Source organism: Nelumbo lutea, chromosome 8 (assembly GCF_056320005.1).
Source record: "Nelumbo lutea isolate HS-2025 chromosome 8, American lotus-T2T, whole genome shotgun sequence".
NCBI lineage: Eukaryota > Viridiplantae > Streptophyta > Magnoliopsida > Proteales > Nelumbonaceae > Nelumbo > Nelumbo lutea.
The window spans coordinates 32,467,030-32,539,118 of NC_142691.1; the positions used below are offsets into that span (position 1 = coordinate 32,467,030).

General features: G+C 37.4%; 1 protein-coding gene and 2 non-coding genes across 3 annotated transcripts; 2 read left to right on the forward strand and 1 right to left on the reverse strand.

Annotated features, from left to right (window-relative positions):
- Positions 1-8,548: 8,548 nt before the first annotated feature.
- Positions 8,549-10,787, forward strand: LOC148843730 (mitogen-activated protein kinase kinase 5-like). Its single transcript, XM_088958633.1, has one exon. The coding sequence runs from the start codon at positions 9,149-9,151 to the stop codon at positions 10,295-10,297; it is 1,149 nt and encodes a 382-aa protein (XP_088814759.1). The 5' UTR covers positions 8,549-9,148; the 3' UTR covers positions 10,298-10,787.
- A 6,507-nt stretch (positions 10,788-17,294) lies between these two features.
- Positions 17,295-17,401, reverse strand: LOC148843731 (small nucleolar RNA R71). The gene has a single exon (XR_016103903.1). It is a non-coding gene; the product is annotated as a small nucleolar RNA R71 (small nucleolar RNA).
- Positions 17,402-60,965: 43,564 nt separating this feature from the next.
- On the forward strand, positions 60,966-61,161 carry LOC148843732 (U2 spliceosomal RNA). The gene has a single exon (XR_016103887.1). It is a non-coding gene; the product is annotated as a U2 spliceosomal RNA (small nuclear RNA).
- Positions 61,162-72,089: the final 10,928 nt, after the last annotated feature.

Sequence of the window (72,089 nt, forward strand, 5' to 3'; positions counted from 1 at the left end):
ACTTTGGTAAAATCAAGAGTTTTTTTTTCCCTCAATCTCAAAGTTGTTTCTATCCATAAAACCACTCAAGTCGCAGAAATATGGCTAACACAGTGATTTAAAAAGTAGCCACTTACACTAGCTGGTTCCCTAGCTTGTGGTGGAATTAATAAGAAGCTTTGATTTGGGGGGGAATACCTTTTGCATCAAAGGAAGACTGTGCAGTTGCAATTCAATTTTATAAAGGGATAAAGGAGCAAAATTGGGCTGATTATACGTACACATATAGTGACTATACTTGTTGTATGTCATCATTGTATATATTCTACCATTAAAAAGCACCACCATTTATCAATAAAAGTTATTCAAGAACTTGTTGGTCTTAGAATATTATTAAAAATGCTCTATTTCACTTGTTCTCCATGATGTCTTAGGGAAAAACCTGTTGTTGTTTTATTTTTGTACTGCACGGAGGCTATGGGCTAATGGCTGTTGACTGTAATTCTACATTGGAACTGGCAGCCCAAAAATACTCCACATGTTGCTAATTGTCAGCCCTTCAATGGGAGAGAAAACCCTTTTCTTCTTCTTGAGTTTCTTTTTTCATTAACAAACATGAGGCCGAAGGCTCCAATAATGGGATTGGCTTACTAATTAAAGAATTCAAACTTCAATGGTGGACATCCCTCCACATGGCTAAACTCCAAGTGAAATGTTGATTTAGTCAAATCCAAAACATCCATCTAGTTGAGATTCTTTAAGGTTGACAACACCAAATTCAAATGGGTAGCCTTGCTTCAAATCCAACAAGGTATATTCTGAATCTAGTGGAAAATCCAGAGAATAGGAATTGGTTTTTTTCTAGTAGCAAAGAACTACAACCTACAAAAATCCAGGTAATAGAAACTTACTTTGTTGTTGAAGCAAAAACTTTTCCTAGTGCATATTTGTCCAAAGATCACATGTCTACAACCTACAAAAAGAAAATAAAAATCAGTAAATCAAAGGTTCTAAAAAGGTAAGAAAACTAAACTTCAATGAAAAAAAAAACTTACCAATGAAGTCAACCAAGCAACACTTGAACCATTGCATATATTATGATTTGCATGTGATGTAGTGATACGATTCGGTAATCTTTCAATGTTACAGGTCTCAGAAATTTGAGGACCCAACAGAAGGGGAGGAAGCCCTGGTGGCACAGTTCAGGAAACTACATGATAAATCCTAAATGTTTAGGAAAAAATTACCCCTAGAACATCATATTGAGATTTTAAAATGAACCATTGTTTGATTTTCAGTTCTACCACACAATGTTTGATTTTTGTAAAATGAAGAAGAGAGATTAATGCATGCCATGTTATTAGTTAATTTGCAACATCATGTCTTCCTTCTTTGAATAGAGAATAAAACTGATCCAAAAGAATTGTTGCCCATGTTTTACTAGGGGCAAGAGTAGCATTTCCATTTGTATACATTTTCTGTCGATTATATTCCTCCAAACAAATCCTAAGGTCAAAACTGTCACTTTCCACTTCAATATAATGAAAGATTGATTAAGTAAAACAGTTATAAACTATAAGGGGTGTTTAAGTTTATTAAGGTAGATTTTAGTAAATCCTTAAAACTATACAACGCTATATTAGTAAATGACCCTTTTTTTTCTATTTTAGCACAGGTCAAATAAAGGGAACCACCGTTTAAAGGCAAGTTCCGTTAATTGTTTTTTATATCCTGAAGTGACGTGGTTAAAAACTATTGGAGGCTACAGGAATTTTGTGGACCATTGGTCCATAGTGTGCGAGTTCACACTAATCATCCCTTTAATCAACTTCAATTTTAAATCTGAAAATAGAGCTCTTAAATTAGGGTTTTCTCAATTTCTTGTTTCAGCATTCAGCGTATTTAAGGGCTGCAAGGTTCAAATTTGCCACACAAGGAGGACATAAATGCTGTAATCAAGTGGATCTGCTTTGGGCTCTCTTTATTCTAAAGATTCTTTGGTTGTCTATTCATCTTTCCTAGACAACTCAACTAGCAAATTTGTCCCCTTTCTCTCTCTATATATATAATAAGAAGGATAACATGTACTGATACATTTATTACATAGATAATTTTTAGAGGCTAGAGGGGCACTAATAAGTCTGCATTCTTTCCACAGGCTTTCAGCTTAAAAGCCCTTGCCCCATGAAGCTCAATTTTATAGGTTTTTTTTTTTTTTTAATTAAGGTGTTCTTTTTAGGGTGTTTGGTTTTGTTTATGTTTATTCGGTAAATGTTTTATATTTGTGTAACTACAATATAGAGAAACGCATTTATTGAGGGTGTTTATGATACATAGGTTTTATTAGGCACCATATCAGCAATATGTCAATAAACGTCTACTTGTTTCAGGAAGCTCCAGAATGAAGCTTCTTGAAACGGAAGAGACGCATAGAAATCGAAGTTTGTTTTTACTGAAGTATTTGCAAACTTCGTTACACACAAATACAATTACTGAGGTATTTGCTGACAGGGCACCTATATGGCACCGTAAATAAAAGTTTACTCAATAAATATAAACAGAACCAAACATATACTTTGTTTGCAGTGCAAATCCTTTTTCTTTTTTAATACAAAAATTACACTTGGTTTAGTTTTATATCTATTTGTTTTTTGTTATGATTTGCATTTATGTTTATACAAAATTTATACTTTTTGTCTTATTTGTATTTATTTGTATATAAATTTTGCTTCTCAAGAACCGATACAAAATTTGTATCACCTTCCTCTTTTAATTCCCTCTCATATAACGTCACCTTGCTTTCTACCTCACTTTTAAACAAATAATCCTCATTTTATCTCCATTCTCTTTCATACAAGGTCGGGACCACATTATTTTACATCTTTACACTCAATCTATTTGTATCCCATGCATTTACACCAATTTAAATGAAATTTGCATTGCAAACAAATTGAGACTAAAAATCTGAAAAGAACAAAGAAAAAAAAATGGATAGCTAATATGGATAATATCTCTAGAAAAAATTATACTAGAGAACTCACTTCAGGATGATAAACGAGTTCCAGGTGGTTGACTGGTTATTCTGTTACCTAATGAACTTTTTTATATATTTTGAAGGGCGACACAACTGGGGGAGGTAGTCCATCCTCCAACCCAGGAGGGATTCAATCCAAAGTCTCTACTACAACCAACAGGAAATCTTACCAACCAGCTGATTGGCACTTTGCACCTAATGAGCTTTTTTGAGCCCTAGCTTTTGACTGATTATTGATTTTATGGGCACTGAATAACCTAACCAGCCGATAAATCAATAAAACCGAGCCACTAAGGGAGTATTCGACAACATGGTTGGTTTTGTTTTTAAAAATAAAAGTAACTACACCATTATCAAATTTGTATGGTTTTTACTGAAATGACAATTGTTTTTGTTTTCAAAAAACAAAATCAACCATATTGTGAAACACCCCCTCTTCCTCCTTATTTTCTGTCCCCTCTGACGCTCACAACATTGGTTAAACCATTAATGCTAGAAACAGGTGAGCCTGAGTTTAAAAACCCCTGACCTGGTTAGACTAACCAGAGCGAAGCCTGGATTATAAGAATGAGCGTGTATATTCTTTTTTATTAAGGAATTGGTTAATATTATATCAGTCTCAAAATGGTGGGCTTCTGGCCTCTGGGTCTGCTCTAGGGTCAAACCTGATGAGACAACCTATCGAATAAACTTCACATTCTTATAATCCTCCTCCTGAATTTTTCTATTGATATTTCTTTCTTACTATATTGAGTCCTTATATTAAATTATCATATCCTAACATTATTGGCCACTACGATTTTCTTACGGAAGACATAATGGAGAAAGCTTCCATGGAACCAGAAAGATATCAAAGTTTTATCATTATTATTGGATGAGGAATATCATCATGACAATTCTCCTATCTCACAGAGATTTTCTACTTTTCTTGAAATTCCACCTTTTAAAGCTTCCAATGAATGTTTTCTTCCTTTCTACCCTTCCTATCTTTCTTAATGAGACAAAGCCCGATGTCTTACTTCCCAACTTCCCACAACACACAATTCACAACTACCCCATTATCCAACTGACTACATAGGAGAGAGAGAGACTCATTCCTTGGAAATATTCAAATCACCCTTTGAGAAGAAACATATAAACAAAAAATCAGAGGTTTGAGATGTGTATGACTCCAATCAGATTGGAAGGTCTACAGGAGAAACGTCATGGAAACTACTATCAGAACCCACTTAGAGAGAGATCTAGAGAGAGAGAAAGAGAGAATTTAAGATTTTGTTGAGTGGTGAGAGGGACTAGGCTACAGTCCCCTCTGACAAAAAGACTTTTGTCGTTTGGGTCTCCATAGTCAGCTCATTTCCCCTAACACACCCTCCAACTTTGAATCATTCTCTCCTTCCATTACACAGAGAGCAAGACGTTTGGCTCTTTTTGGCTCTTTCAACGCTCGTGTTTATAAATTATATAGAACGAAACTGCGAGATGAGACTCTCACCGAAGCCTTCTTAGCTTCTTCCTAACGGGAAACTGCTTAACAAAGCCTTTTCCCACTTATTCCTCCCCTTGTCAAATTAAATTGTCAAGCACGTTCAGCACCGTTGATCTTGCATCTATATATCCCACCAAAAGTCATACATGTCATTGACAGAATCACCCTACTTTTGTTGCTTACATCAACATCAACACCGTTTAAATCCACGACATGGGTTCATGTAGATTACACCCAGCTCCGGTTTCCTACTCCATGTCATTGCCACGTGGCAAATACAACGAGAGAATGAGACACCAGAATTAATTCTGGTTTTGTGATACATGGACCAGAAGCTTGAGTTGTGGTGAAATAATTGCCACGTGGCTTCTCCAACTTTGTTGACTTGAAATTGAAAATGTCGAAGAAGAGCCATTATCGACACGTGGTACTTGTGAATTAGATGCACTCGGTGGTCAACAATGTCGTGTGGTTGATATTGAGCCTCTATAACTTGAGACTCCTCTCTCTCTCTCTCTCTCTCTCAACTTAGCATACAACAGTTATGATTTAGAACCCATCGAACCGTATAACTAATGCCTCGACTTGGGTCTCACAACGCTTTGGAACGTTGGATTGGAATCATGTTTAGACTAAAGATGCACCCCTGCCGTGTATTATCACCTCCCTGAAATCAGATCCAATTTGACACGTGGACATATATGGCATGAATCTCCGATCAACGGTTAGGATTGAACGCTTGGTTTCTCCAATTGAAAGAATATTGGCCCTCGGGGTCATCTAGATAGAAGAGAATTGACTCAATTAACCTACAATTGTATATTGCATCTCTTTTCTCAGACTGACCTTTTTAAATTGTTTACTTAGTTGTTTTCATACAATAAAAATGAGAAAGTGATAGTTTTTGCCAGGTGGCAGAGGCTTGTTGGATAGAAGCTTACTGGAAGACTACGACCGAAAAAGCCACACCTGGGCCCGGCCCAATTTGAGTTCCCACCTTACTTGGACCATGAAAAACTGGAGTATAAGCAAGGCTTTAGGCTTCTCTTCTCCAAATCACATGCTTAGACTTTGTATTTATATTATAAAGCAATCCCACCTTACTTTGTATTTATATTATAAAGCAAGGCTTTAGGCTTCTCTAATGCTTAGACATTAGATTAGTATTACAAATGTTAATTAGTAGATTCCAATCTAAGGTCTTCCTTAATATCAACCAGTGTTTAGGAAATTTAACCAAATTGGCTGATCGGTGAATCCATCCATCATATTTAAATATATTGAACCCCACATTTTCTTTTATTTTCAAAAGGGGACCCTATCATTGTTTATTTATTTATGGGAGAATTCTGACCATGTTTTTAGATTTCAGGGCATTGAAGTCCTAATCAGAAAAAATATTTAATTCACGCTCCTGAGTCCTGAAAACAATTCCACGACCCCTTCTCACTTGCCTAGGTTCAGCCCACAGAACCTCTACAACCACAGAAAAATATATGTTGTGGGAGCGCTCGCATGGTAAGGGGCTAGCACACCGCTCTTGCCGTGTGAGCGCGCACCTGATTGTCAAAGGGGACGACATAAAAGAAAAACAAATTTTAATGTGACCAATTCAGTGGGTTTCCAAATTCCTATGAAATGGATGGAATGGATTGATGCATGGCACTAGTGCAACACCTGCATGAACACGTACCTTTTTTCCGTACAGTGGTGGGTCCCACTTAAAATTACCCGATCTCAGGACTGCACTCAGATGCTCGTGACTCTGTGAATCAGTGTTCTTTAAGAAACCTTCGTGGACAGTGGGCTGTGAGATAGGGAATTTAGGAAAGCTTCAGCCCGATCGAGGGTTGGACGGTTCAATTCAATTGAGTGGTCCGTCCGGTCTAACAATCAAATGGGTCCGATTACCCGGTTTGAATATTTAAATTAAAAATGGAAAAAACAATTTTGTTTTAGGTTTTCAATTTATTTCATACCAAAATGAGCTTAAAACAATAGCTATAATAGGTTAAAACATTAATTAGTGCATTTGAAACAGGTTTGACCAAGTCAATGTTTATACGAACCGGGCAGCCTAAAGGGTGTTTTATCCGCCCAGCCAACCCGGCCAGAGCCAGAACACACTTCTATCATTCTATGGCATTATTTCTCTAGAGTTTAGACTGTTCATCTGCTGAGGGGCTGTTTGGACCAGCCACCTGTGTGGTGTCCCCACATTAGCCCAATGACTGGTTGGCTGGTTGCCCAATAGTGACATTTTATAAATGAGTGCTGAAGAAATGAATCCTTCTTTTCACATGACGATAGTAATTGGGCCAAAACTAGCCACCTGAAAAGAGAATGAAGTGGGCCCATTTTGGGCTGTCAGCACAAGCCCCCACCAAAGTCATGACCCAGAAGGATTCCAAATCTACATCATCTAGGCAACAATTCCAGCTATCCATGATCCATCCCCAAGCCGACTGGCCACTCAAAGATTTGAGAAGTCAGACAAGACTATAAAGCAAAGATTTTTTATGGACATTCTGTTTGGTTAGGAATCCATGGAGAATGGTTCTTACAAAGCTTAATCTTACAAAAGGGGACGTGAGTCCACCATGGATGCTAATGTGCTCCCAAAAGGTTGATACCCTTTTAGAATATAATCTTAAAATAGGTTTGTTCAATCATGTTGTAGCTGATCTCTACTTTAAAATCCAAACAGATACTACATTTTTGTTCTTCTTTCTTATCAGCCTAGTTCAAATGCTAGATTTTATTTAGGAGAGAATTGTTGCTTTTCTTCTCTGCTTATGTAGAGACCATGATATTGTGACCTTATTCCAGGTAAGATGTTGTGGAATTATGTTAGGCCACCATTTAGAAGAAAAGGCAGTAAAGCAATTGGGAGAGAGAGAGGGAGATGGAAGAGAATTCCATACCCTGCCCAACTCTGCCTTTTGAATTATTCTAGCAAGTTTACTTCCTCCTTTACATCTTTATTATCATGTCCTATTATCAAGTGGGTCAGGATTCACTGATATGAAAGGCAATTGGACAATTCTTCATCTGGTTCACTGTAATTCTTCACAAGGCAATAACTTGTTTTATTTCTCCATCTAGTTCACTGTATTGTTAAAGTTTTACTGGCAAATGGGACAATTAAGGGTTATTTGATTGATGCCTATACCAGTTACAATCTCTTTCTCTTTCTTTCTCTCTCTCTGAAAATTGGTAGGTGTTTGGTTGCATGTAAACAGCCGTGAAAAATAAGCATATTTTTTTTTAGAAAAGCAAACACTAACCAAAGAAAAATGGCATTCCTTTCAGGTTTCCATAAATCATTTTCTAAATAGAGATCGATCCTCATGAATCATATATTTTTTCAACCATTCATATTCAGTTATCTTCAAGTTAAGCAAAAGATCAAAAAAAAATTAAGAATGTGATATGTTTTCCTATTGAATATCATCTTCTAAAGAAATAATTCGTTTTCCTTTATTTACCCAGCCGAGATAATTATGAAATATAATCCAAAAATAAAAGAGTGTTAATAAAAATTACTTGTGATTCAATTCAATAGACCCATTTCCACCCATTCCATATCTTAGTTCTTTTCACATAAACCAATTCCTTTTTATAGTATTTCCTTCTCTTATCATTCATCCACCACCAACTCAAGACTTTATTCTGCATAAAAAAATGAAACCCTTTACTTGGATTGGGAAAAAAAGCCTCGTTAAAATTTAACATATTCACATCTAAATGCAAAAATTCTTGATGCCTAATAGATGAACCTCACCCAATTAGATTATCCCAATTGGAATAATGTGGTTCTATTATCATCAGATTTTGGGCAAGAATTTAGCATCTAGAAAGAAAAGATATAATATACAATGCTAGATGTGGGGACCCATCTGTAACATTAAATGTCATGTGTTGATGATGTGTTTCATAAGCATGATTTCCAGATATATGAATCTACCCTAATTTCTCTTTTTTTGCTATATTACTTTTCTAATGGGTCCCTCTACACAACTTATCTGCACATAATTTATTTGTGCAGACTCTGTTACCATTACTATCTCAAGTAAAAAAGAAATAATAGATCAATGAATGAAGAAGAAGCACTTTAATCACATAAGAGAGATCAGATCAATAGATAAAGCCAGATGCACCATCATCAACTGAGCCAATGGATGTAAGATGGTTAGAAAAGGCTAAGCTTTTAACAGGGTTTTGTAAGAGAAGAAGACAGATCTCCTGTCTTGAAATCTCGATTCCCTCTTGATAACTACCTCTCCAATATAATCCCCCCCCCCCCTCTCTCTCTCTCTCTCTCTCTCTCATCAGCTGTCTCTCTCTTGCCTTTCTCATTTCCCCATATACCCAAAAATAATATAAAATTAAAAATAAAAATTCTTTCTTCGTCCTCTTCTTCGTCTTGAAATTCCCTTTCTCTTTTCCTTCCTTTGTTCTTCTTCCCTTTCTTTCCCAGAAATTTCTCTTCTTCTCTTTCTACGAAGACCCTGAACCCGTTTCATGGGTGCAAGAACCAAGGATTTAGAGGCCATCAAATAACAATACGGAGGAGAAGAGATGAGAGAATGAGAAAACCTAATCGAACCAAGCCAAACCCACCATCAATCAAGCTCCACTATTGAGTCATGAGACCGGTTCTACCCCCACCACCCAGCTCCACCACGAATCGCCCTCGGCGGAGGCCAGACCTGACCCTTCCTCTCCCTCAACGCGACCCATCTTTTGCTGTGCCTCTTCCTCTCCCTCCCGGCCCCAACTCGGCCCCTTCATCCTCCACCCAACAGAACCAGAACCCCCAGCATCCCCCCGTCAGCTTTTCTGAGCTCGACAGAGTCCACCGAATCGGCAGCGGCAGCGGCGGCACCGTTTACAAGGTACGACACCGACGCACCGGTAGGTTCTACGCCCTCAAGGTGATCTACGGAACCCACGATGATGGCGTTCGTCGCCAGATCTGTCGAGAAATCGAGATCCTCCGCAACGTTGACGACCCCAACGTCGTCAGGTGCCATGACATGTTCGACCACGCCGGCGAGATCCAGGTCCTCCTAGAGTACATGGACGGTGGATCTCTTGAGGGGACCCACATCCCCCAGGAACCAGCTCTTGCCGATCTTGCCCGCCAGATCCTCTCCGGCCTTGCCTACTTACACCGTCGCAAGATCGTGCATCGTGATATCAAGCCGTCGAATCTGCTCATCAACGGCCGCCGGCAGGTCAAGATCGCGGATTTCGGGGTCAGCCGGATCCTAGCCCAAACCATGGATCCGTGCAATTCGTCGGTCGGGACCATCGCTTACATGAGTCCGGAACGGATCAACACCGATCTCAATCATGGTATCTACGATGGTTACGCCGGAGACATTTGGAGTTTTGGTGTTAGCATATTGGAGTTCTACATGGGTCGGTTCCCATTTACCGTCAATCGGAATGGCGACTGGGCTAGCTTGATGGTGGCAATTTGCATATCCCCGCCACCGGAGGCGCCGCACACGGCGTCGAAAGAGTTTCGCGACTTCATGTCATGTTGCCTGCAAAAAGATCCGGCGATGAGACGGACGGCTGCCCAATTGCTACGTCACCCTTTTATAACTCAGAATAACAGCAACAACAACAATAACAACGGCGGCAGCAGCAGCGGAAATCGTCATGGTCAAAGCCAGGTGCATCAACGCCACCAACTTCTCCCTCCACTGCAACATCAACCTCCTTCACTTCAACATCACCCTCCTCCACTTCAACACCAACCTTCTTCATCCTCATCTCATGGCTGATATACTTATTTCAAATTTCCTTGTTATGATCTAGACTTCGATTTCTATTTCTGAAGAAATGGAAAGAGTTTCAGTTTCTATCAATCAATCAATTTTCCTTGTTTGATTATAGACCCACGTTAAGTTTTTTCTTCAGCCAGCGATTAGTGATGGGGATTAGTTTTCTTTTTCTCTGTTTTTTTTTTTTCTTTAAAAATCTCTTTTTCTCTTCTGGGTATCTGAGGATCGAGGCGGCTGACCGGATTTTAACAGGAGACCCAATTAATGGGGCGGCTTTGTGTTGTAATTTATATGGGCCAGTCTCTATATCACAGTGGATGTTACAGGAGGAAGAAGGAAGAAAACGGAAAATTATAAACCTTTTTCCTCCCCTGTTTTGATCTTTTTATTCTTTGTAAAAGGATGTTGGAAATGCGTTCAGAGTTCAACTCTTTCTTTGTATGGCTAGTTTGAAATTGAATTGTGGATTTTTCAGCCCTTTTCAACTGAATTTCCTCTACATTTGGAAGTCAAATTTATGGAGCTGATGAGAGAGAGAGACTAGGGTAAAGATGGTTGAGTCCCTTTTATTTATTAATAAGGTTATAAAACATATCTAGGGAAAAGATTTTCACAAGGTCTCGTCAGAATCCAAATTTGGGAGAATTCCATTAATGCATGAGCTCTGTTTATGGTAGCTTATCCAAGTGTCAAAATGCTTCTAAAAGAGGTAGATATCGCATTTCAGTTTGTGTGGGGATTGGCTTCTTATCCCTGTAAAAGCAATGCATGAAAAAGGTGAACTCCACATTAACTGCAAGCCTGCCCTATATTGTCGTTTGTGGAGATCTCTCTAACAAGTTCCATTTTCCAACTCTCCCTTGAGTCTTGAGAGGCTGAGAGCTAAGCTAGTTTCTAGGGGATCTAAGGTGCTAGACATTAGTATCTATCTCGTCTGGTTTGAAGCCACGTTATAGATTATAGATGTATGTGTTGTTATCAAGCTTTTATCAATGTTTAGGTAGCTTTAGCTTCTGAGTTCTGATAGATTTGATGCAATTTTTAATATTTTAGAGTTTAGAGGTGTTGGTCAATGGTATCCAGTTTAGATTTCAACCCACCATTTAGGGCGTACTTCATCCGCAAAATCGAGCTTCAATGAAAGGGTCCAATAAAACGCAGACAAGTTATGGAATGCACCCAACAGAGGAGTTCACAGTCAGGACTGTGAAACGGATCGGATCAAATCGGAAACCTATATCCGCATTTGATTGGTTAAGGTTCAGATTCAAATTCAAAACTTGTGGAATTGCATTTGATTGGTTAAGGTTCAGATTGAAATTCAAAACTTGTGGAATTTATATCTGATAAGAATTGAATTCAGATATTGAATACCATTATTTAATAAATTGCTTAAATTGATTAAAATGTTGTATACTTTTAATTTATGTTTATCTATTATCTTCTATAATATATAAAGCGGGAATAGTTCTCCGAGGCTTTTGGAAATTTGGACTAAAATGTTTGGTCCCTCTGGCTCTAGGGCAGAAACTGTAATTTGGATATTATGTTTTTAATTTATTGAATTTCATATTTGAGGTATTTTTGTTTTTTATCATTAAATTCATAAAAAAAAATAACTTTAATAGTGTTAAAACTTCTATTATACTTGTAAAATTGACCTAGAAATTAAATTGGTTTTTTAAGTGTGAGGTAATCAAATTCAACCATTTAATACTAAAGTTTAAAGAAAAAATAAAAATACAAAAACAAAGAAAATTTGTACAAAACTTTATTCACATCTCTAATATTATAAATTTTTCATATTAAACAAAAATTAAGTATGACAAATATGAAGCATTCTCATTAATGATAGAAATGAATTACAAAAGACCTACAAATGAAACTATTTTCTTATTTGACTCGCAGGTCAATGGTTCAACCATCTAGGTTTATGTGTGTCAACGCATAATATCATAGTTAAATAATAAACTTTTTAAAATAGAAAAATACAAAGAAATATGAAAATTCAATAAATTAGATAGTATAGGCTGTTGAAGTGCAACATTTTTCATGAAGAATCAACTTCAACTAATCAAGGTGGAAAAATGTCATTGGGGTGGTAGAGGGTAGGGATGTCAACGTATTGGGAGTACAGGTTTACCTAAATCCGAACAAGACCCGATCCGACTAAATGAAGAGGGGTACTGAACCCACCTCATCCAGCCTCATCTATAGCATACCTATATCGAATTGAATTGATATTATATATACCAATATCTTCAAGGCTGCAGTGTCAATGGCTCGGGTCAATACAGGCTTACCCCAACCCGAACCTGACCCGATACCCGATTAAGACCGACCCCATCCTAATCTGATAGGGTCAGGTTAGTGAGGGTTTACCACCTAACAAGACCCACTAACATGCAACATCCCTAGTAGAATGATGATCTTAGCTATCATTGAGAAGTTAAAATCCTTGCCTCTTTGGTTAAACTTTCTTGAAGAACAAGTTACAAGAACATAAGGATTAGAATAGCTCTCTAATGATTCCTGACTTTTTCTTGACCAAACTACCCCTCTTAATTTGGCCCCTCTATTGCAAGGGCAGAAATTGTAATTTGAATTTACTTTTTAGTTTGTGGTAGTCTCTCTCATTAAGTCCTATATATAAACTATTAAATAATCTCATATTCAAGGTGTTTTTGTTCTTCATCATTAAATTCCACTAGCTAAATCTATGAAAAATAATTTTAATAATAAAAAACTTATAATTTTGAAACTAATCTTAAAATGAAATTGCTTTTTGAGGTGGTGGGTAAGCAATTCAACCATTTGAGTCAAACAAGTCAACCAACTATGCCATAATAAACTGAATACAAAAAATTTAAAATAGATAAAATACATAAATATAAAACAAAATATTTTGGGCACATCTATAATATTATATATTTGTTGTATTAAATAAAAAGTTAAGTATGATAAACAAGAAATACTTTTATTTATGATGAAATCGAATATAACATTTAAAACCAACCTGGAAATAAAACTTTTCTCCTAAGTATGTGGGTTAGTGGTTCAACTATTTGGGTAAGATGGGTCAACCCACAATTGTTGAGCCTATGTGTTTTGATGATAACAAATTCATGGAGAGCACTAATAATAATTCGAACTCAAGTGTGTAGCTATGTGATGAACCTACAATTTATCTATATTTTATGAGGTTTTTGCATGAAATTTTATGATGGTTTAATTAAATTTTGCTCTATTTTATCTTGATTGCAAGAAAGATTTCAGGGGAGCCAAATCAACAAAAAGAAGGCAAAAGCAAGAAAAGAAAACCCAAAATTTATCAAGATCAGCCCGGCCCAGCCATGAGAGCAAGAGAATTTCATTCGGCCCAAGAAGAGCAAGTGAAACTCTTTGGAAAATCCAAGGGAAGAAGCCTAGCAAGAAGGAAATTTCGGCCCAGCCCATTTTTAGCCCAAATAACAGCCTAGAGTGTAGCCCACATGAGCTCAAAAGCAAGCTAAATTGTAGCCCAAATAGCAGCCCAAAGGGAGCTAGGGGCGGCAACTTCTAGGAGTTTCTTGAAGAGAAGGAGGGAGCACTCTAGAAGGTTCATGAGGGGTGTAATACACCCCATTCTAGAGGCTTCAAGAAGGGGCAAGAGCCCCCTTGAAAAACTATATAAGGAGGCCTCTAGGAGGGGAGAAAGTTGTTCAATTGCTTGAGAGGAAGGCTCTCCCACTCTTAGAGGTTCGGCCACCTTGAGAGAAGAGAAGAGAAGAAGGCTAGGCGCAAGGAAGAAGAAGAAGAAAGGCTGAAGGAAGTTCAAGACAAGCAAGCTAGAAGAGAAGGTGAGTTCGAATTTGAGGGTTTGGGATTCAAAGATCTTTTGTAATAAATCATTTGTAGTTTCATTCTCTTTTGATTTGAATTCAGTTTCTTTGTTATATTTTCTTTCTTCTTTCTCCTTGTTTCCATTCTTCCTTGATGTATTTCAGCTTGTAAAATTTCAGTTCAGCAATCTAATTCTTTTTGATTCATTCAAATGGTCATGCATTGTACTTGAAGTTTCTTGAATAAGGGTGTGATTGTAGATTAATTCGGCCAACTAACCTTCAAAACTCAGATCTGAATTCTCAGATCTGAGATTGCAAGATCTGAATTGCTTGAAAGAGAATTCAGATCTGCAATTTTCAGATTGGGCGAATTAATCTACAGCTTGGAATTCCTAGAGTGCTTGAGAGAGACTCTAGGAATTCAGATCTACTATTCAAGAACTGAATTGAGTGCAAGGTTAGAGATAACTTGCACAATTCAGTTGGTGATCAATTCAGATTTGAATTGATGCCTTAGAAGTGTTTGAAGAAATGCATGCATGGGGATTAGATTCTTGCTAGAGATAGAAGAACCGTCACTCATGCATAGGATGAACATGCGCTTGAGAAAGGCTGTTCATGACCTTGGGGTTTCACCAAACCAAGGCTCAATCATGATTTATTCGAATGATCCAAATTGATAGATTGCTGAATTCTGAGATTGACATTTACTGTTTACTCTTCTAACCTGATTTGAAGGCAATTGGGCCAATGATTTAGATAGATTTTAATTTAGGATTTCTTAGCTTTCATTAGAGTTTTGATTTATTTGTTGATCAGATAAGAAGTGCTCAATTTAGTATTGGTAATTGTTTCCTAAATCCTCGTGGGAACGATACTTCACTCTCTACTTTATTACTTGAACGGCTAGTGCACTTGCTAGTGTCACAATGAGCCACACATCAAGTTTTTGGCGCCGTTGCCGGGGATTTAGAGAAACAATATTAGGAAAGATTGAACATTCTTAATCTGATCTCATTCAGCATTGCATTCATAGTTGGGTTAATTTGCTAACTTTTTCATTTCAGCTTGGACTGCAACTGCTGTACTACTGTAGTTATGTTTCTTCTTTCTTAAGTAGATTACTTTCTTTTTCTGGTTTTAGTTTCATTTTAATAAAGGCATATTTGATTTCTATTCAATCTTGATGTTGTTCCCTTCAAAAAGAAAAAAAAAAGAAAGAAAAAATTCACATAAACATGAGTGTTGCAGATCTGAGTTGCATTCGGCACTCAGATCAGCAGATTTCAGATCTGCAGCACTCAGCCGAAAAGAATTGCTTGTGTTTCAGATTTTATTATTCTTTTCTTTCATTACAAAAAGAAAAAAAACAAATGAAAAAAAAAGGGGAGATCTTTTGAACAACCAGAGGAGCAATTGAGAATTCGGATCAGAACTCAGATCTGAGTTCAGATCTGAATTCTGCTATTGCAGATCTGCAACAGTTCAGATCTGAGTTCCTTTGAACTCAGACCTGAACTGATGAAATTTTGAGGGGAATTGGGTGTCATCACCACCCCAATTCACCCTAGGGCACTTCTGCTATTCCCCAAAAACAATTTGGTAGCAATAACTGAAGGTAAGGCAATTGAGAATTCAGATCCAAACTCAGACTTGAGTTCAGATCTGAATTCTGCTGTTACAGATCTGCTCAGTTCAGATCTGAATTCCTCTGAACTCAGATCTGAACCGATGCAAGTTTGAGGTGAATTGGGTGCCATCACTACCCCAATCCACCCTATGATACATCCAACCTGCCTCAAGGGTGAATGGATAGCAAAGAATGAGAGAAATTCAAATCTGAAATGCAGTTGATATGATGTGAGGACTGAACTGGTACAGAGCATACTATGAATTCTGGGTGGACTGAATTCTTGGCTTTACCCACTTGTAACCGAGCTACATTAGCTAAGGAGGTGTATGTTTGGATTGAATAATTGTTATGCCTCAGATATTTAAGAAAAATTAGCACTTTCCAAGTATTTCTATTAGCATTCAGATCTGTAGCAGGGCTGCTATAGTGCAACAGTTAGCAGACCTGATTTCAGATTTCTACAAAAGTTGTATGGACCGAATAGCTTGCAATACCAAACATTGCAGACCCAAATTTCAGGTCTTAGCAAGTGTTTGATATGCATCAGCTATACAGGTTTGAGCTTCAATTGTAGAGTTTAAAATCTTTAACCCAAGCCTAACTCAGGACTGGTTTTAGTTTATTTCAGATCCTTTTAATTTTTTTTTTTTCAGATCAGATCTGATTTCAGCCCTAAATGCATCACAGAATTGATTCCAACCTTAATGAATGTATATTGTAGTGTATACCAATGAGTGTGTATGAGATATCCAGCTCAGATCTGAATTATTATTTATTAATTTCTCTAGACTAACAATACCAAAGACTTATAGATCTGAACTCAGATCTAAATTGGGTCTGAATTCAGATGTTGCAATCGATGGATGTAGATAAAGGAACATTGAATAAGATGATTGGTTTAAATCTGCTTTTAGTATAATCGGCTTCATTTATTCATGATAGGATGTAGGTTTTGTATTCCAATAATTCACTTTACATTTTCAGTGTGATAGGATTAGTTATTTATTTTCTTTTGTGAATATTGACATTTTTATTGCTTTGACTTTTACAGTTTATGACAAGCAGACCTGAACTGGAAGAGATCCTTTACGACCCGGAGATTGAACGGACTCTCCGTGTCCGTTTGAGAGCTGCTAAGCAAGTCAGACAAGAAGCACAAGAAATGGCTGAACAAAGAACTATGATGGATTATGCCAAGCCCACCCTCACCGGGACTGTCTCCAGCATTATCAGGCCAACTATTGCTGCCAATAATTTCGAAATTAAACCGGCCATAATCCAAATGATACAAAATACGGTTCAGTTTTGTGGTATGGCCCATGAGGATCCGAATGCCCATATTGCTAACTTCTTGGAAATCTGTGACACCTTCAAACACAATGGGGTAAGTGATGATGCCATCCGGCTGAGGTTATTCCCATTTTCTTTGAAGGATAAAGCCAACGCTTGGTTGAACTCATTACTGGCAGGATCTATAGCCACATGGGACGAAATGGCCAGCCGTTTTCTCTCTAAATATTTTCCCCCTTCTAAAACTGCTAAAATGAGGAATGACATCACTACTTTTTTCCAGCAAGAGGGGGAATCTTTATATGAGTCATGGGAACGTTACAAGGAGCTGTTAAGGAGAGTTCCTCACCATGGCCTCCCCATTTGGTTGCAAGTGCAGACTTTCTATAATGGTCTTACTGACTCAAATAAGACCATATTAGATGCTGCAGCCGGAGGATCCATAAATAATAAAACTCCTGAGGTTGCCCATGCACTTATTGAGGAAATGGCAGCCAACAATTATCAATGGCATTCGGAAAGAACTCAAACTAGGAAGCAGCAAGGCTTGCATAATGTTGACACTTATACAGCACTATCTGCACAAATAGGAGCACTCAGTAAAAAAATAGATGAAATGCAGATAGCTGCCATGCATGTGCAGCCTCTTAATTGTGAATTGTGTGGGGGAGGCCACATCAGTACAGACTGCCAAGTTGGCAATCAGTTCAGACCATCTACTGAACAAGTTGACTATGTTAGCAATTCGTCAAGACAGCAGGGTTACCAGAGTCACCATACTTTTCATCCAGGATGGAGGGGACATTCAAACCAGTCCTGGCCAAATCAGCATATTTCCAAGCCGTTCCACCAGACTTATCATCAGCCTGAACCAAAATCCAATTTGGAGGAACTGATGACAAAATTTATAGCAGGTGCAGAAACTAGGTTCCAGAACCAGGAAGCCTCAATCAAAAACCTGGAAAACCAAGTGGGGCAATTGGCACAATTAATCTCTTCCAGACTGTCGGGAACTCTTCCAAGCAACACTGAAGTGAATCCACGAGAGCAGGTGCAAGCTATTACCTTAAGAAGTGGAAAAGAGTTGCCTGAGGTAGAAAAGAAGAATTTGGCTGAACCCAAGGCAGAAACAAGCCTTGGGACCAGACAACAGAAGACGGAACAACCAGAAGCACAACAAGGGATGCACCAACAACCACAAGTTCCATTCCCTAACAGGCTGAAGCAACAAAAATTGGAGAAGGAATTTGGTAAGTTTCTTGAAATATTTAAAAGTTTACATATTAATATTCCTTTTGCTGATGCTTTAGCCCAGATGCCACACTATGCAAGGTTTTTGAAGGAATTATTGGCAAACAAAAGGAAACTGGGAGATGTGGCTACAGTTGCATTAAATGAGGAATGTTTTGCTATCCTTCTGAACAAGCTGCCTCAGAAACTCAAAGATCCAGGGAGTTTCACTATTCCTTGTACCATTGGCAGTTTAAAAATTGAAAAAGCTTTATGTGACCTGGGAGCTAGCATCAATTTAATGCCATATTCTATCTTCAAGAAATTGGGGTTGAATGAACCCCAACCCACTAGAGTGGCATTACAATTGGCTGATAGATCCATTAGACATCCTAGGGGGATCATAGAAGATGTGTTAGTTAAAGTTGACAAATTCATTTTTCCAGTTGATTTCATTGTGTTAGACATGCAAGAAGATGTGGAGGTCCCGCTTATCCTAGGGAGACCTTTCCTGGTTACCGGGAAAGCAATGATTGATGTCCAACAAGGACAACTCAGCCTTAGGATACAAGATGAGGAGATAATTTTTAAAATGTCTGATGCTATGAAACATGCACCCTCTAGTGATGATTCTTGTTTTATGATTGATGCCATTGAATTGACAATTGATGAATGCTTCCAGGTAAGTAGAATAATTGATCCTCTTGAACTCTGCCTCCAGCAGGGAGAACTTGAAGAAGCAGAAAATGAAAAAATAAACCTCATGATAGCATACCTGAATGATAAGCCTCAATTCAAGGGAAAGGGGTTTCTTAAATTAGAGAACTTAGGCAAATTGCCCGGACCATCAGGTAAGCCATCACCCCAAGAACCCCCCACCCTTGAACTGAAGCAATTACCATCCCATTTAGAGTATGCTTTCCTTGAGGAACCATCAGATCTCCCCGTGATAATTTCCGCAGCGCTGAATCCCTTACAAAGAGAAAAATTATTAAGAGTGCTGCGGGAACACAAAAATGCTATAGCTTGGAAGGTAGAAGATATCAAAGGCATTAATCCATCAATCTGCACTCACAGAATTTTGATGGAAGAGGACAGCAAGCCTTCCGTTCAGCCCCAAAGGCGCCTGAACCCCAACATGAAAGAAGTGGTAAAGGCTGAAATAATTAAGTTGTTAGATGCTGGGATCATTTATCCTATTTCTGATAGTTCTTGGGTAAGCCCTATGCAAGTTGTGCCGAAAAAAGGGGGTACGACTGTTGTTCCAAATGAGAAAAATGAACTCATCCCTACTAGAACCATTACCGGATGGCGTGTGTGTATTGACTATAGAAAATTAAATGAAGCCACCCGGAAGGACCATTTCCCTCTCCCATTTATGGATCAAGTGTTGGAGAGGCTAGCCGGGCATGAGTATTATTGTTTCTTGGATGGATATTCAGGGTATAACCAGATACCAATTGCACCAGAAGATCAAGAAAAGACCACTTTTACTTGCCCATATGGAACCTTTGCATATCGAAGGATGCCCTTTGGGTTATGCAATGCCCCAGCAACCTTTCAGCGATGTATGATGTCTATATTTTCTGATATGGTTGAAAAATTTATTGAGATCTTCATGGATGATTTTTCAGTTTTTGGCTCTTCGTTTGATGCATGTTTGAATAATCTGGAACAGGTGCTTACTAGATGTAAAGAAACACATCTTGTGTTGAATTGGGAGAAATGTCATTTTATGGTGCAAGAAGGCATAGTGATTGGACACAAGATCTCTCAAAGAGGTATAGAAGTCGACAAGGCCAAGGTGGAGGCAATTGAAAAATTGCCAACCCCAACATCTGTTCGTTCTTTGAGAAGTTTCTTAGGACATGTCGGATTCTATAGAAGGTTTATTAAAGATTTCTCAAAAATTTCCAAGCCATTATCTACCTTGCTTCAGAAAGAAGTGCCTTTTGAATTTTCAACTGAATGCCTTCATGCTTTCAACATCTTGAAAGACAAATTGATCCATGCACCTATCATGGTAGCACCAGATTGGACCCTCCCATTTGAATTGATGTGTGATGCGAGTGATTTTGCTATAGGAGCTGTTTTAGGACAAAGAATGAACAAACATTTTCAGCCAATTTACTATGCTAGCAGAACCTTGACTGGACCCCAACTCAATTACACCACCAAAGAAAAGGAGCTGCTAGCAGTAATATTTGCACTTGATAAGTTTCGTTCATATCTGATATTATCCAAGGTTGTTGTCCACACAAATCACTCGGCATTAAGGCACTTGCTTACCAAGCAAAACTCAAAACCAAGACTGATCAGGTGGATCCTTTTATTGCAAGAGTTTGACATTGAGATTAGAGACCTGAAGGGTGCTGCAAACCTGGCTGCTGACCATCTCTCCCGGTTGGACACGGTAAGCTCAAAAGAGGAGATAACCAGCAACATTCGAGAAGAATTTCCGGATGAGCAGTTGTACTCAATACAGAAATACTCATATCCTTGGTATGCTGATTTTGCTAATTATCTAGCTGCACAAGTCCTTCCTCCTAACCTTTCATATCAACAGAAAAAGAAATTCTTTTCTGATGTAAAATACTATCTGTGGGAGGAACCCTTTTTGTATAAATTGTGTGCAGATCAGATCATAAGGAGATGTGTCCCCGAGGAGGAGATGGAGTCGGTACTCCAATTTTGCCATGATAAAGAAGCAGGAGGTCATTTTGGAGCTAGTCGCACTGCAACCAAGGTTTTGCAATCAGGTTTTTATTGGCCCACACTCTTCAAAGATGCCCATCGGTATGTGTCCACATGTGACAAATGCCAAAGATCGGAAAACATTTCCCGACGGAATGAAATGCCCCTTTCCAATATTTTAATCTGTGAAATCTTTGATGTTTGGGGTATAGATTTCATGGGACCTTTCCCGAATTCTTTTGGGAATAAGTACATCCTCGTTGCAGTTGACTATGTAACCAAATGGGTAGAAGCCATGGCTTTACCCACAAATGACTCAAGAAGGGTGGTACACTTCCTAAAGAAGCTATTCTCCCGATTTGGCACTCCGTGAGCTATAATTAGTGATAGGGGAACTCACTTCTGCAATAGCCAATTTGAGAGGTTAATGCAGAAATATGGAATTACACATAAATTAGCTACCCCTTATCACCCTCAAACCAGTGGCCAAGTGGAGTTGGCTAACAGGGAACTCAAAAGAATTCTGGAAAAGACCGTAGCATCCGCCAGAAAAGATTGGTCCATCAAATTAGATGATGCATTATGGGCATACAGAACTGCATTTAAGACACCCATTGGCATGTCCCCCTACAGATTGGTCTTTGGTAAAGCATGCCATTTACCAGTTGAATTGGAACACAAGGCCTATTGGGCTCTTAAATTCTTAAATTTTGACATTCAGGCCACAGGGGCTAAAAGGTGGTTGCAATTGAATGAATTGGATGAATTCAGACTTACCACCTATGAGAATGCCAAAGTTTATAAAGAAAGAATAAAAAACTGGCATGATAAGAACTTGCTGAGACGGGACTTTTATGTAGGCCAACAGGTATTGTTATATAATTCCCGTCTCCGCTTGTTTCCAGGTAAGCTGAGATCCAGGTGGTCTGGACCCTTTACCATTTCACAGGTTTTTCCCCATGGGGCTATAGAACTCACCCATCCGGTTCAGGGCACGTTTAAAGTAAATGGTCAGCGCCTGAAACCATATTTAATGGGCAGTACTGTACCCCCTCCATCCACTGTTTATCTAGATAACCAATAATCTCTTATGCTTGCTCATGAACAAGTTAAGGAATCTTTTTGTCATTTATCGTTTTAGAATATTAGTTAGTAAAATAAAGATCTTTTTCTCAAAATTCCAATTCTTTAAGGACTCAGTTCATCATTTTCTTTTCTTCAGTTTGCTCTAGCAAGTGTGACTCCCTAACACTACGAACATTGAGGACAATGTTCATCTTAAGTGTGGGGGAGTGAGCCCGAGGCTAGGGTATGGGGGTTGAAACCATGCACCTCATTCACCCCAACACACATATGCAGGCAATGACATAACCAAAAAAGACTGGAACCCCTCAAGTTCATTACTATTTATTTGATGATTTTTTTTAAGAAGGAATTCAATGAGTTGAGGGAGACTGATGTACTTGTTAAGTTTTTATTCTTGTGAATGACCCAATTTGATTTATGCATGAGAAAAGGGGAGCTGAATATGCTTTTCAGCATGACTAGCCCTAACTATCTTCATGTGTATGGAAGCCCTTGATTTCATGGTTAATGGTCAAGAGAGCTAGTGCACATCTGAAGTGCTGATTCTTGAGGTTCAATAATTGCAAAGAAGGACAAAAGCCCAAATTGACTCCGCTATTTTGAGCTGAATAGTAAAACTAGCAGCTTAGAACATGAGTCCTACCTCAAGTAAGTGACCAGTGTGAGATGGAGCATAAGATGCACTCACACCAAAAAAAAAAAAAAAAAAAAAAAAAAAAAAAAAAAAAAAAAAGAGAAAAGTAAAAGAGAGAGAAAAGTGTGAGATGGAGCATAAAATGCACTCACACCGAAAAAAAAAAAAAAAAAAAGGGTGAGATGGAGCATAAGATGCACTCACCCTTAGAAATAAGTAATTGTGGTGACAACCGAGGTTCAAAGGGGCACTCTAAAGTTGAACTCTCATTGAGATTTAGTTACAGATGTGAAACTTAGTGAAATTTGATTATTAACCTTGACAATTAAGGAGCTGATTTATATATGAATTAGGAGTGAAGGCTAGACTATGATGAAATTCATATTCTCCTTTCCTCGGATCTGATACATATCTTAAATGGTAATTTACAAGAATAAGAGTTGAGCACTTACAAAAGTTCCCCGACTACTTAATGCATTTCTATCTTAAAAAGTTCACCAGGTAAATGGTGAGAACAGAAGGGGGGAATGTTAAGTTTATGGCTGATGTCTTTGCTTGAGGACAAGCAAAAACTTAAGTGTGGGGGTATTTGATGAACCTACAATTTATCTATATTTTATGAGGTTTTTGCATGAAATTTTATGATGGTTTAATTAAATTTTGCTCTATTTTATCTTGATTGCAAGAAAGATTTCAGGGGAGCCAAATCAACAAAAAGAAGGCAAAAGCAAGAAAAGAAAACCCAAAATTTATCAAGATCAGCCCGGCCCAGCCATGAGAGCAAGAGAATTTCATTCGGCCCAAGAAGAGCAAGTGAAACTCTTTGGAAAATCCAAGGGAAGAAGCCTAGCAAGAAGGAAATTTCGGCCCAGCCCATTTTTAGCCCAAATAACAGCCTAGAGTGTAGCCCACATGAGCTCAAAAGCAAGCTAAATTGTAGCCCAAATAGCAGCCCAAAGGGAGCTAGGGGCGGCAACTTCTAGGAGTTTCTTGAAGAGAAGGAGGGAGCACTCTAGAAGGTTCATGAGGGGTGTAATACACCCCATTCTAGAGGCTTCAAGAAGGGGCAAGAGCCCCCTTGAAAAACTATATAAGGAGGCCTCTAGGAGGGGAGAAAGTTGTTCAATTGCTTGAGAGGAAGGCTCTCCCACTCTTAGAGGTTCGGCCACCTTGAGAGAAGAGAAGAGAAGAAGGCTAGGCGCAAGGAAGAAGAAGAAGAAAGGCTGAAGGAAGTTCAAGACAAGCAAGCTAGAAGAGAAGGTGAGTTCGAATTTGAGGGTTTGGGATTCAAAGATCTTTTGTAATAAATCATTTGTAGTTTCATTCTCTTTTGATTTGAATTCAGTTTCTTTGTTATATTTTCTTTCTTCTTTCTCCTTGTTTCCATTCTTCCTTGATGTATTTCAGCTTGTAAAATTTCAGTTCAGCAATCTAATTCTTTTTGATTCATTCAAATGGTCATGCATTGTACTTGAAGTTTCTTGAATAAGGGTGTGATTGTAGATTAATTCGGCCAACTAACCTTCAAAACTCAGATCTGAATTCTCAGATCTGAGATTGCAAGATCTGAATTGCTTGAAAGAGAATTCAGATCTGCAATTTTCAGATTGGGCGAATTAATCTACAGCTTGGAATTCCTAGAGTGCTTGAGAGAGACTCTAGGAATTCAGATCTACTATTCAAGAACTGAATTGAGTGCAAGGTTAGAGATAACTTGCACAATTCAGTTGGTGATCAATTCAGATTTGAATTGATGCCTTAGAAGTGTTTGAAGAAATGCATGCATGGGGATTAGATTCTTGCTAGAGATAGAAGAACCGTCACTCATGCATAGGATGAACATGCGCTTGAGAAAGGCTGTTCATGACCTTGGGGTTTCACCAAACCAAGGCTCAATCATGATTTATTCGAATGATCCAAATTGATAGATTGCTGAATTCTGAGATTGACATTTACTGTTTACTCTTCTAACCTGATTTGAAGGCAATTGGGCCAATGATTTAGATAGATTTTAATTTAGGATTTCTTAGCTTTCATTAGAGTTTTGATTTATTTGTTGATCAGATAAGAAGTGCTCAATTTAGTATTGGTAATTGTTTCCTAAATCCTCGTGGGAACGATACTTCACTCTCTACTTTATTACTTGAACGGCTAGTGCACTTGCTAGTGTCACAATGAGCCACACATCACTATGACAAGTGGTTCTTATCAATTGAGCAAAAATTGTTGATTAGCTCTGAGAGAGTAGTTGTGTCAAATGATGGACCAATTACTCTCCAATAAAGAAAAGAGCTACCGAGAATAAGAAAAAGAGAAAGAAGAAAGCATCAAGTTCTAGTTCTTCCAGCTTGTATATATTTCTTTTAGGACTTAATGTAATCTTTTGCAAGAATACCACAAAATGGGATTAATTTCCTAACCTTGGTTTAACCAAGACCTTAGAGACCAATGGTTAAATGGCTAGGCTTTCCCTAGACTTTATAATGAGCATAAATGTAAAAATTGTAAATTTGGAGAACTAAGGAATTGACTCCTAGATGTTTGGAGTCACCTACTTGAAAAGAGCTATCAAGAAGAAGAAGAAGAAGAAAGAAGGCATCAAGTTCCAGACTTCCAATGCTTCCAACTTATAATTATTTCTTTTAGTACTTGATATAATCATTTTCAAGGATGCCACAAAATGGGCTTAATTGATTGACCTTGGTTTAACCAAGATCTTAGAAATTAATGGGTAAATGGCTAGGCTTTCCATATATATATATATATATATATATATAAACAAGGAAGTCTAGAAACTTTTTCCTTTTTTTGAATTTTTTTTATTTTTTAATTCCATGTCATTTTTGAAACAACCAATGAGATGGAATTTCCTAATAAACTAAATAATCACTTCTCCTAAAATTTCACCTAAACTGCCTCCCCCATTATCCCCCATTTTCTCCTAAATTATCTCTAATTCCTATTTATCTTCTAAATTATCTCTAATTCCTATTTTTCCTCTCCCCCACTTTTTATCTATATCTATCTAAAGAAAGTTTGGATTAAAAAAAAATTAAGAATTATTTGAATATTCTAAAAAAATTATATAATAACTTTAAAATATTTATTAAAAACATAAAAAGTAATTTTATATTTTTACAAAATATAACACAAAATTATGTACTAACAATTTAAATTCTATTTTTTCAGATTATCAATTTAAATGTTATTCAAATAATAAAAATCTAACATTAAAAAATAAAAATCTTATTTAAATGTTTCAGTAAATAAATATATTAAATATAAAATATTATAAACATCTAAATAATTATATAAAAATATTTAATAATATGTAATAGCTTTAAATAAATATAATTCAAATAAAAAATTTTAAAAATTTTACATATTATTTAAATATTTAAATAACAAAGTATTTAACATAACTAGATTTTAAATAGTTAAAATTACGAAAATATGTAATACATTTAAAAAATTACTTAAAAGTAGAAAAACAATTATAACATAATGTTGAAATTAATGATAATTTAATACCATACAAAATTAATAATGAAATTAAGTATTAATAGTATAAAGTATAATTTTATGAATTATTAAATCCAATAAATAACAAAGAATTTTATATATTTTACATATTATTTAAATATTTAAATAACTAAATATTTAACATAACAAGATTTTAAATATTTAAAATAACTAAATTATGTAATAAATTTAAATAATTTTTTTGAAGTAGAAAAATAATTATAACTTGATATTGAAATTAATCATAATTTAATATCTTACCAAATTAATAATGAAATCATGTAATAACAGTATAAATTATAATTTTATGGATTATTAAGTTCAATAATTAATTAATATTTTAAAATTTAAATATTTTACATAATATTTAAGTATTTAAATAATTAAATATTTTAAATAACAAAATATTTAATATAGCTACATTTTAAATTATCTAAAATAAAGAAATTATGTAATAAATTTAAAAAAAAATCTGAAAAGTAGAAAAATAATTATAACATAGTATTGAAATTAATAATTTAATATTTTATAAAATTAATAATGAAATAACTTTAATAATAATTTAATATTTTTACATAATATTGTAAATAACTAATTTCACCTATATCAATTAATAATTCAGGAAAATAACTTTCATAAATATTAATAATTATTTTAAAAATAATTTTAAAGTATGAATATATTTATTATATAATTGTATATACTTGTATTAATATTTATTGCATTTTGGTAATTATTTATTGTTTTTTGTGATAGTTGTATTTTCAAAAATTATATCTAAATTTATTTTTGTTTTGTTATTTAACATAAAACTTTCAATAATTATTGGAGATTAAACTACTATTATTGAAAATTTTAAATTTTGTTTATTGTACTTATTGTGTTTATTGTATTTTTGTGATAACTTATTGATTAATATTTATTAGAGATTAATCTATTATTTGAGATTATACTATTTATTAACTAATTTAATATATTTTTAGTACTTATTGTACTTTTGTAATTATTATATTTTTTTATTATCCATATATTTTCAATAATTGTGTATTTTCACAATAAAGTTTCAATAATTATTGGAGATTAAACTATTATTATTTATCAAAGATGAGACTATTAATTTAGTTAAAATTATGAGTGTTCATGAGTTGGTTTGGTTCAGCCGTAGGTTGTTTGACCAAGCAAATTAACCTGGTTAGGTTGGGGAGTTGGTCAGTTGAAACAGACTGACCATTTCTGAAAATCAACCCACTCAGGTTGTATCGGTTTGGGTCAATTTTTTGGTTTGGTCAGTCGATTCAAAATAGTTAAACTTAAAAGTTTAATTTTAATTTATAAAATTACAGTGCAATTATTAAAAATTAAATTTATGATATAAAACATTTTAGACTAAGAAATATGGAAAATTTTTCACTTTTCCATATCAAAAATTATATTTAAAATAAAAAATATTAATATATATCAATGGTCAGGTCATTCGATTTTGGTCAGTTTACAAATGGCCAAAGTGAAACTAATCCAACTTGGTCAAGTTGGGAAATTTTTTAACCAAAGCCACCTAAAATACTAGAAAAAGAACCAACTTGGGTCGAGTTAATCAGGTTAGTAAGTTTCATCAATTTGATGAATAAACCTAACTGAAATTAATTATTTTTATTTTTGTATTATAAAAAATTTATTAAAAGTAGTATATAAAATATGAATAATTATTAATTATTTAAAAAATTGAAAATATAAAATAATTGCATACTCTTATGTGCTTTTATTATGGTCATTTACTAGAAGATACCTTATAGTTTTACATATTTACTTAAACCTACCCTATAGTTTTCATGTTACTAAAATATCCCATATATTTTATAACTTATTTATATAATCAACCTTTCATTAAGGAGTGTTTGTTTTTCCATTAGGCCCATGATTTTTTATTCCAAAAATACCCTTAACACTTTTTGTACAGGAAACAAAATTGACCAAATATAGCCAATAGAGTGGTTGTTTGTGTCTTATTAGGGGAAAAAATGCTCTTTTATTTTTATTTTCTTTTGATTAAGACCCCGTTTGGTTCGTGGGAATACGGGTCTGGAATCGGAATCGGAATGAGCTATTCTGATTCTGACTGTTTGGTTGGATGGAACCGGAATCCCATTCTTCTCATTCCTGCTGGAATGGCATTCCCCCATTTGAGGGAATGGCCATTCCTTGCCCCTCCATTGGGAATGAAATCCCATTCTTGCTGATTTCAATTACCATTCTCATTCCTATTTGAACCAAACAGACTATGGGAATGGGCCATTTTGATTCTGATTTTGGAGGATTTTGATTTCGATTCCGATTGCGAACCGAACGGACCTTAAATTTATTTAAATGAACATTAGGGTCAACACTATTAATTTCCACTGTCATCTAATGGAAGATTGATTAAATCCATTGCAAATTATAAGTGGTATTTTAGTAAAATACAAACTATAGGATAGCTTTTAGTGAATCCATAAAATTATAGGGGGTGTTTTGCTTAACAAATCCTATGCATCACATGGGTCCCCACTAGTAGACTTTATAATGAGTAGTGGACTTGATCCAATCATTTTCCTAGACTTTACTCTCTAACAATAAATACAAGTTCCAATGCTTCTAACTTGTATTTATTTCTTTTAGAACCTGATGTAATTATTTACAAGAATGCAACAAAATGGGTTTAATTGTCTGACATTGGTGTAACCAAGACCTTAAATACCAAAAGTGAAATGATTAGGCTTTCCCTAAACTTTATAATGAGCATAAATATAAAAATTCTAAGTGTGAAAGCCTAAGGACTTGACTCCTAGATGTTTTGAGTCACCTACTTGAAGTTTCTAAGGAAAAGATATAGTAATTAGTTAACACATCCCATAAGGCAACAACCGACTACCTATGACAGCCAAAACTGGTGTCACGTAGTACTCAACTATCCACAAGGTAGTGGTTGACTACTTGTGCCGAGCCTAGTGCCATAGTGAACTTGGTCAATAGTTGACTATTGAAATAGGGGTATGCAACTGTGTCCAACAATCAATAACTTGATACACTTATTAGTTGACTATCAACACGTAGTAGTCAGCTACTAGAGAGTAGTGAACTATTACCAATTTCTAACGAGGCTTAATAACTATTTCCTCTTCCAATAGGCTTTTAATCTTGTTGGAAACAAGCTCTAAACATTTCAAAAAAATGAGTTATTCTCTTCCCAATGGATTTATAATGGTCACAGGATTTCTAAGCTTGATTCATTCTATAAAGGTATGAGTTTAAGCTGAAAAATTAAAGCAAGTGAATTTAGATATACTATAGAAAAGAGAAAAAAGAACATTAGCAAGAGAGCAACCCTGTTTTAACCTTGAAGAAACAACTTGAAAAACTAGTTTATACTTCATTGATTTTCTCTAAGAATGATTAGTCTTTTCAAGTGCATTAAGCACATATTTCTTTGTGCTCATTCTTGCACTTGAATAACTTGTCTTGTATTCAAATATCATCCTAATTAGAGGCGTTTATTTTTGAGTTTTAATTGTTTACATTTGTTGTAATTGATTAGCTAGTGGTTTCTAGTAGGGGTGCAAGTCGGCCGGGTTGGGCCGGGTTTCTGGTCAACCTAGGTCCGTCCCTAAAACTTGCGCATAAGGCTCGAGCCTGGATTGAGCCTGAGGTCAAGCCCGATTTTCTCAACCCGAGCACAGCCCACACTATTATTTGATGCACTCAGGTTGGGCTTGGGCCTGGGTATATATATATATATATATATATATGTAAATATGTATGCAAAATATATATACAAATATGTATATATACAAATAGTTGTAAAAATCTCCGTGATGAGATAGAAGAACTCATCTGCCGCGGATATTTTAGAAATTTTGTACAAAGTAATAATAATAATAATAAAACAGGTAGACAAGGGGAGCAAAGTAGAGAAGCTCCCGAGTCTAGCAGGCAAGCGGAACAGCCCCCCGAAGAGAGACCAGTTCGGGGGACCATCCATGTCATAGTCGGAGGTTCGATTGTGGCGGGCTACACCTCAAACAGCAACTTGTGCATCAGCTCGCGAGACCGGCAGGGAAGAGCGGAACCCACCGAAGCGACCAAGGACAAAAGACCCCATCTTCTTCACAGAGGATGACACATGAGGGGTCCACTACCCCCATGATGATGCGCTCATCATAAAGATGAATATCAATGACTTCGAAGTTAGGCACGTCCTTGTCGATTCGAGCAACTCAGTAGACATCCTCTTCAAAGTGACCTTCAACCAACTCCAGCTTCAAGAGTGCGACCTAAAGCGCGCGAATACTCCCCTAGTAGGATTCAGCGGAGAGGAAGTTCGGCCCTCGGGAAGGGTAATAGTAGCTGTCAAAGTTGGCACCTGGCCTAGCATAGTGAGGCTCAACCACGACTTCTTGGTGGTCGCAACCCCCTCCCCGTATAATGCCATAGTAGGTCGGCCGAGTACCCATGCCTTACGGGCTGTGGTGTCCACCTACTACTTGGCCATGAAGGTCCCCATGAACTTTGGCATCGGGGTAGCGAGAGGTGACCAACTTGAGTCTCGCAAATTCTACGTTGCCGCCCTTAAGGGAAAAACCAAGGTGGCCGATGACCTCGAGTTGGAGCAACCTATGGAGCAAAGTGAGGAGCGAGCTGCGCCCACAGAAGAGACTGTCTCCATTCCGGCCTCGGCGGAAGATCCAGCCCGAACTCTTCAGATTAGTGCTTCCATTAAGGAGCCCCTGCGATCTAAACTGTAGTTAGGCCTATTAGATAGAAGAAGCACAACCTAGCCCCAGAGCGATGGAGGGTAGTCGACGAGGAGGTCGGGAAGCTCCTTGCAGCCGATTTTATCAGGAAAGTCCACTACCCGAGCTGGGTGGCCAACCCCGTTCTGGTGAAAAAAACTAACGGTAAATGGCACATGTGCGTCGACTACACCGACCTGAATCGAGCTTGCCCAGAGGACTGCTTCCCACTCCCTAGAATCGACCGCCTGGTGGACACGACCTCAGGGCAAGAGTTGTTGAGCTTTCTAGACGCCTACTTGGGCTACAATCAGATCAGGATGGACCTTGCTGAGGAAGAGAAAACTGCCTTCATAACCGAGCTCAGCCTGTACTGTTACAAGGTCATGCCCTTTGGATTAAAAAATGTTGGGGCAACCTTCCAAAGACTTGTAAATAAACTATTTGAGCCATTGATTGACCAAAAGATAGAATGCTATGTAGACGACATGGTCGTCAAAACCCAGCTTTCTTGTGACCTAATACAAGACTTGAATTTAGTTTTTGAAATCCTGCGTAGATTCAATATGAAGTTGAACCCGAATAAGTGTGTCTTTGGAGTCACCTCGGGTAAATTCTTGGGGTATATTGTGAACCGGCGCGGCATTGAGGCCAACCCGGACAAAATAAAGGCCATCCTGGATATGAGACCACCCCGGAAAATGAAGGAAGTTCAGAGGCTGAATGGTTGAATAGCTGCCCTAAGCCGCTTCATGTCCAAGTCGCCAGATTGTTGCCTACCTTTCTTTAAAGCAATTAAAAGCAAAGGGTTTGAATAGACTCAAGATTTTCAGCTTGCATTTGACGAGCTCAAAAAGTACCTCGCTGGCGTACCGATCTTGACCCGGCCCGAGGAGGGCGATGTTTTAGAGTTGTACCTCTCGGCGAGTGATGAAGTAGTCATCTCGATGCTAATAAAGGAAGTAGATCAGGTCCAACGACCTATCTACTATGTTAGTAAAGTGTTGTAGGGAGTAGAAACGAGATATCTAGAGATAGAAAAACTGGTGTATGCACTGGTCATTGCAACCCGAAAGCTCCGCCCGTACTTTAGGCTCATACTATTATCATCCTCACCAACAAACCACTAAGGCAAGTCTTACTCAAGCCTGAGGTCTCTAGTCGACTAACGAAGTGGGCCATTGAGATCGGCGAGTATGACCTCCAATATAAGCCGCGAACTGCTATTAAGGCACAAGCCTTAGCAAATCTCGTTGCGGAGTGCACTTTTAGCTCCGAAGTCCCCAGGCCGGTTGAGCACAAGGCCCCTAGTTTGAGCGAGCCCAGAGCTCCCAGGCCGGTTGAGTCCGAGCATCGTGAGGTGGCAGCCAGTGCGGCATCTCTCCTAGTTAGGCTAAGAGCGAACTGGGATGAGGAGCCCTAGATCCTTCACGTAGATGGCTCCTCGAACCAGTAGGGCAACGGAGCCGGGATAGTCCTACACGGCCCAAGCGGCATGAAACTAGAGTACACACTACGCTTTGAGTTTATGACATCCAACAATGAAGCAGAGTACAAAGAGTTGATAGCCAGGCTAGCTCTAACCAAAGAAATAAAAGCCAAGCACATTATCATCTGCAGCGATTCCCAACTCGTGGTCAATCAGGTCATAGGGGAGTATGAAGCTCGCGAATTGACTATGATTGCCTACCTGGCCAAAGTAAGAGAGGCTCTGCCCAACTTCCAGTCACACTTCATCATGCAAGTCCCAAGGTCTGAGAACGCTGAGGCCGACGCCCTATCCCGGTTAGCCGGCACCAGTGATAACACCATGAGAACCGTGTACATAGAGAACCTACCTTGGCCTAGCATTCTCGGGGGGGCAGAGGAGGTTGCTCCTATCATTCAAACAAAGCCGAGCTGGATTGACTGGCTCACGAGCTTCCTGCTACATGGGACCCTCCCTGCAGATCGCAATGCTGCCAGAAGGGTAGAGCACCAGGCAGCCAAATACGTCATAATAGACGAACAGCTATAATGAAGATCCTATACGCTCCCCTACCTGCGTTGCTTGTGACCTTTCGAAGCCAAGCTCGTGCTCTGTGACACTCATGAGGGCCTGTGCGGCAGACACTTGGGGGGCAGGGCCCTCGCCCAAAAAGCACTACGACAGAGATACTACTGGCCAACAATGAAAGCAGACGCCATTGAGCTTGTCAAAAAGTGTGACAAGTGCCAGAGACATGCCAACATCCACCATCAGCCTGTTGCCGATCTCAAGTATCTCACTAGCCCGTGGCCTTTCGCGCAATGGGGCATCGATATACTTGGACTGTTTTCACCAGCAATAGGCCTAAGGAAGTTTCTAGTGGTCGTAGTGGATTATTTCACCAAGTGAGTGGAAGTCGAACCCCTTGTAACAATCACAATCAGAAACGTTCAGAACTTCTTTTGAAAGAACATAGTGTGCCACTTCGGGTTACCTCGGGTATTGATTTCTAATAACAATAAGCAGTTCGAGTCATCAAATTCCAGAACTGGTGCGGGGATCCGACATAACTTCACTTCGGTCGCACACCCTCAATCAAACAGACAAGCAGAAGTTATGAACAGAGCTATACTCCATGGACTGAAGGCACGGTTAGACCGAGCTAAAGGACTATGGGTGGACAAGCTACCTAGTGTCCTATGGGCTTACCGAACCACAGAGAAGACCGCCACAGGAGAGACTCTCTTCAACCTCACCTACGGCACCGAGGTAGTCATCCAAACTAAAATTGAGGTTCCCTCGCTATGACTGGAAGCATATGACAACAAGGCAAATGAAGACGAGCTACATACCAACCTCGACCTACTTGACGAGGTAAGGGATTTCGCATATATCAGGACCGCATCTTACCAGCAAAGAGTAGCTCGGTACTATAATGCCAGGGTCAAGAAGCGGCACCTCCTGGGAGTCCTTGAAGTCCCAGACCACCCTCTCCTACTCGGCCTCCACCATGGTGTCGAATTTCCAAATTCAGTCCAAAAGTGGGGATTCCAAGTCCCGAACCTGTTGGCAAAGGAGCTCCCTCTCCGTGGCCACCCTCGACGACTCCTCCTTGTAGCGCGTGCTCTCCTCGGAAATCCTGGCGATCTGTGCCTCCCAGTCCCGGACGAGCTGCTCCTGGGACTCGCTCCCTTGCGAGTGTGAAGGAGCTCGCCCCGGGTCTGGCCAAGCTCGCCCTGGAGCTTCTGAACGATGACCCTCTGATTGTGAGCGTCACCGAAGTGGATGTTCGTCTGTAGGGCCATGGTGTGGATGGCGGAGTTCACTTGTTAACAAGAGACTAAGGTCAGAAGGTAGCAAAAGGAAGCAAAAAAAAAAAAAAACAAACAAGGAGAGGGGAAGGATCACTTACCACCATATAGTGAGCGGAGGCGAGTGCGACGAGATCCCCAGGCTCCATCTCTCCCCACTTAGCGATCTCCTCGTGGCAGATCACCCTTCGGCTCTTCCGCCTAGCCACTACATAATCATTAATACCCTCCCAATTCCCCACTGGGAGCCATGGGTAGGGAAATGACGGAGAAGAACCAGGAGGAATCACCCCTTACGGCGGGACCTCGCCCTCCTCGAGTCCAACTCCGCCAGCACCTCCTTCAGATGGAGGCAGTGGAACTTCAGGCGGTGGAGAAGTGAAGTCTAGCTCTACAGACCCGAACTTAGTACCCCCGAAGATGGGAGTCCGGTCAGGACGCGATCTCTTCACTTTGCGCTTCTGGTTGCTTGAGAGGAGGCGGTGCGCGTCAACACCAGACATGATGGCTGCCAAAAAATCCACAAGATATTAGTTCGGTAAGAAACAAAATGTATGTATACACAATATTGTTACAAGGCACTACGTGACCTAAAAAGGCAACCTACCCAGGCTCAAACCGGCCTACGCGAGCTTCTCCTCAGTCAAATAATCCGATAGAGGAAGCCTACCGATGCTCAGGACAGCATCGTTTTCTGAGTTTTAGGGTCCAGCTCGGCTCTAGGGTCCTGGATGGTGCCCCTCCAAAAAGTTGGGAAGGGCCACCCCTCGGGGTTGCGGACCACAAAATAATCCCGCTTCCATGCGGGAATCTTATTTGGTAGCTCGTGCAAGAGCTTGTAGCCGTGGCGGGGAGAGAGGTAGTAAAAATGCCTTTTAGGAGGAACTCCAGGAGCGGCATTTTCAATACAAAGAATAGAAGCAAAAATGTCAAGGTTCAAGGGGAGGCAATACTCATAACACAAAGAAATGGTCCCAACCATATTCCAGATACCATTGTGATGAAGCTGATCGATGGTAACACTAAAGTGGTTTAGCACCTCCACTATAAGGGGATACAGGGGAAGACGCAGGCCAGCCTCGAGTAGTGTTTTCTATGCATTTTTATTTTTTGTTTGAAAAAATTAAACTTTTTGTGTTCTTTTAGTTGAAATACATAGTTCTTTGATTTTATGCAATTAGAATATTAAAAAGTTAAAAAAACATTTAATTTGAATTAGAGGGTCAAATGTGGGTTAGGGTGGGCTTGACCCACTAATATGGGTGAAAAATGGGTTAGTGGGTCAAATGGGTGGATTGGTACTCAACCCACAACCAACCCACCCATTTGCCACCCTTACTGACTACCGCATTTATCATGCTTTTTATTTTATTTTTATTTTAATATTAGATGTATAATGTGGACCGTGCCACATTTTCGTGTGGCACAGCCTATACAGGTTGGGGGTAGGGCCTAGTACGAGCCCCAGCCTGTGGCTTGTGGGCCTTGCGTTAGCCCAGACGGTTGGCTTATATTATTTCCTTTTCTTTCTTTTTCGTTTTTATTACAAAAAACTCAAAAATTCAAAAAATTAAAAAAATAATAATAAAGAGTTGAAGAAAAAATGACAAATTCAATGATTGCAACAACAATTTGAGAAAATGAAAATCAATTCATCATATAAAATAATTAAATGAAATTGAAAAAAATATAATGAAATGATTAAATGATGTCTTGGACCATGTTTGGGCCAGGCAGCGGGCCATGCCGATACAAGCCCACATGTATTGCAGGTTGGCATGGCCCATGGGCCAAAAACCCTTAGCCTGGCATCGTAACTAAAAGGCTGTGTCAAGCACGGCCCAAATAATAATAATAATAATAATAATAATAAGGGAAAATTATAGATTAGTACCCTATATTTTGGGCATAGTCTCACTTTGTTCTCTCAACTTTAAAACGTACCAATCCAGTATCTAAACTTCCAAAATGTGCTAACTTAGTACCTCTCGTTAATTAACCATTAAGTAGTATGTGAAAGGACACAAATGCCCTTTGAATATCATCTAAATTTCTTTGTCACCTATCCAAATGCCCAAATCTCTAGAGAGCTGATAGAGAAAAGCAATTTGTAAAAAAACGATCTTCTAGTAAAATACCTTGTTCATTACGAGTGTCAGCATCATCTTAGGTGCACGACGGAGAGATATCAAGATAACTCAACCTTTCCATGTTGCATATCCCTGGAGGAAGCTTCATTAAGGCTATTTTTGGTTTGAAGTAAAATGTAGGGAAAGGAAGGGAAAGACAAAGAAACCCATACAAGATTTGTAAAGGTTTCTTTACGTTTCCTTTCCTTTCCCTACCTTTTCTTTCAAACCAAACACGGCCTAAGCTTGGATAAGCATATATCCTCAAAACCTGTAGAAATTTCAGCTCTCCCACTCCAGGTGGAAGCTCTTGTAGGCTGTGGCAATTGGTGATTCTCAGACTCTTGAGTGAACAGACGTTACATAAGCTTGATGGCAATTCAGTTAGATCTACCCTAGACCCTAGTGAGACCTTCATTAACCTTGCAGAGGACCCGGGAGATTCAGAATTCTTTGAAATCGGAATTGGAATGGTTTGTACCTATTGTCTATTTGGTTTAAACAGGAATGAAAATGGGAATTGGAATCAGCAAGAATAGGATTTGATTCCCAGGAGATGGGCTGGAAATGGTCATTTCCTTAAATGGGGAAATGGCATTCCAGCAAGAATAGAAATGGGATTCCAATTCCACTCGACCAAACAGTTGGAATCGGAATAGCCCATTCTGATTCCAATTCCAGACTCCTATTCTCACGAACCAAACAGGGCCTAAAGCTCGGAGCCCTGTCATTCTCTCAATAAGGGGAGGCAAGAAATACTCCTTTGCGGAGAAGTTCAGAATGAGAACTTCAGCCTTTGGGAGTCCATATGGAACCAGTCCAGCTCTTCCATATGACCTGTCTTCTCTCCATGTTATAATCAGTCGCTTCCTTTTGTTTAAGCTCTCAAAGCATTCCCTTTTTGCTTAAGTGAAGTGCCAAGCCTCTCAACACATCATGCTGAGTAATATGAATTCACTTCCAGATAGCCTGTTCTTCACACTTATCCAATACATTTCTAGTTGATCCCTTAGGATATGTTTGGTTTGAAGGAAAAAATAGGGAAACTTTGACAAACCTTCTTGTATAGGTTTCCCTTCCTTTTTCCTTCAAACCAAACACAGCCTTGCCTTAGTGAAGCTCCAATCACTTAGTCAATGGAGGCCCTTTACACTCCTTCACATTCTGTTAAATTCAGATTCAAACGTCTATAAACAGAGTTGCCAGAAAGCCAGATTTTAAAATAATCAAATGTAATTGATCACCTACTAAAAAAATGAAATGGAATTATGGAAATAAAATATGAGAATTTTTCATTTATACCTGCTTTACCAATATATCTCATTAGCAGCAAAAGGGATGCCCTTTTGTCCAAAAGCAGAGTAACACAACAGGGACATAGCTTCATCTTCTTCAAGCAGTTCTAGTTCATCCTGTTGAAGTGACCTGAGAAAGCAACCAACAGACTTTGACTCTGGTTCTCTGAAGCGCTAATTCCAATTTCAAACATGAAAACTTTCATGTTGCATTTCGTCTGTTCAAGTATGCAATTCAACTGGACAAAACGAAAACTCCTCTAAAGAACGCTTCCAGAAGAAAATAGGCATATCAATTAGCAATAAAAGTAATAAAAGTGAGGAAAGATGTTCAACAGTTCTATTAACAACGGCGAGTACAGAGAACGAGGAGAAATAATAAAAGAAGAGTTCGGTCTCCTCAATTCTGATAGCACAAGGAGAAATAATAATCCAATTCTGTTCGTTGAAGAGAAAAGAACCCTAACTTTTAACGTTTAAAAGAAAAGGGTAAAATGGTAGGAAAATATTATAAAGGTTGGCTTTTCCATTTTGAAAATATTTAAGTTGCATATGATATTGGTAGGGGTGTCGCGTGGGCAGTTTTTGCAAACCGAACCGGTATCATCGGTGGTCTGCTAGTTTTAGTTTTTGACCGATTCGGTTTTTTGGTTTTTTATATTTATAATATATATTATATAAATATATGTATAATATTATGTTATAAATAATAAATGATATATAATATATACTATATATTTATAAATAGATTATTATAAATATAATATATGTATATATTTATATATATAATGAATATATATTTATACATTATATATAGAAAATATGTGACATATCTTAAAAAATATATAAAATATACATATAAGTATATATACTAGTCGGTTCGATTAATCGCTGGTTTTTTTGTAGGTTAACCGAAAACCGAACCGATCGATTTGGTTAACCACATTTTTTTGTTCGATTCAGTTTTTGGGTTTTGCTTGGACACTCCTACATATGATGTCACGTGATACACATAACTGATAGCTGGTTAAAGGTAGGTACTTACTAAGTTGGCACGTTTTAGAAGTTTAGGTGCTGGATTGGTAACTTTGAAGTTGAGGAACTAAAGTGAGACTAAGCACAAAGTATATAATACTAATTTACAATTTATAATAATAATAATAATAATAATAATAATAATAATAATAAAATGGGTTATTATGTGAAACTCCTTTTAATTTGTCCAACATTCTCGTAAAACCACCCATATTTTTTTGGGTAAACTATAAAGACCCCCCCTATATTATAGGGCATGTTTCAAAGACTCCCATGTACTATGACTGTGGGACAAAGACCCCTTCTGTTAGCCTTCTGTCAAAAAAAGCCTTGCAATATTTTTTAATCCCCATACTACACATTTCTTCCCCAACCTCACGATACACGAACAACAACAGCTACCTTAGATTCCTTCACATCTCTCTCTCCCTCTTTCCTGATCTCTCTTCTTCCCCATCCCCTTTTTTTCCTCGCCTTTCTTCTTCATGCTTTCCTCTGTTCTGTCCAAACTGTTAGTCTTCAGACTCTCTTTGATCTTCTCTCTCCACCTCCTGAGCTAAGCTGCTGGTTCTGCAATCCCGCCATGAGAAAAGGAAGTTGTGGTGTTGAAGTTACATTCTTACTATCCATTGGGTTCGTTGGAGTCGATTGTGAATCCTGTGCAACCTACTTCAGCGACGAAAGCCATGGGTGCTGAAACATTCACATTGAATATTACGAGGTAATGGGTCGGTGGAGATTGATACGGGGATCGTTCAGGCGTCGGTAACCTAGACAGTTTTTTATCAAAACCCAGTTTCCATCTTTTCTGTTTCGAAGGTTTTATTGCTGAGAGCGATTTTTGGGAAGGAATCCCTTGGGGCGACGAGGAGTGGCAATGCAGGGGTGGGAGTTGCGCCTCCAGAAATTTCGTTTTCGCCAGAGAATTCACCTTCTCTGGAGATCCCGCTCACCCATCTCTCATCTCCTCTAGGCTTCCACGAGGAGATCCGATCGGGTGAAGCCGTTACTGGCGTACAAAGAACCGCCCTTGCTGTTGCTCTTTGCTATATAGCATTGTACTAGTGGTATGAGAAATTTTTTTTCAAAATTTCTTTTCGTTTTTTTTTTTACTTTTTTAATTTCGTTCTGGTTTTGATGTTTTTTTAATATTTTTAATTTTTTTCTTACATGAAAAATTGCAGGTAGCCACAAAGCAGCATTCTTTTCTTGGGGGTGGGCTTTACTGCTTTAGTTTAGCGGGGAAGATTTTTGTCAGAATAAATTGAGAACAAAAATACCAAATTTCCCCTCTGGATAGTGATCTAATCGATGTATCACTGTAAAATGCTTGGAATCAGTTCTTTCTACATATTTCTTTTGGCTTGTATGAGTTGTTTAAAAAGAAAAAGAATGATTTTGTCTAAATTTCTTTGCTCTGTTTTGGGGACCTGGACCTTAGATATATCCTGCATGCTTTGATTCGTAAGAAAGATGTTTGTGGTATGCATTCTTTACTTAGGTTTTGGTCTCGCCCACTCGCAAGATGAGCTTGCAAGCCTCTCACCCCCGGCAAGCCACATTGGAGACGACGCGAAGAAAGCTCGACCAGGAAGACCACTGCCATTGATGAACGACTGCATCATCAACGCAAGGAAGAGCCACTCAGTGTTTGTAACCTCTTCATCGACGGTATTGTCTGCAGACGCCGGAACCTCGAAAAAAAAATGAATTAAGCTATTTGACCTTTTAAAAGATGTGAAAGAATCTGAAGTTGAAGGGTAGTATGGGGATTAAAAAAATGAATTACTGCCACTGGTGTTTGTGTCGTGAGAATAATTATTACAAGGGTAGTATGGGGATTAAAAAATATTGCAATGGTGGTGTTTTTGGACGGAAGGCTAAGGAAAGGTCTTTGTCACATACCCCATAATACAAGGAGGTCTTTGTAATTTACCCTTTTTATTTTTTTTGAAAGGTTACACTACTAAGGGTAGCCCATCCCCCGACCTATAAACCCCCGCATCCAAGTGTAAGTGGGATTCAATCCTAAGTCTGGACTATGACTAGCAAGAAACATTACCAACTAGGCTGTCACCTTGCAAAACTACCCATTTTTTATTACCACTACAAAATAGAGACCCTCTATCGCAGTTTTATTTATGACCTGCACACTTTGGATGGTGTTTGGTATGGTGGTAGTTTCAAGTGAGGCGTTAAATCTAGGAAATGAAAATACTACGCCACACTTGAATCAGCCACAAAACACCTTTTTGGTGTTTTCAATGAGACATTCTCTGATGCGCCACAATGGAATAATGGAGCCATTTCACCAAACTGTTTGAAGAAACACACGGCTGATGCCTGAAATGCCTTTTCGGGGGCATTCTTTTTTTGATTTGGAGAGGGGGGAAAGTTGGTCAATGGGACTTTCCATTGACCAAGAATCCCATGTTCTTTTTTCAGCTTTATGTGCAGATTAGGGAAAATTTAATTTCCTGGGTATCACTTATCCAGGAAAGTTTATTTTCCTGTGTACCATCTCCTAGGTGGATAAATAACCTTCCCACATAGGGGGAAAGTTGACAATACTTGAATGGAAAAAAAATGTCCTTTTTAATAATGGATTTCTATGACTAAAATGATCATTGTCTTATTTACCTACGAAATAAAAGAACATGGGTAAATGCACTTACTAGGGTAAATTTTTCCCAAGAAAAACTTATCCAGATAATTGCATTTACCCGGGTAAATAACTTACCGAAAAACGAACAAGGCCTTTGTGTTTTGAGCTATGGTAAGTTGCATGCATTCCGAGAAATATTTGTTTATTATCATTTTCTCCTAAAATATCCATCCAAACATGATTTTTGACCTTTTCACTTTTGATTAGAAAAATCCTTGAATTAGATTGAAAAGAATAATGCAATTTTACTTTATATAAACATTAGGTCTAGTGAAGTTTATAAGGCCAAATCTGGTATTTTAAATTATATTGAAAGATGCCCTAGTAAGCTGTAAGGGTAATTTTGAAACTTTGAAGTCTTCATTATTGGAAAAAGATGAAAGAGAGGTAACTGCAGATTTTTGTGAAATTATATGGGAGATTTTTGTGAAAGTGAAACTAAAGGAAAGATTTAGGGGAGCTTTTTATATTTTACTCAACAGTCTCTATGCTTTATTTGTACTGTACCGAGGGTCCATTTGATTCACGAGAATAGGGTCCGGAATTAGGATAGTTCCTTCCGATGAATAGCATTCTCTTATTTAAAGGAATGGTCATTCTAGGCCATGTTTGGTTCGCTGCCAGTGGCCTCATTCTTTTAATTCTTGCTGGTTCTGGAAAAAAATGAACAAGAATGAATGAGATATAGGTGTTTGGATATTCATTTCTTGCTGCAGAATTCATTCTTCCCATAATAAAATTTGGGTATCAGCAAAAATTTGCCATGTTTGGTTCGCTGCCAATGGCCTCATTCTTTTAATTCTTGCTGATTTTGGAAAAGAAACGAATGAGATATAGGTGTTTGGATATTCATTTTTTGCTGCAGAATTCATTCTTCCCATAATGAAATTTGAGTCTTGGCAAAAATTTGGGGCAGATCCTACTAATTCTTTTTCTTTTCGTTGGTACTGACTTGAACTCACTGAACCCTCGTCCCTCTCTCTCTTCTATACAAGGTAAAACTAATCGACTCTTTCTCTCTCTGTACAAGGTAACGGTGAGCTCGACCAAGGTAAACTCTCTCTCTCTCTCTTCGTCTTTTTCTTTTTCTTTCTCATATTCTTCTTCTTATTATTATTATACAGAAGATGTATATATCCTCCTCCTCCTCCTCCTCCTCCTCCGCCTTCTTCTTCTTATTATTATTATTACTCTGTTTTTCCCCTTTTAGGTTGACCACCAATATCATCCCTGTTAGCATCAAAACAAAGCAGCATCGATTAAGGTATTTGAAGTTTTGAATAATTTTTGTTTCTTCATTATTTTCCTTATTGGTATTTTTGGTATTTGTGTGTTTGAATTATTATGGAATTTATACATTTTTTAAGTACAAATTGTTGCTGTTCTTTTTCTTATTGATTTGCTGTTTATTTTTAAGTATTAATTATCGAATTATTTTCCTTATTGCTTTGTTGTTATCGAAGTATAAATCCGACAGTCCGATTGAGGCATTTGATAAAGGCACCCAGATGGTAGGTAGCATTTGAATTGAGGCCTCTCTTAAGCTTCGCCAACTGAAGGGAGAGACCCTACATACTATCCTGCTTGGCTCTGTTTGAGGATTAGAATTTGGGTTTTATCCATGCATCCATGGCTTAGTTAGTATGTAGGGGGCCACCCAATTGATATCTTGGTTGTATAGCTGTCAAAGTGTAGTTTATTTAATTATAAATACATATTTTGTGGATAATAAAGACGGTGAATGAGAAGCAGTGAGAAGGTTCCAGGTAGTTGTGTTAGTTTTTTCTTGTGTGTAGTGTAGGATGGATGTGGAATTTATGGATCATGGATCACGACAATTCCGTGAAGCAGAGGATCTCTGAACCAGGGCCGAGCAGTCCCCACTCAAATCCTAAACCTAATACTTTGAACCCTCATTTGACAAATAACAGAAAGCTAGGCTAACCTTGCTGCACCATTAGCATGGGAACAACAGTCCTAGTCACCAAGGGAAAGAGATAGCCATAAGGAAATAAAGCTAAAAGATTGCTAGTCTGCATCAAAGTTTATATAAAAAATGATGGTAGAGTGGCCATAGGCCCTCATTTAATTCTCAACATGTTGGAATATCCAATGGCTATGTGACAAGCCATATGTTGATGGAAGATGATTATTTTATGGTTATCTCCATGCAACACTCTCACACACAATCATTCATTTTAAATAATTACCTATTTATTTATTTTCTATAAAAACAAATTTATTTGATTGTTTATTTGAAAACACTTTTATGCATGAGATACCAATATTATTGTATTATTTGGATCCATATTCCAGTTCTTATTGGGTCAATGGATATCCATTTGACCCAGTGTAGACTGGATGACCAAGTGGTTAGATCCTTGGTCAACAAGAGACACTTGTCTCAGAGCATGAATTTTACTGTTGAGGAACACCTATCTCAATTGGTTATTCTGGTTAGTGTTTGTTCCTAATAACTGGGAACTTAACGTTGGAGAAGCAACTATATAAGGGATCATTCCCAAGTGCTTCTCACACACGACATAAGTTCTTTACTGAGAAGAGAAAATATCCTCTTAGCTTCGGCTCTAATTAGATTAAGCAGTTCTCTCTTACACTTTGTTCGAGAGGTTGGTGTCTTGGATCCTATACTGCACAACTACTATTATTTTCTCTTTGCATGCTGGTTTGATGCATAAAGATCTCAGCCGTTTGCCTCTGTATGTACTTGGAGCACCAACGGTATCAGAGCGCAGCACCGACTGGCATAGTGTTTAAAGTATAGTCGTGCCACACCGGATCTTGCCTCATCATTTAAGATTCAGAGAAGGAGAAGAGAGAGAAAACAAACCCACTTCGAGGGTTTCCTCTCATCTCTAAATCTCTACCTCTCTTCTTATCTCTCCCATCTGCGCACCCTTCATTGCGAGAAAGAGAACTGGTACGAGGGTTTCGTCTGGTTTCTGCTGCGAATCCCTATTTGACTGCCCATCTCCGAACAAACGGCGGCTCTGGCAACTCTGAGACAATAGAACCCAGTTCAAAGTTTTTTTTCTCACCTCCAGTCCAACCATTGGCTTCTAACGACAATGGCTTCACTCCTACATTACTGCAACCTCGAAAGCAGCATTGGTAGTTCGAGTTTTCTCAGATACATAAACGAATCTGCTGCTCGAGGAACTATAGAAACTTCAATCATCTCCATAACTGCTTAGATCTGAAGTGAGACAAGAAACCCTAAATAAATTTATGGCTTTTTACTTTTTTTGTTCACTACAAAACAAATCTGGTTAGATAAGGCAGATTCGACCAGTGAGGCGAACCCAAGCATCTCAAATCGGGTATTAGAGTTTTATATACTTGCTTTTTTTCTGCCCATTTTGATTTTTGTTCGTTCTGTTTTTGCAATCGTTGATTCATACATCTTATTGATCATTTGATCTCATTTTTTTTTTGATGATACATTTTTTCGAACCACTTAGAAGCATCATTGCCAAATACCAACGCTGTTGTTGAATTAAAAAGAGCAGTGGAAGTTGGTCAAATTAAATATGCTGGATAACTTAGCTACCGATTAGTATTTTTTGCGTAAACAACTAAGTACTCCATTTGCATTTACTTTATTTATTTATTTTTGGCCTCCGAAATTGAATGACAGTCTCATAAAATACAACCAATTGATAATGCACTTGCTTTGTTTATTTCTGGAATATTGTTGCTATTTTGAATCATGTCTACTACTACATTATCCCAAGAACTCAGTAAAATTAAGAAACTGAATGGCACCAACTTTGCTCTCTGGAAACGTAGGATTAGAAGGATACTTGATGAAGAAAATATTGATTATGTTTTAGATAAATCTATTCCTGCTAAACTTGTTGATGATGATTCCTTGACTGTAATTCGTGAATATCAAAAATGGGAAAAGGATAATAGAAAGGCAAGAAATTGTTTGCTAACTTTTATGGAGCCTGACATAGAAGTTGTGTTTGAAGAATATAATAATGCTAAAGATATGTATGAAGCCATTAAAGAAATATATGGAAAAATAACTGAAACCTATGTTTAATTGTTAATTGAAAAATATTATGGCTGTGAAATGAGAGAAAATGATTATATAGTAGATCATGTTAGTAAAATGAATGTGATTGCCAAAGAGTTGGCAGCCATTGGGAACCCTATTCCTGAGAAAATTCAGGTCTCCACCATTCTTAATAGCCTCCCATCTTCTTGGAATTTTGTAGTAACAACTTTAAACCTATATAGAAGAGAAGTTAGCATAAAAAAATTACCTACCTTATTAGGATTAGAGCTTGAGAGGAAGATGAAGAAATCCCAACCTTCATCCTTAATAGTTACTCCCAAACCAACTGAAACTTCCCAAATGGCTGAAAAGCCTAAGGGCAAGTTTTTCAAAAATAATAATGGGAATAAATTTAAATTCTCAAAAGGATTTAAGAAGACTAAGGGTAAACATTGCTTTAATTGTGGAAAACAAGGCTATACAAAATATAATTGCCTTGAGTGTAAGAAGAATAATTAAATAATGAAAAAGGAAAAACTGAAAAGAAAGACATAGTTTGTGTAGTCTCTGAATCCTACTTTACTGATTTTGTTTTTTCTGATTGGTGCATAGATTCTGGCTCCTCTAAGCATATTTGCAAAACTAAAGAGATGTTCTTGGAATTGAAGGAAATGAAGACAAGAGAATATAGAATTTTTATGGGAAACAACACCTACACTGATGTACTTGGAACCGAAAAAGTGAAGATCCCCATAAATGAGAACACAATTTTTATCCTTAATGATGTATTGTATGCACCTAATTTTAGGAGAAATTTGTTGTTTGTACCTCTGCTAGATGAAAAGAGTTTTGATGTATGTTTTAGGGGAGGAAAAGTGACAATAGGAAAGCATGGTAGAGTTTTAATGTTTGGGAATAAGTCTAATGGATTGTATCGTTTGACTATCAATAAAGTTGATGCTCTTTCTAGTTATGATTGTGCTTATCATGTGAATGAAAATATATACATATGGCACATGAAACTTTGTCACATAAACAAAGATAAAATGATGAGAATGAGCACCAATGACTTAATTCCCAAAATAGAAATGAATTTCAATTATTGTGAATCATGCCTTAGTGGAAAAATGTCTAGGCTTCGTTTTAAGAAAGGAAAGAAATAAGAGGAATTATTGACTATAATACACTCTGATTTGTGGCCCTTTGAATGTAAAAACACATAGGGGTGTAGAATATTTTGTAACTTATAGATGATTTCTCCATCTTTGGTTTTGTGTATCTAATTAAAAGAAAATAAAAAGCCTTAGAGAAATTTAAAGAATATAACACTTGTAGAAAACCAATTTGGTAGAAAAATTAGAACTCTTAGGTGTGATAGAGGTGGAGAATATATTTCTAACCTATTTAATGACTTTTGTATACAAAATGGAATCATACACCAATTAACCATGTCTTTGACGCCATAACAGAATGGAGTGACTGAACGGAGAAATAGGACTTTGTTGGATATGGTGAGATCAATGTTATCTCATTCAAGTCTAAGAACACACTTTTGGGGAGAGGCCTTAGGTACTGCTGTGTATATCCTAAATAAGGTTCCAACTAAAGTTAATAGCTTAACACCCCATGAAATGTGGACTGGTAGAAAACCAGACCTGACTGACATCAAAATTTGGGGGGCTAGTGCCTATGTAAGAGTGCCAAATCAGTAAAGAAGCAAGTTAGATAACAAGAGTCTAAGGTGTATCTTTATAGGGTATAATGATAATAGCAAAAGGTATAGGTTTGTTAATCATAAATCTGATGGAACAGTTGAATTAATAGAAAGCAGGGATGCTACTTTTCTAGAATATCGAATTGAAAATAATAAACATTTACCTAGCTTATTTGAATTAAATAAAGAAATTATAGAAGTTGAAACTGCACCTGATAGACAAGCTTCACCTAATAATGACACCTTAGGTAGAATTCAAAGAGAAAGATTCCCTTCATCAAGATTAAAAGATTATTATACCTATTTGAATGAAGAGTCTCTTGATGATCCAATTGACTTTGAAGATGCTACGGATGCACCTGATAAAGAAAAGTGGTGTGAAGCTATACAAGAAGAGTTAGACTCAATAAATAAAAACCAGGTTTTGGAATTAGTTTATTTACCCAAGAATAGGAAACCTATAGGGTGTAAATGGATATTAAAGAGAAAACTCAATGCTGAAGGGTCTATAGAAAAATATAAGGCAAGATTAGTAGGAAAATGGTACACCAAAGTAGAAGGAATTGATTATGAGGAGACTTACTCTCCAATTGCCAAGTTTACCTCTATTAGAATCCTAATGTCCTTAGTTGCCTTTTTGGACTTAGAGTTATGCCAATTAGATGTCAAAACTGCTTTTCTAAATGAAAAGCTAAATGAAGAAATATACATGACTCAACCCAAAGGTTATGTAATAGAGGGACAAGAAAATAAAGTGTATAAATTAAAAAAATCATTATATGGTTTAAAATAGCCATCTAAGATGTAGTACCATACCTTCCATGAAGCAATCTCTAAACTTGGATTTATACCTAATCTGTTTGATCATTGTGTTTACTCTTTGAATAGTGGGAGCAGTTTTGTTGTTCTTTCATTATATGTAGATGATATTCTTATTACTGGAAATGATGTGGTGATGCAAGTTATGTATTTGGAATTAAAATAGAAAGAGATAGGAATACTAAAACCTTAACTCTTTCACAAGAGCATTACTTGGAAAAAATCCTAAGAAAATTCAATACGAAATATTGTAATGGAATTGAAACTCCAATTTGTAAATGAACAAAATTAAGTAGAGATATGACTCCCACTAATGATGAAGAAATAGAGAAAATGAAGTATAGACCCTATACTCAAGCTATTGGTAGCTTGATGTATGCTATGCTTTGCACAAGACCAGATATCTCATATGCAGTAGGTCTTGTTAGTAGATACCAAAGTAACCCAAGTAAAATACATTAGAAGACTGCTAAAAGAATATTTAGATATTTGCAGTTAACAAAACACTTCAAATTAACCTTATTCCTCTTAGGAGGATGTGCTGTCTCATGGACAAGCAAGAAACAAGTTGTGTAGCTAAATTTACCATGGAAGCCGAGTTTATCTCTTGTAGCTCTATGACATCTGAAGCAGTTTGGATTAGGAGATTCTTGGAAGAACACCGAATTCCTGATGTGCCAATAGGAGCTGTGAAGATCTTCAATGACAACTAATCTACCATTAAGACAATTAAAAATGGTGAGATCGGCCCTAAAGGGAAACACATAGATCTCCATTACCGGTATTTATATGATGTCTACCAACGGAATGAGATCCTAGTAGAATATGTGCCTACAAAAGATATGATTGCTGACTCCTTGACTAAACCCATTGCAATTACAAATTATGTAAGGCACATTAAAGCAATGGGGTTGGTTGGCACTTATTCATCTCGGGCCTAACTAGCCAAGTGGGAGATGATGGTAGAGTGGCCATAGGCCCTCATTTAATCCTCAACATGTTGGAATATCCAATGTCCATGTGACAAGCCACATGTTGATGGAAGATGATTATTTTATGGTTATCTCCATGCAACACTCTCACACACAATCATTCATTTTAAATAATTACCTATTTATTTATTTTCTATAAAAACAAATTTATTTGATTGTTTATTTGAAAACATTTTTATACATGGAGATACCAATATTGTTGGATTATTTGGATCCATATTCCAGTTCTTATTGGGTCAATGGATATCCATTTGACCCAGTGTAGACTGGATGACCAAGTGGTTAGATCCTTGGTCAACATGAGACACTTGTCTCAAATGTGATGGAGCATGAATTTTACTGTTGAGGAACACTTATCTCAATTGGTTATTCTGGTTACCATTTGTTCCTAATAACAAGGAACTTAACGTTGGAGAAGCAACTATATAAGGGATCACTCCCAAGTTCTTCTCACACATGACATAAGTTCTTTACTGAGAAGGGAAAATATCCTCTCAGCTTCGGCTCTAATTAGATTAAGCAGTTGTCTCTTACACTTTGTTTGAGAGGTTAGTGTCTCGGATCCTATACTGCACAGCTGCTATTATTCTCTCTTTACATGCTGGTTTGATACATAAAGATCTCAGCTGTTCGCCTCTGTATGTACTTGGAGCATAAAAAAAATCTTGTTTGGAAAAAGAGAATGATCTCACCTTAATTAAATCCTACCACTCATCACTGTAATCAGTATAGAACCAGTATGTTTCTTATGAGCCAAGAATATAATACAAATTAATTGTACATAGGATGACCTTGCATAACCTGATGTAATTAGGTTTGATGGTCCTGAAAATAACACTACTATGATGCCATGTGCATCTCTAAATAGTCCACCTATTCCTGAAGGGATTACCAATACAGCGACCATCAAACTTGAGCTTTATAATATGATCCCTACTAGGATTACATTGGACTCATCCCAAGTTTCTTGCTGTTGAGAGGCCAGTCACCTATTACCAAGTATAGTAATATATTTTGGAGTTTCTGTTGCCATTCCCCTTTTCTTGGCTAGTGTGAGAAAACAGGTTTGAGTCTGACAGCGGCCATTTTGTGCAAAAAAATGCCAAAGGTTAGGACTGAATCCAGTCTTCCCCTCCCAAGACCCAAGATAGTTGGACAAACACTGGGTAATAACATAACAGTCTTCCCCAAGAGAGATATTCTCCTTTACATTTCAAAATTAATTGAAACTTACGAATATATACTGCACCAAGAGTGATATTCTAGTTATAAAAGAACTATACAGTTTCTACAGAAGTCCAAGCCATTACAGGTTTGTTTCTGAACTGCAATAATGAGAAGGCATTAACTTCTGAAAACTTTGAAAACCATGGTTCTGTGAAGCATTACAAGTGTTCAGACTACGTTGATGTTAAGACTGCAAAGGATACGAATTTGAATATGGTGCTTCCAAGTGGCTTTAAAGATACAGTGGTTCCCCAGCGAGATCTTGTGATTATAGATGGAGAAAGGAAGCATGAAGATCCTTCAGCCAGCTTGCCTTGGCTTAGAGGAAAACCAACTTGCAATGACATGACCCCCAAAGCAAGGGGAAATTCAGGGAGAATGGGATTGAATTTCTTACAAGCCAATCATCAACACTTTTCTGACAAAGTTGAAGCTGGAAATGGTCCCGATTTGCATCATGTACATGATACTGAGCCTAAGAGTGTTAAGGTGGCTGACAGACTCAGTGATAAAAAGATCCTTGGTGTTCCTACTTTTGAAAATCCATGTGATTCCAACAACCATTCTTCTTCAGCTGTCCCCTGCCAAGATTAACCATTACCCATCTAATCTGTTTAAATTCATTTTAATTTTGATTGGTTTCAACCCAAACCTTGATCTGTCCAAATTGATTTTGGACTGGACGGGGTCCAATCCAAACCCGGTCTCTTTCCGAGGGCTAACTTCTCTAATACTGACGAATCAGGAACCATGAACTCGAACCAAGCAAACCATTGAATGGATAAGTACAGGTACTACTAAGTACCCTAGGTTCCCCTGATCTCAAACGAAGCATGGGCCAGGTGTCTCTTTGATAATTCCAAAGGTTGGGGCTAGGCTTTACATAGAGGTTGAAGATGGGCCCAAAATGGGAAAGTACTGTCCTATAGCATGCTTTGTCAAAAAAGTTTTGGCCCACAAAATTCTCAGGCTTTTGTCTTGATTTCTGTTAATAAATTTTCTTTTGGCCCACTAAACTCCAAAGTTTGTCTTCGTATCCCATAATATATTTGTTATCAAAAGCTGTATTTCTGTTAATAAATATTGAATAGACAAGTCTGCTTCCTCTACTGTAATGCTGTGTGATGCACTCACCAAGGAAAGTTTCTCATGCTGATTGAATCCATACTGGCCCATAAAACCTAAGTTTTGCATCTCAAATTAATCAATAACTATAATATGAAATGGCTTTTCCTTTTTTTTTTTTATTTTGCATACAACTTACATGGAAAGAAACTTTATTATTCTAGTTTAGCAGAATAAGAACTGTAATGTTATGTAAAATTATCACAGAAATAAAATTTACATACTTGAGTTGGCTCAAGTATTCACACATGTATTGACGTGTGTCAATTAATTAATATTTATTTATATGTTCAAACTTAAAATTTTTATATCTTATATAAAATAATAAATATTTAGTATAAAATAAAATATACTTGTATATATATATAACATATGTAATATAGTATTATAATATATATTGTATTATATTGCGGATCGGGTCTGGGCTGGGCTTCAAGTGTTGGGCCCAAGCCCGGCCCAAAAATTTTGGGCTTGATGCTGACCTGGGTTGGGGCAGGCTTGCACACAAAAACCTAGGCCCAGGCCCAGAAATTTGCGGGCTGGGCTGGGCCGGGCCAGGCCAGGCCAAGAATGATCACCCCTATCAGAATCTCAATAATAGTGGAATTGAACCATTATTTCTTTGTTATTCAAGATTCTGTAAGGAAAATCTCTCTTATGAATGCTTGAAAAATATTCATGGAAACTTTTATATGGGCAAATCAGAACTAGTGGGGGAGCGGGGGGGGAGGTGGGGGGCAAGTTGAACAAGAGAAGGAGATAAGGAGTAGATGAGGTAATTCTTTTAATTTTAGGAATTTAAGGAGTATTATAAAGTGATCCTCAACATTTTACTGGGACATTGAAGTTTTGAACTCCCCCCAGTTACTCTATCCCATTATCACAAGTGGGACAGATATAGGCTTGAATGACAGATATAACTAGTAAATATGCATGTCAATTGCACGTGGCACTTTCTAATGATAATAATAATATGTTCAGTATTCTAATCAAACTCCATGTAACAAAGACGAATAATTAAAGCATGGTGTGTTGGTAAATCTTCTTATTTGTATTCTATATCAATATTTTTATCTTGTAGTTGAATTGAACAGTCAATTTGATATTGAAATGTCATCCGAACAAATTTCTAAGTATGTTTCAACTCAAATCGCTTTGTTGCACGAAAAAAAAAAAAAAAGACTTGTTCAGCAACCAAATGACCTTATTTGTTGAACTACTATCTGATCAAGTCAACAAATTATGGATAAAATATTAGTTTTCCTTTTGTGTTTTATCAATTTTTATATTAATAACAATACTCTCGATTTTCACACATATCTTTGTTTAATATGATGAATATATAATATTAAAGATATGTTAAAATTTTTTTACAAATTTTACAATATTTTCTTTATTTTTATTTTATTATTTAATTTGACATTACAAGTTGACTTGTTAAATTTTGAGGGAAATATGATTCCATTCAGTTTTAAGAACATTGGTCATTTATTAATGTTTTTGTCTCAAATCAAATCAAATCAATTGGTAAGATTGGTTGACCTACCACTTTGACCAGGATTTTGGGTGTATTTACCACCAACTTGCTTACCTATAAAAAATCATTGGTTTACTTAACAACATGGTGAGCGAGCTAACTGAACCATTGAACCAAAGGCAAAATCATTGGCTTAGTTAAAAAATCATTGCTTTTGTCTTAATTTTTGTATTTTTTCCATTAATAAAAAAGTAATTTTTTATCACATTTATTTTTTTAAATGATGGGTGTATAATATTAGAGATGTAGTCATATGAAATTTCCATATAATTTTTACAACTTATTTTATTTCTATATATTTTTAAAATTTTATTATTTAATTATGACAATATAGACTAGTCCATTAGATCCAGATGGTTGAACTACGGGCCTACCACATGGATTGAAAAATCATTTTGCTTTTGGGTTGATTTTAAACTTTGTATTCCATTTCAATCACTAGAAAAAGTATGTCATACTTTTCACACTTAGTTTTTTTTAATATGATGAATATAATATTAGAGATGTGCTCAAAATTTTTCTACAAAATTTATTTACCTTTTTGAATTTTTTGTGTTCTTACATTTTCAAATATTTATTATTTAATTATGACATTCATGGGTTAGCCATTTGATTTAGAAGGTTGGACCATTGACGTACTACCAAGATAAGAAAATGAATCCCTTTTCAGTCTTTTAAATTGTGTACTTCATTTATATCATTAATAAAAATAATTCTTATTTATCATAATTAATTTTGTTTAATATGATTAACATATAATATTAAAAAATGTATCTACGATTTTCTATTTTCTGTATTTTCAACAATTCTTTGTATGTTTTTTATTTAAAAATGTTATTATTCAGCTATGTCACTGTTTGGTATCACTTATTTTGAAGCACTTTTTCAAATAAGTACTTAAAATAAGTGATAGGACCACAAAATAAGTGGAAAATAAGTACTTATTCATGTTTGACACAAAAAAGGTAGAATAAGTACTTATTTTGAAAATAAATTTTTAAAAACTAAGCAACTCTGGGCGATCTTATTGTAAGCACTTATCGAATAAGTGCTTATTTTTTCCATGGGACAAAACTACCCCCAAAAATTTTCAAATTTTCTATTGTGTGACCCTCTCTTCTATGCAAACTAGCAACGACGACAGTGCAGCATCAATCAGGCGGGTGGCGAACTACGACCAAGCGGGTTTTCATGTTTCAGGTATGTGAAATCCATCATTTTTCTTTGTTTCCTATTCTCTGGTTTGGTGGGTTTCAACCCATTTATTGAAACGTTTCCCCCTTGATTTGCATTTGGGAAAGTGGAAAACTACCTTCTAGTCAGTGACGGCTTCTTGGTTGGTGAGTTCTAAACTCAAATTTTTATTTTTTTTCCTATGTAATTACAAATATATGATCGATTTTTCATTTTTTCTATCTATGATATTGGATAAAAATCCTGATACCCAAATTATTCATGTTGAAATTGTGGTGAAAATGCTAATCTTTGATTATGATTTTGATTTATAATTTTTGTGATTAATTAGGAAAAAACCATTATTTCTTGTTCTTGAAATATTTATCCGAATTTGATGTTCTTGAAATAGTTTTTGCTATGATATTTTAGCTTTTCTTGTTCTTGAAATGATAACCTGAATGTGTTGTGATGTTTACAATATTATTGTTGTTACTCGATTATTACTATGAAATGAATTACTAGTACTATTTTTTACAATATTCGAATATCATCATCATTACTACTATTATCATCGTTATCAATTTTTTTTGGTTATTTATTATATTTTCTTAAATAAAATAAATTGTTCAATAGTGCCATGTATGTGACACATGGGTCCATGTGTGTCATGATTTGTGAAGTTAGGGTTATAATGTTCATTTTTGCAAAAATATGTACTTATTGAATCATAAAATATCATAATAGTCATTTTAAACCTAAAGGTTTGAACTCACAAGAGAGTGAGAGACCAGCAACAACGCACTGATTGCAACAATACTACGGAGATTGCAAGGTTATAACCAGATGAGGATGGATTTGACCCTTCAATGATATTGTGACACATGGCACCTCAGAACAATTAGGTGATACCCGGAACCACTTTGGCAACAACATCCAGAACCACTTGGCGGCTTAGCACAAGCGTGGCTTGGCACTGGCACGAACTGGCGGCCTGGCCCAGGCGTCGACCTGGTGACCTAGCTCAGGCGCGACCTCGGGGCCTGACCCAAGTGCTGGCCTGGTGACCTGCGAGACGTGCTCACCGACAAATTCGACATGCATATCCTAACACTCCCACGATCCTTGGAAGGTGGCCCACGTGTCAAACGATCTCGAGGGTGGTCAACGTGCATGGTGGTTACCTCTAGGAATCTCAAACCACTTAGACGACCTCGCAGATCTCGGATATGGTGCGTGAAGCCCACGCCAAACAATGCCTATATAAAGGCACCAACCGTAGAGGCAAGCAGACAGGCAAGTAAGCAACCAAGTAAGCAAGTTCTAGCTCTCAGACTTTGTGATTTTTAGCTTAGAGTCTATTATGAGAGTATTGACTTAAGCATCAGAGCGACCTCGTCGGGTTAGCCACCCCGGGTCCTCTGACATTTGGTTCCTTGCAGGTCTCTAAAGAGCAACGAAGCTCATCAATTCATCTCGCCACCAGGCAACTCGACACCTGGTCAGTCCAGGACCTCATAGGCAGCTCGACACTTGGTTAGCCCAGCACCTCACAGGCAGCTCGGCACCTCACAGGAAGCCCTGCACCTGGGCAGCTCAGCACCTCACAGGCAGCGTTGCACCTAGTCAGCCTGGTGCCTCATTGGCAATTCGCCACTTGGTCAGCCTAGCACCTCACAGGCAACTCGACACCTAGGCAGCTCCACTTCGGCCTCTGAGTCATCAGACACTTGAAAGCAGACCAAATGACGAGGTACTTAGCCAAAAAACTAATACTTAACCAAAAATCGATTCTTCAATTAGCACCGTCTGTGGGAAACGCTACAAAAAGCTAAGTTCTCATCCTTTGAAAGGCTAAGTCCTCTTCTTCCAGAAAGCTAAGTTCTCTCATTTTAGAAACTAAAAGCTCTCACTTTCTAATTTCCATTTTTTATGAATTCAACGATTATGCAAGAAGTTGATGGCCAACAGACTAAGCAGCTCTACCAACTTTATTTCAACTCAGATAATGTCTCATCAGTCCTCTTCGCGAGGTACCCTCTACAAAGATGAGCTCTTCGTGGTTTATGCGGGAGTAGGTGGCCAACAAACCGCATGGATGCCCTTGCCGGTCGAGCCTTCCAAGGCTCCCGTGCTAACTGGTGACTTAAAGTCAGAAGTGTTGCCCCCGTAGGTCGAGCTCCTAGTAGCTTCTTGTAGGAGTGGGTAACCAATGCCACTAATGAGGCTGATGTAGCACAACCTGGCAGCCTGGCCCTAGCATGGCCCGGGCGTGATTTGACAGCTTGGCCCAGGCGTGATTTGGCAACCTGGCCCAGGCGCAAACTGGTGGCCTGGCATGGGTGTCGGCTTGGCGACTTGGCCCAGGCGCGAACTAGTGAGCTGATAAAAGACCTCGGCTCCACATAAAACACAATACCTCTTCAGCATGGGCAAAATCAAAGATCAAGGAGAGTGGACTACGAGTCACTCCCAGAGCCTAAGGGCCAAAACACCACATAATACCCAGTCGCCTCTTCGGCATGGGAAAGATCAAGGAGAGTGGACTACGAGTCGCTCACAGAGCCTAAGGGCCAAAATATCGAACTAGCGAAGACCTCCTCACCATATAAGACCCATTCGCCTCTTCGGCATGGTTAAAATCAAGGAGCGGACTACGAGTCGCTCCTAGAGCCTCCTAGAGCCTAAGGAATTGAATCGATCATGATGGAAGTGGTAGTACTTATTGGGGTTCCTGGTGTTTGGGTCGCCTTTTATCTTGTGTGGCCACTTTACATAGTCATTAGATTTTATTTGCATTAAAATTTCTCCCCTTTTTGTATTCAAGGGGTGAAAGTTCTATTCTACAAAGGTAGAGTGCTATGTCGTTGGGTTGAACTCCGAGGTGGCGACTTGCTCTTTCTTCGAGGTGAGATGCTACGCCTACTCTTTGGCGATCTGCTTCTCTTAGGAGACTTACTTCTCCTCTTCATCTTGTTGTTGCTCGTTTCTTCTTCAACTCGCTTTGTCTTCCTGAATAGCTCGGACCTTGACCCCAGGGTTTCTTCTGCTTTGATAAACTTATCCGCTATGACGAGGAACTTTTCCATGGTTGTTGGTAGGTTCAGCTCCATCTCCCAATGCAAATTAGGATGGAGTGCACCATTTTTAGCCGCTATGAGTTGAACAGCTGGATCTAGGTCAGGAATCTACAGTCGTTCCATGTTGAACGTCCTTATGTATTCCCATAGCATCTCATTAGATCTCTGAACTATGTTGAGTAAGCAAGTTGCAGATTTAAAATGCCTCTTACTTGTGGCGCATTGGTTTGTGAACATATTGGCGAATTGGTCCTAGTTTTTAATTGAGCTTGGAGTCAGCCTTGAATACCAAAGCCAGACTTCTTCTTTAAGAGTGGTTGGGAAGGCAATGCACATACTTGCATCATTAGCCCTGTAAAGTAGCATTAGGACTTGGAAACTAGTAGCATGTTCATTTGGGTCAGTTGTACCTTTATATGTCTCAAGGGGAGGTGCCCTAAAGTTCTTTGGTCTTGAGGCCTTAAGAATCTTTGGTGCCAATGGAAATTCCTGAGTCAATCGTGGTTATTCAGATAGAGCATCTGCCTGACTTACCGCTTTACTGCTTGCTTTGCTTTCTGCCTTGTTTGCTTTGTTATCTGGTGCTCCCCCAGTTGAGATGGGCTAGCTTTTCTTTCTCGCACAGTGGACACATCTTTTGCACCTTCTTTTGGACCTTTCAAATGAATCGACGGCCTTAGTCCCGATGGGAGCTGTCCGTAACTCAGCTTTCCACCGATACAGGGGTGTCAACGATATTCAAAAATTTGATTTTGAATTTGAGACTTGACATAATCGAATCGAATTCGAATATCTAATCGGTTGAATTTGGATATCCTATTCATATTGAATAGTTAATCAGATTCAAATTCGGATATGACCTTATTTGATTAAATAAATATCCGAATTCGACCGAGTATCTAATTCTTATATATAATATATACAATTTTTAAATGTTTTATATAATTTATATATATAATAATTAAATTATACAAATAATTTATATATTTATATACTTTATATAAATAAAATATTTATTTTGTATATTTATTAATTACCTAAAATAATTAGTTATTCGAATTCAAATCAAATCGAATATTTGAATATTTAATTGGATTTGAATTTGAATATTATTTTTTGATATTTGTCGGATATTGAACCGAATTTGGATATTGTCTTATCTGATTTGAATTCTATCTGTTTACACCCCTAACTGGTAGTTGATTCTGATTTGGTCCGAGGGCCACATTGTTGACCTAAGGTTGGTTGTCGACGTACCCTGGTACTCTGTTGGAGACTTGTACATGACTGTGAACCCAGGTTGGAGCTGAGTTGTTGTTCCCGATGTGGTTGTGGTTCAAACTAGTGTTCTGTTGAGGCACCTGTTGGTTCTGTTGGTGGTGCATCTAGTGTTGATGCTGCTGTTGCTGTTGTTGACCCCATCATGGAGGCGAGCTTGGTTTCCCAATTCTTCAGCTGCTCGCTCATCCCCTGCACACATCGCACCAGATCATAAAACTGGCGTGCGCCGACTGCTGCGGGCTTGACCACAGGGGGACGTCTATTTGGCCAATAGTGACAGTAGGGATTTGGCTATTGTTATTGTTGTTGGAAGACTGGTTGCTTGAGGATGCCATTTTTTAGTTTTCGAAAGAGATAGGAGAGAACTTAGCCTTTGTTACAGTTCCCACAGACGACACCAATTGATGTCGTGCGATCTGGAAGCTCCCTCGTGTCTGATGACTCGAACTCTGATTCAGATGTTTCCTGGTCAGGGCCGAGCTATGCTAGGCCGAGCTGATATGTTCTACAAGAGAAAGGAATTAGAGTGCCCGGGTGTCTTTTACCCGGGGAGGGCACTCCGATGCTTAAGTCAGAGAGGTTTATGAGTTCTTTTAAGAGTTGAGAGAGCTAGAGAGTGTATAATCACGCGTACCTTTTCAGGTAGAAGTCAGTGTCTTTTATAGGCACCAGTGGTCAAAGTCCTCTTGTAACGGATTTGAGCTTTAGGTGTGTTAATGTGCCAATTGTGAGATCCCTGCGGAGGTTATGATCTACTCAAATAACTTCGAGGCGTGCAATACGGTAGGCTGTTCTACGGTCATGATATCAGTGCTCTTGGTAGCATACTGCTGGAAATGGTTAGCGGGCTCTCCTTCGTAGGTTGCCTTGGATTCCTACAGCTCGACCGACTCTTAGAACAAGTCTTTGTAATCCTATGGGGTCTACTAATTTGGCCTTGTTGAGATGAAGGTCGGCCTGGGCGAGGTACTCCAAGCTAACTTGTCGAACTGATTTGCTTACATAGAGCCGATGTATCATCAGAAGGCCATGTATCTCTATATGATTGGGAGTACCAAATTACCCTCATCAATTTAAAACCTGAAAGGCACTTTTGTTTTCAAAATAAGTTTCCAATTCTCATTTGATCCAGAAGTAAATGGTAACTGGTTTATGAAATATTTGTATCCTGTTTATTGGACACAATAAGTAATCTTCTTTTGAACTCTTCCACGGTAAATTGTCTGTGTACATATGATTGATTGATTTAATTGTAACACATGCTTTTCCTTAAAAACATATCTTCTCTTTAGTTCAGGATCAGGATCAGGAGGGAGCGTGTCCTTTTTATCCCCCCAAACAAATTTCCAATCAATTTTTAATGTTGAGTAGGCTGACTTCATAGTTTATTTACACTTTTTTGTTTCTGTTCCACAGAATTGCATCTGCTTCAAGTAGTTTACTTTGTATTATTTGAGTGATTTTATGAGCTGTATCTGGAATAAATAGCTGCACATTTTCCCAAGTCCTGATTGCGTCGGCGTCACTACTCTTCCTTATTGTGATAACTTTGTCTATGATAATAAGTAATAACTTTGGTTGGAACTCATCGTCAACAGACAAAAGTTTTAAATTTAAATCAGGGTGGGCCAGACTTTTAATATGAAACTCAATAATGTGGATTAGTTTTTTAGACACAGCCAATTGATCCATTAGCAATATAACCCGGGCTTGGTTTAATGCAGACACCCTCCTGATTTGGCCACTCTGTGGATCTCTTATTCCATTAAAATGGTCGTTCGAACTTCCAAATAAGTGGACTTAATTTCTTAAGTTGCAGTGGAATTTTGATCAGTTTGGTTCAGGCTTGAGCAACATATGCAAAAGATCTGAACTGCGTGTTAGAACATGGGCGTTTAAGGCTTTAAGCATGCGTAACCATGGAAGCTGAACTGACCGTCTGACCGTGACCATTAGGGGTGATCATGGGTTGAATCGGGCTGGGCCTTTCACTTATGATAAGGGTTATAGTTTAGGCTCGGGCCCGGCCCAGCTTGAAATATAAGCCCTAGCCTAGGTTTATACAGGTTTGGGCTGGGCCGGGCCTGATTCTGGGCCAATGTCATTCATATATAAAACATTATATATTTATATATTAAATAACATAATATGCATATAAATTTATTTTATACATTATATAATATAAATTATACATGTCATGATATAATATAATGTAAAATAATATATATACATTATACACAAAATGTATAAATTTAAATATATATAGGCCGGGGCAGGTCCAGGTCAGACTTGAAGTATTAAGCCTAAATCCAACCCTAAAATTTACGGACCTAATATGGACCTGGACCCGAACCGGATCTAAACACAAAATACAGGCCCAAATCCAAAATTTCCAGGCCGAACCGGGTCGGGTTGAAATGATCACCCCTGTAACTGACCCAAATAGTGAATAATTGGAACAGACCCTCTCTGGTTTCTGGAAAGCTCAAGCGAAGGCTTTTCAACAAGCAAGAGTGAGGTTATATTGTCTCGACTTTAGTCCCACATGGGCTGGTGAAAAGAATCGAAGATGTAGCGCGGGTTATAAAAGGTGATGGAAGAGAGAATAAAAGTCATACCTTTCTCGGCCTTTTGGCTAAGATCAAGTGTAGTATCTGTTCTTATCAGTTTAATATCTGATACGTGGGCCATCGGCCCACATGATATTAAATTTATTTCTTTAGGGGGAATACCCAGCACAGTAGCTTGCTACTGGGGTCCTCGCGCGTCCCTCATGCGTTGCACTACTGCACGGGCCGGGCGCACCCCACCAATTCATCTAAACATATTTGTTTTCTGTTTTCTGAAGTGTTAATATTTCTATCATTTTGTTTATTATCTGGGTTCATCTGCCAGAGGAATTAAATTTAATCTCATTTGGCCGTTTTCAATTGAGAGGATTGGGATTTTTGATTGAAGATCAACCGGTGGTGTAGATAACGCTCGTTCTACTCTTACACCATTCAAAATGATCTCCCTAATTTCCAGATGCGGTCGGTGTGTATCTTGGCTGGCTGTTAAAGCTTCAAGCATTTGTTGATATATGCATCGAAACGGACTCGGTTCTGGTGGATCTTTTTGATAAGGATTCGGGGAATGTATATACTAATGCTCATAAAAGTATTGTTTGATGACCTTAGAAGAGAGGTGCTATTTAGGGGTGTCAATGGACTGGTTTTGGGTTGGATACCGTTCAAATCAAAACCCATTTGGATGGATTGGACGGACCAATAAGATATATGAATTTGGACGGTTTGAACAGACCTATATGATATATTGGATTAGACATGATCTGTTCATAATGAATTTATATTAGATTGAGCCAATATCTAGTCCATTGATAGAAGATAAGATCATAGGTGTCAATGGACTAGGTTTGAGGTCAAACCAGTCTAAATTAACAGGAATTTGAACAGATTGGACAGTCTCTGAACTAGTCCAAAATGGTCCAAAATATTCATTGAACTGAATTGGACCAGGTCCATTTGTAATAAACTCATATTGGACTAGACCGGATTAGACCAAATCCAGTCTAATTGACACCCCTACTCAGATTCTAGTCGTTTTGTTTTTTTGTTGTTTCTTGGTAGAAACTTGTTCTGAGGGAGAGGTTGGAGAGTGGTGTTTCTCCCCGCCTTCCTGTCTGTTGCTGTGTTCAACTCTATTTTGATTTCCTTTTATCTATAAATTAAATCAAAAGAAAAAGTTAAAAGAGAAACTAAGATCATGACGCAAAACGGACTTTTACCACGTGTGTTGCGTAAGCGATGCTTTAAAAACTGTGGCTACAGAGTCCCACATCGCCTAAATAAGAAAAAGAGAAACAAATAGAGTATAAATAGTGGGAGAGTGTATGTCATAACTTCAAGTTTTAACTCTCTGGCTCAGTGGCTTGTTATTGGCACTGCATTTCAGTCAAGGACTTTCAGTATTTAGATAAGTTAATTTGAGTAAATGCAATTATTTGGATAAGTTTTTCTTGGAAAATACTTATTTTATATAGCAATCTTTTCCTAAGTGTGAAAGTTATTTATCCACATAAGAGATGGGATAAGTGATACCCAGAAAAATAATCTTTCTCTGGTCCTCACATAAATCTGAAAAATGAACATGAGATTCTTGGTCAATGGGAACCAAAATCCTATTGACCAACTTTCTCCCCTTTCAAAATCCAAAAGAAGAACTCCCCCTAAATTCATACATGCAGGAATCCTTTCTGTAGTTTCTAGTTTTTTTATCAAAAATTCAAAGGAAAACGGAAATACAAATTTTCAATTCATTGGATCAGAACAATATATACCAGTGTTTTCGAACCTAGGTCGCACTGTTCAGCCTAACCAGTTTCATTTCACCCTTGAGCTGTTTCTTGTCTAAAAACCTGTGATATGATCGGAGGGTAGTCGAACCATTTACCCGTTTGATTAGATTTTTTGTCATTTTTATTTTGCTCATTATTTTATTTTTAAATTGGAATGAACTGCCCACCAGATGGTCAAACTGCTGACCTAAAAACCGGCCAAAGCCGTTCTAATTCCGAACTGATTTTTAAAACATTTGATATACGCGACTTTGTTAAAAGCATCGTATCCATTTAAAGTAGTAAAGGCTTAAAAATAAAAAATAAAAACAGAGTAGTGTAAATGTAGTTTTGGCTTTTGAGTTTGAACCTCTGGTTTATGTAGTTCATGTTTTTAAGCATCTTTCATTCCTCTATTTATTTTCTTCTACTACCTTTCTTTTTTACTCCTTTCCCTTGGAAAATTGAAGATTAAATGTTTATTTTTTTTTCTAAATTTGATTTAAGATATTAAAGAGATCTTATTGGTAAACAATAACCCACTTTATTTAGTATGTACTATGTATCTAATAAATTAATTTTGAATTATTTATTTTTAAAAGTTAAATTGGGTTGCTTCCTAAAAGTTAAATCAAGTTTATAATTAACAAAGTATTTTCTTTTTGAAAAAAAATCATTTAAAAACAAAGCCAAGTTTATGGTAATCTTTTAATGGATCACACCATTTGTATTTAATAGATTATGGGTAAACATGTGTTAAGCTACTTTTTAAATCCTACTAGGAATGACCCCCGTACTAAGTACGGGGCCATTGGTCTAAACTATTTAAACTTTTTAAAAAATCATCTATGTTAGAAATTTAGGTTAGGTTTTTATTTGATTTAAGAGACTTACCATATTTTAGAATAATGGGTCTACACTATTTATTATTTCACTTGAGATTCATAACTTTTGCTTATATGATAAGTTTGATTTAAGTTTCTTGTTTAATTTGTAATCAACATCCTATTTTTAAAAGACCAACACCATATAAAGTATTTATAATGACTCTTTCTTTAAGGTAGTCTCATATATTTCTTTTATCCATCCATTAATCATTTAATATTTCCATTTAATTAATTATTTTCTAATTGTTTAATCATTTATGTAATATTTATTCACGTTTTATTATTTAACTGTTACATTAATTGTTCAATCATTTTCTTATAATTTAAAGTCATATTAAATTTAATAATGTTATTATTTCATTAATAATTTTTAATTTAATTATTGTTTACTAGATTAATCATTTTCAATGATTTTATTATGCTAAACTTTCCCGCTATGGTGGTAATATTTGCATCTAAAAATATATTCATGAGAAAATATGAAAAATTGGGGATTTCTTATTGAATATGAGAGAGGTAGATGTGCAGCACCATATCATGTTGAACATTGATAGTTGTTGATGAGCCAAGCAGCAAACAGATCAACATCACCCAACTCTCTCTCTCTCTCTCTCGCCATCCTCTTCTTTTGGTCTCCCTGACATCCCCTATTAGAACCAGTCATACTATTAGAGCCAGCTCTCTCCTCTCGACATTAGCCTGCTCTGCTTTTTCCGAAGGTTAATAAAACACATAATTCATAGTTAGTTTGAACTTCAAACTACTTCTCTGTGGATCAGATTAATGAAGTTTGGGCCGAGGGAATACAAAACCACTCCCACTCAACCATGAAGATCCTCTCCGAAGACCAGTCCTGAGTCGACTTCCTTCAGTCTAGACTCTCCAACAATTCCAGAGGATCTGTAGTAAAGAAGTCAGAGGCTAAAGTCCCAGCCCACTCCGGGCGGTACTTGGGCTCCAACAACTATGTTGTGAGGGTGGGATTGGGAAGCCCAAGGACTAATCTCTTCCTTATCTTTCACATCTTTTTGGTGCACCAATTTTTGGCAACTAGATCTACTATAAACCAAGTAGAAAAAGACTATGGCACAGTCTGTCCGACTTGTAAACAGCCGAATAAGCGTGTGAAAAGACGCATCAAATAGGGTCTTAGAAAGACTTACCTAACGGCCCCAACAACTATTTTTCTTCCTGGAAAACCAAAAAATAAAATGTAATGGCATTAATTCAGGCATCCGTTAGTATCATTGGCACCTGAAAATAACAAATTGTGGAGGATGCCGAATGCAAAGATCTGGAGAGCATCCACAAACATGTGGCTCATGGTTGTCCCACTGCACCATCTGCTTCGTTTACCTCCACAAATTTCAGCGGTCGGTTCCTGGTGATATATTCAGAGTTTTAAAAGGGGTTTTAAATGGGGGAGGTGAATCGTGTTAGGTTGTGTGGTTGGTTGAATCATTAGAGATTAGAGATGGCTATGGTACCTGTTGTCACTCATAACGTTTCTGTCTCGTTTGTTTCTAGAGGGAAAGAAAACGGGAGAATGACCGATCAACCTACGGTCAGGATTTGTGTAAGCCTAAAATACGGGTGGGGTGGATGCCAATTCTACTTGGTTCACATCTGGGTATTGGTGTGTAGAGCGAGGGTTTTTGACCTTTTGAATGTTTATAGTGGCCTTTCTGCACTATCATTCCTAATGGGTCCCGGGTATCACATCATGCTTGTGTATTTGATTTATCAACGTGTTTCACTAACTAATCTAAGCTCATGTGCTGACCTATCTTTACTGTAAATATACCTAACCTATAAACACATGTTTCAAACCATAAATTAGGTATTGGCCTATTGCGTTTTTGAAAGTTTTATTGGCTAAAATATCCATTTTCTTGAATTTTTTTCATCATCATTATTGAGATGGTAGAAAATATAATTAAAATAATAATATTAAGTGCCTGTTTGGCAAGTCTTTTCAAGAAGATCTATTACAAGATCTGATAATTAAAAGGCATGATAAACTTTTGCAAATAGATCTTAGAAGATCAAAGACTGTTTGGTTGAAATATTTTTCATAGATCTCAGGAAAATCATAAAAGCTAGAAAACCATTTGGTAATGTGATGAAAATATACGTGTTATATATATATATAATGCCTTGTGTGTGGGCCAACAAATCTTTCATTTAACACATGGGACCCACATACATTTTCTAAGGTGAGTCCACATACCATTGGTGGACATGTATGTGGGGCCCACATACATTTTACAAGGTGGGTTCGACGTACTATTGGTGGGCATGCATATGGGGTACATGTGTGGATATGTATGTGGGGCCCACATATATTTTTGGGATTATAATAGATAAGGGCAACTTTAGGGCCCTAATGTCAATAAAAGAAACATTTTTAAAAAAATTTCAAAAATAGGTTAACTTTTTAAAAGTAATACCAATTAAGGGCAAAAACATTCTTCATCTTCTTCTCTTGCAATATATTCATCAGCGTCACCGTTCGCCACCGCTGCCTCTAGCAATGCCTCCACCTATCTCTGCCCACCTCCACCTCCACCTCCAGCAACAGGCAGCGGCGGCGGTGCTAGTGGTCATTCCTCTGCCCAACACCGCCACCTTCGCCCACCAGCGTTGCCGCCACCACCTTTGCTTTTGCCCACCTCTGGCAACATTGCTGGAGGCGAAGGCGGAGGTGGCGACGTTGGGCAAAAGAATGACCACCAGCATCACCGCTGCCACCTCTACCTCCACCCACCTTCGATAATGTTGCCAGAGGCGAAGGTGGCGGTGTTGGGCAGAGGAATGACCACCAACACTACCACCGCCGCCTCTGCCTCCACCCACCTTCGGCAAGGTTGCTAAAGGCAGAGGCGGCGGCGGCGGGTGACGGCAGACAGTGGTGTTGATGAATAGATTGCAAGAGGATGAAGATGAACAATGTTTTTGCCCTAAATTGATATTATTTTAAAAAGTTAATCTATTTTTATTTTTTTTAAATATTACTTTTATTGATATTAGGGCTCGAAAGTTGCCCTTATTTGCTATAATCCCTACATTTTTCAAGGTGGGCCCACATACCTTTGGTAGACATGTATGTGCGGTCACGTACATTTTACAAAGTGGGCCCTACATACCATTGGTGGACATGCATGTGGGATCCATGTGTGGACGTGTATATGGGGCCCACACATTTTCAAGGTGGGCCCCACATACCATCGGTGGACATGCATGTGGGGTCCATGTGTGAAAGTGTATGTGGGGCCCACATACATTTTTCAATGTGGGACCACATACCATTGGTGGACATGTATGTGGGGCTCACATACACTTTACAAGGTGGGCCCGACATGCCATTATTGGACATGCATGTGGGGTCCATGTGTGAACATGTATGTGGGACCCATGTACATTTTACAAGGTGGTCCCGACATACCATTGGTGGACATGCATGTGGGGTCCATGTGTAGACATGCATATGGGCCCCACATGCCATTGGTGGACATGCATGTGAGTCCATGTGTGGACATGCATATGGGTCCACATACATTTTTCAAGGTGAGCCCCACATAATACCTAATGTGGGTCCACATACATTTTTCCAAGGTGGGCCCCACATACCATTAGCAAGTCCCACTTACACATTCAAATAGTTTTTTGTGGAAAGATAACTCATTTTCTCCCAAGCATGTGCATCGTGCCACACGTGGAAGAAGACAGAGCGCTAAAAGATTGTAAAAGCTTCTTGAAAAAGCCCAAATTCTTGCTACTAGCGTCTTTTCATTGCCAAACAAGAAAAGCCCAAAATTCAAGCTTTCGGGCTTCTAAACAGCCCGAAGCTTGTGTGGGAAGACTTGCCAAACGTGGCCTAAGTATATTCAATTATCTTTCATTAAGTCTTATATTTAAGGCATTAAATAAATGCTATTCTCTCCCTCTTAAATTTAACATTTACGTTACTTTTGTTTCTCATTATTAAAATTCCATAATAAATTTATACACAATAATATTAATAGAATAAAATTTTATATTTTTAAAATATGTAAAAATGAAACCATATTTTCCTTCTAGGTGGTGAGTAAGTAGTTCAGCCATTTGGGTCAAATGGATAATTTCATGATGTCATAAATAAATAAATAATAAAAGTTTAGAAATATAAGAAATACAAAAATATAGAAAATAAGGAAACATTGTAAAAAAACTAGAAATATTTCTATTATTATATATTTGTCATATTAGAAAAAAGTAAGTATAATTAAATAGATATAACTTTACTAATGATGGACTTGGAATATACAATTTAAAACCAATGAGAGATGAACCATTTCCCATTTAGCGAGTAGGTTAGTTGTTCAACCTTTCTGGTCCAATCAATCAACCCATGAAAATAAAATTATTAAAATAGAATAACAGATAAAATTATGGAATAATTTTGGGCACATCTACAATATTACATATTAATCATATAAAACAAAAATAAGTTTGATAAGTAAGAGTTATGTTTATGAATGATATAAATGAAATACAAAATTTAAAACCAATTTGAAAATGAAACCATTTTCTTATTTATGGTAGGCCAATAGTTTAGCCTTTGTCAAATTGGTCAATCTTTGATGTCACAATTAAGAAATAAATATTAAAAACATATATATAAACTCAAATAAAAATATAAGCTTTGTATAAAGCATTTTGATACATTTATAATGTTATATATTCATCATATAAACAAAAGTAAATGTGAAAAAAAAAATTACTTTATTAATGATGGAAATGGAATGTAGGATTTAAAACCAACAGAAAAGGCATAATAGTTTTCCCCATCTAGGTTGTGGGTTAGTAGTTCAAATTTCCATGTCAAAATGGTCATAATGTGATGTTATAATTAAATAATAAAATACATAAAGTTCCAAAAATGCAGAAATTTGTAGAGAAATTTAGGAACATTCTATAATATTATATATTCATCTAATAAAAAATAAGTGTGATAAATGAGAATTATTTTCATTAATGATGGAAATGGGACAAAAATTAGGAAACAAAAAAGAGTATTAATGTCTAACACATGACCCCTCCAATCATTCTAATTGTTCAATGATTTAATTAGCTAGGTCACCGCAGACAAGTGGTTTGGTGGTAGATTTGTTAGTCTAATCAATTGATTTGACCATAACATTTAAAACCAAAATTCAAAAAATATATTAGAATTACATTTAGTCCTGGTAAATAAGTAAGTTTTATTATGCCATAAATTAAATAATAAATAATAACGATATATAAATTCTTTAATAATTTTATAGAAAAGTTTTAGCATGCCATTAATATTATATATTCTTTATATTAAACAAAAATATGTTTGAAAAAATGAGAATTATTGTTTCTAAAGATGAAAATAACTAAAAATGAATAAAAAATATATTACTGTCTTAACCATGGTCCATTGACCTTGTCAAATAGATGATTGATTCAACCAATAAGATCATTTGGTTGTTGATCAAGTTAATGATATATTTTTTTTTTCTTTTTGCAAAAAAAGTGGTTTAGGTTAAAACGTACTCAAAAAAATATATCCAAATGACAAATTAATAAACCCAACTGTTTCTGCAAGTTGAAAACATTAATATAAACCATAAGAACATATGAAGTTAGGTCTTTAGGTTGAAAGACAATAAATTCACTAGTATGCCATCCTTTGATCAATTTTCTTTGTTACATGAGTTCTAATAAAAAACATTACAATATCATTATCGTCATCATCATTTGAAACGGCCACACGTGCATATTTACTAGTTTATTTAAGGGATGGAATCACTCTTTGATCAGATCTATGAATCTGATTGTTAGTGTAAGGTCATAGAGTGCGGTCTATGCCCTGAAGGTCTCAGAGGATGCTGATCTAAGCCAAGGGGAAAGAGAAGGGGAGTAGAGAACTAGGCTGAACCCCCAAAGGGGCTACCTACATACCCTCCAATGAGGGATCAGGCCATTGTAGTTCACCAAAATTGGAATTCCATCGGTGGGAGGGAGATGGATCTACAAAAAGGGAAGTGGGAAGATTGAGAGATGTTGTTGAAAGTGAGTCTCAAATCTTAGATCTTAGATCTGAGAGGGAGGATCTTAAGAGGAAAAAGGAAGTCTAGCATGAGGACTAAATTCACTTGGTCTAAATAGGTAGGAATGTGTTGTAAATCCTCTCAAAGATCCCCTATTTATAGATTTCCTCAAAAAAAAAATATTTCTGAAAGGAGTTGAATTTGTCATGTAGTTACCCAATTTGCACCATTTATATTTGTTGGGATTTCACCATGTGTTCAAGAAGTTACCTTGGTGTTTGGGCCTCTGCCCCTTCCTAACATGGGCATGTGAGGACGTGGGTTGCTATGGCCCTTTTAAGTCCCTAAGAAAATTGTGATGAGAAGTTTAATGCAATGGGGAATGTATAAGTGTGTGATGAGAGACTAAGGCCCTGTTTGGCATCAATTCTAGGAATTCTCATTCTCAAAATCCATTTTAGAAAATAATGGATTCTAAGAATTTTCATCTTAAGAATCACCAGTCTTGTTTGGAATAGTCATTTGATTCTTGTTTCTTCGAAACAAAATCACATTTGACAGCAACCAATTTCTTGGAATTCTTTGATCGATTGATAAACAAAGGATTCCTGTTTCCATACAATCTTGATAGCTTTCTTTGTGACTAAAAGCACGAATTGTGACTACTAATCAAGGCAGAAGTATATTTTATAGCTTCTAGTTGCACCAATAGACCCAACAAGGAGCCTGGATTTAGTCATTCTTGGTCCATTTTTTATAAGGACATCTAATCAGAGAGGCTAAGCAACTAATGACCAATGTAAACTACTTATTCAAGTGGGTCCTTAGAGCTACTTATAGTTTGACGGTTTTGGAAGGGTTTAGAGTCCATCATATGTATGGATGAACCATGTTAGATGGCTAGGCGAAATTTCAAAAATTTTTTAACCCTTATGGGAAACGATTTCTCGGTGAATTTGAAAACTAAAGTTTCCAGATTGATCTTGCATTAAACCGAACCAGATTTGAGATCAAACAAAGAGGGAGATGCATACATAATATGGATTCCACAAATGTAGATACCAAGGTGGATGTTCATGTCCAAATCAGTTCTAAAACCAACCTCCATTGAAGATGGCACATTGTGTAGGTGAAGTCGGTTCAACAACACTCTTTTTAGCAAAACTGTGATCCAACTTTCTTGAATCGAATGAGGTAAGTGAGTTTGATTTCCTTCTGAGTTTTTCTTGCAAAAACAAAGAAGAAAACTAATCTAAATCAGTTCTTGAAAGCCTAGGTCGTGATAGAGTTTCTTGGAAGACAAAAGAGAAGAAGAGAGAACATGAGAGAGTGGTATTCTAGTCTGGTTTGCCCTCTTCTTTTTTTATCTCTTTATGGAGCCTTCTCCTAATCAAATTAGGAGATTATCCAAATCTAAATTGGATTTGGACTTTATTAAGAGATAACCCTTGGATGGGTGTTTCATATCCATTTCCAAACCCAGATTTGACCAACTCTTATTAATTGTGGGCCTTAGGCCCATTTACTTCAAAGGCTCATGACCTAAGGTGTTGCATGACCAACTTAGGCCTAATTTGTATGGTGTGAGACCCAACTATGACCTCACATAAGTGCACATGGGTTCGGCTTAGCCTCTGTGAAAAGGCTTGGTTGAATTCATTGCTAAACACAGTGAACCCTTGAGCACATCACTAAAGGCTCAATATGGGCCCAACATTTACACCTAAATGATCATTGAATTCAGCCATCCTATGAAGACCCAAGGATAATGGATTTAAGTAAGATAAAACTCATCAGATAATCATCCCTATAATGGTTTCTTACACTTAACCTCTTGGCCCATAATGATCACAACACTGCTTGATAGGGAAGGACATCTCCCCTAGATGGAAGATGCAGTGCCACACTCTCTACTCGGATGGATTCCGGGAATTAAAACCTTTTGCAAACTTTTTTCATAAAACATTATTATTATTGTTATTATTATTATTATTTATATATATCATAAATATATTTTTCAAAATCATATTTCCAACACAGTTGAAATTTATTATCGGCAATTTAGGTTTCCATCAGAGAGAGTATAAACCCTATCATTCACTTTGTCCAACAAGAGGGCCGATCATATCAGTATGATCACCCACTCAGGTGAATTCTCAGGCTGTCCTATCATACACAGGTTTTGGCCCTTGATGGATCTCACTAATTGCATATCAAAAACAATCAATCCAACACCTAGTGCATTGCCATAGTCAAGTTCGGGGTTATGTGTAGCTTTCTAGTTTTGCCCATCAATATCTAAGGTCCAGGGCATAATTGAAAAATGGTCCAAGTTCAATGTTTCATCTAAACACATACTGCATGTGCTTCGGGTCTAACCCTAGCAGCTGAGACAAGCTACCCCAGCTTCTTTGGCAACACATCAGTGTAAGCCTTAGTAGGATAAACTCCCCAAG

What these genes read in the sequence shown, in the direction of transcription:
- LOC148843730 (XM_088958633.1), top strand. Translation starts at nt 9,149, where the DNA reads ATGAGACCGGTTCTACCCCCACCACCCAGCTCCACCACGAATCGCCCT.